Below are 72089 nucleotides of genomic sequence, written 5' to 3' on the forward strand. Positions count from 1 at the left end.
TAGACTTAAAACCAGATAAAATCCATTCTTAAACTTAAAACCATAAATTTAAAGCTAAAATTAAATCAAAAGTAGTAAGATATAGTTATCCAATATCAATTTTTGTCAAAATTGGTTTCAAACTATAAAATTTATTTTTTACAGTAAGATTAAAAAATTTTCCATTATATGAATTTTGAAAAAATGGTTATATTTTCAATATATCGAAGAATAATAATAAGAAAGTGGATTCATTTTCATTGAAGAGAAGAGATTTGGCATTATCTTATTGAGAAGTGTTGAGGCGGAGCCAAGGTGAAGGTAAAGGTAAATGTTATGTATATATATGACGAGGAGGGAAAATAAAGTCGCGCGATATAGTAATGTAAAGGAAAAGACTTCTAAGCCAAGTTAGTAAGTAGTGCAAGCGTAAGAGTGCTTTGAGAGGTCAGTAACCAGTTGGCGTTCCGTTCCGGTTACTCGCGGTTGTTCAGCCAATCGCAATAATTCTCCAAGCTGTATATTTTAAATAGATAAATTATTATGTAAAAGTAACGCTTCCATTGATAGTCCGTTAGTATGACCATTCGCCCCCCCCCCTTTCTCTCTCTCTTTCCACTTTTTTTTTATACATTTTTATGTATACCTCAAATCGTTCTATTTTTTTTTTTGCCACAAGGGACAAATTTTTATTCGATTCAATTTTTAAAATGCAATTTTTTAAATAGAATTATTAAAATAAAATTTTTAAAATACAATTATTAAAATACAATTTTTAAAATTAAAAAAAAAGTACTCAATAATAAAAAGAAAAATACATTATCTTAGAGGAAAAAAAATTTTTGACCCTGGCGGGTATCGAACCCTTGCCGTTTTCTCAGAAATCAATGACTTTATCCACTCGGCTATTTTATACTATTTCGACCATAAATCCTGTTTTCAATTCTTTTGCAAATTTTCTCCTTTTTCTATCAATTTTGAACCGATTTTGTAACATGTTTTCACTAAAAATATATTTTAAAAACTGTTTTCACTTATTTATGGTAATTAAAGTTGGATTTTTAGATATTATGAGGGGAAATTAAAAAAAAAATTATATAAAAGCGAGGACGATAGGCGCGTGTTCTGTATAAGTATAAATTGAGTGAGTTTAATGCCTGGGGAGAACAGTTTGTTCTTCTGCGATGAGAGAGTAGAGAGAGAGAGAGAGAAAAGACGCCAAGTGTAATCTCGTAATGCTTACAGAAAGCTGATTCATATTTCATACGTTATACGTATAGTATACACGATCACACAAAACGGGTTGGGCTTCTCTTAATCAAACAGTCACTTTTCCTTAAAAAACAAGAAATTCAAGATTATTATAAATGAGCATCCTCAAAAACTCTCCTCTCTTGACTTCATTTTCGAAACTATATTTGCATTTTCCATTTTTTTCTGTGCAATTCACAAAAAAAGTTTCTATACTTCTAATTTGTATTTTTTTTTTTTTTTAATTTTTAAATATAATTTTTGTTAGAGAATTTTGATGAGAATTTATAGAAAATTTTGTAAAGCACATAATTTAACTATATATATTTATGGTGATTTTACAATTTAGGATCAAAGTTATTAAAAAGGGAAAATTAATCTCGTAAACGACAACTTAAAATTAGGGCATCTCCACAATGGGATTCATATATTCTAAAGCAAAAATAGAAAAATTTGTTAAGCCTTGAAATTATTTAAGGTGATTCTACAATAATTGTAGAATCACCTTCAATAATTGCAAGGCTTAACAAATTTTTAATATCCTTAAAATTGAAATAATTGCGATTCAAATAGAAATAGAAAAATCGAAAATAATAGAAAGGGACCATATAGTTACAAAAATCGTTTAGGGCGATTCTACAATAGAATTAATGTTATTAAAAATAACCTAAAAATTAAAGTAGTTTAAGGTGATTTATCAATAATTGAATTAATATCGAAAAGCGATGGTGTTTACAAAATAATGATCAAGAAGCTATAGTCTAATCAGAAAATTTAAATCATTTAGGCCGATTCTACAATAGGATTATAAGATCGTCACGAAAGCGAAAATAACCTCAAAATTTAAATAACTGAATGTACAATGTGATTAAAGTCATAGTCAAAAAGGACTAAAATGAAATTTATGTCGAATAAATTTTATATCAAATAAAAATTACGTTAAATGAATTTTATGTCAAATTGAAATTTATGTCAAACGAGTTTCATAACAAATAAATTTTATGTCATATGAACTTTATGTCAAATAAAGTTTGTGTCAAATGAATTTTATGTCAAATAAATTTATGTCAATTGTAATTTATGTCAAATGAAATTTATGTCAAATGATATTTATGTTAAATGTCTTTTATGTCAAATAAACTTTATGTCAAATGATTTTTCTGTCAAATAAAACTTATGTCAAGTGATTTTTATGTGAAATAAAATTTATGTCAAATGTATTTTAACGTCAAATGGCAATTATGCCAAATGAGTTTTATGTCTAATGAAGGGTATGTTAAATTAATTCTATGTCAAATGATCTCATATAAATTTTATGTGATTCTACAATAGTGTTTGCTTTTTCAAACGACGAATATAATCTTAAAATGTAAGCCACATTTATTAGAAATAAGAAGTGAACCTAACCTTAAAATTTAGGTCTCATTTATTAAATTAAGAAGTGAACCTAACCTTAAAATTTAGGTCTCATTTATTAAATTAAGAAGTGAACCTAACCTTAAAATTTAGGTCAAATTTCTTAAGAAGTTAACCTAACCTTAAAATTTAGGTCATTTAAGGTAATTTTACAATATTGTCAACTAAAATAAATTACTAAAAATTATAATTGAACCGATCAAAAATTAAGGTTTGTATTAAAAAAACATCGATTTTTTCTATAAAGAAAAAGTTTGTTGTAATTGATGTTGAAGTTTGTAAATTTTTCGGAATAAAAAGTGTATTTATATATATAAAAATGACGTTGAATCACTGACCTGCTTTCTGAAGACAATGATCTCAAAAACAAACTCACTGCATTAGACCAACTTTGCACTATATATATATGTGCATACCAGACAATTTTTGCAAATTTTATATATATTTTTTTTCTCTAGTTTTTTCTGTATTTTTTTCTAAACAAAAATGACAAAAATTCCATTCTATATTTTAATTTCTAGACATTTTCCCAATTTTCATCAAAAATATTTACGTTAATTCAATTTATTAGCAGGATAAGAAAGAATTTTTATCCTGCTAATAAATTGAATTCCTACAACGAATTTTATATTATTCATATGAAAGAATTTAAATATTTATAAAAATAATTTAATTCTTGGGAAGAATTTTATAAAAATTTTTAAATAATTGATTTCTTTCGACTAATTTTATGCAAATTCTAATTTAAATAATTGATTTCCTGAGAAATTTTGCGATTATTATTCATGAATAGAATTGAATTCTTACGAAGATTTTTACAAAAATTTTGTTAAATAATTGCTTTCTGTTTGAAAATTTTATGAAAATATTACATGTTTAAAATCATTAAATTGCGAAAAGTTTTAGAAAATAATTAAATTTTACAAAGAATTCAATTAAAGTTTTTGACAATAATATAATTTAATAGAAGGTCTGTGTGGAATTTTATTACATTTTTTTGAAAATAATTGAATTGCAAAAAAGCATTTTATTATTTATAAAAATTTATTGAATTCTTGCGAACGATTTTATTAGAATTTTTAAAAATAATTGAATTCTTGTGATGAATATTGTTATATTTATGAAAATAATTGAATTTTACAATAAATCTTATAAAAATTCCTGAATATAATAATTGAATTTCGGCGAAGAATTTTGCTATTTATACCCGTGTGGAAAAATTTTAGGGCGCTGACCAAGCGCTTAATAGACTGTCTAACGTCTTTCTAGACCCAGGGCAGACGGTCTTGTCGAGCGGCTGTTCAGAACTGAAACGAAACTTCCACGCTATCGTCTAGAATAGACCAGCGTTTCTGGTCTGATCAGCAGTGCTAGTAAATTCTAATATACGTCTATTCCAAATTTCCCTTTATATGTTACGACAACTATTCTTAGAATGATAAGACTTAATTATATTTGAAATAATTTTAATGACTTTTTTTTACATAAAAAGTATAAAAAAATATTTTAACTTTCTGTATTTTTCACTTCAACTTTCTTTAAGCGTAAGGCTTTGTGTCCCTCCCAATCTTTGGCATTGGAGATAGTAGTCTTTTTGTAAAATAAAATTTACTGCTAATCAAAACAGCCGGATGAAACTAGCAGTCGTACTTAGCACCAATCTTTAGGCGTCAACCACTAATTAATGAAATTAATAAATAAAAACTTACTAAATTTGCTATTTAGTGGATATTGATTCACAAATAACAATACTCGATGGTTTTTTAAATCATTAAGTATTACAAAATTTGAAGGAGAGGCATATTTGTAGATGACGCCTAAACATTGATGCTGAGTACGACTGCTAGCTTCAGCCGACTAATCAAAACACATAGAAACACATCAAAATCTATTTTTTCCAGTGCACATTTAAAATTAAATTATACAGAAAACAGCAACAACATAGCACATAAAATTCAACATTCACATAAAACAGAAACCACAACGAATTCTAAAATTCACAAAGAAAATGTACCATACGCTGACTGATCTAACGACGCCAAACGACGCGACGCCATTAGGCGCCATGTTACTTAACAGCTGGGCATACATCGACGCATGCGCATATAACATCATAGACCAAATCTAGACGGTCTTAATAATACCGTATTAGACGGACATATTTGACTTAGATTTTTTCTAATAAGCCCATCTGTTAAGTCACTGATTCGGGACTTGATGGACCGTCTAGAATTAGACGGACTTGATGATTGCTAATCGGGAAATCATTGGACTCTAGACTGCCACAATATTTTTCCACACGGGTAAAGATAATTGAAATATTAACGAGAATTTCAAAAAAAAAAAAAATTTTGAAAATAATTGAATTTATGGAAAAAATTTTAATATTCATTATGATAGTTCAATTCTTTCAAAAATAATTGAATTCTTGAGAACGATTTTGTTAGAATTTTTGAAAATAATTGAATTTTCCTTGAAGAATAATTTATTTCTTTTAAAAATTTTGTTATTTATCAACATAATTGAATTTCTTTGAATAATTATTTATGTAAACAATTGAATTCTTGGGAAGAATTTTATTAAAATCTAAAAAGAATAATTTATTGAATTATTTAAAAAAAAATGTAATTATATAAAATTGTATTAAAAATAATTGAAATCCTGCGATGAATTTTATTATTTATGCGAAAATAATTGAATAGTTGCTAACAATTTTATTAAAATTTTCAAAGAATAATTGAATTTTATTATTTATGAGAATAATTTATTTATTTCGAAAAATTTTATTAAAATCTTTTTAAAAAATTGAATTTCTGTGAAAAGTTTTGTTATTTTTGAAAATAATTGAATTCTTCATAAGAATTTTATAAACATTGTTTTAAATAATTAATTTTTTTGAAATATATAATAAATATTATGAAAATTTTATTTTAAATAATTGAAATTCTTGTAGAAAACTTTATTTGTGAAAATAATTGAATTTTTCGATTAATTAAAAAGTATTAAAAATAATTGAAATTCTTCTATGAGTTTTATTATTTATGAAAATAATTAAATTCTTGCTTAGAATTTTATCAAAAATTTTTGTAAAGAAATTGAATTTCCATGAAAAAAGTAATTTCCACTGAAAGTAATTGAATTATTATGTGAAGAATTGTATAAAAATGTTGTTAAATAATTGATTTTTTCGAAATTTTTTTTGAAAATGCTATTCTAAATTAATTGAATTCTTGTGGAAATTTTATTATTTATGAAAATAATTGAATTTTGAATGAATTTTATGAATTTTATGAATTTTTTTTTTAAATAATTGAATTCTTGTGCGAAATTTTATGAAAGTACTAGATATTGAAAATAATTGAATTACGAATATTTTTTGAAAATAATTAATTAAATAGTAGGTTTTAGTAGATGAGTGCGAAGTATGCAAAGAGAGAAATTCTTTTAAAAGTTGAAAAAAGTTGTCAAAAGAAAATATATTGCAAATGAATCTATAAAAAATTAAGATTAAAATTATTGATAATAATTTGTCTAAAAATGAAATTAGAGTAAGTTTTCAATATTTTATATTTTTTTTTTATTTATTCATAGTTCATACCTTTCGGTTTTGGACGATCAATATTTTATATGTAACATTTTAAATGTTCGGAAATTTATTTTTTTTAAATTGAAATAAAATTGAAAATAAATAAATAAGAAATTATTAAAATGATTAAATTAATTCGCTTTGCATTATAAGCTATTTGGCATAGAGATAAAATAAAACAAAATAAAATAAAATAAAATAAAATAGAAATTTAAAAATAAAAGGTGGAGAATATATATACAAAAAAGTGCATTAAATGACATGTTTTTCCTGATTCTGTGATGAGAATATTTAAGTGATCTGAAAACGATTCACTTACAGTGATTATATTACGTATTTAAGAGAAATAAAATTTACATTATAAAATATATGTAAATAATTATAAAATAAAATAAATAAAATGTATAATAAAAAATATAGATATATTCTATGTATATATACATATATATGTATACGTAATAAAATTCAGAGGAAAGGGAAAGGAACTCTCGGAGTGAAGGAACATGTATATAAAAGAGGGTAAGGAAGTCGCGGAGGGAATAAGAAGCGAGCCCTAATCTCGCCATGACTTTGCGATCGTTATCGCGCCATCTTGATCCCGAGAGTTCTTTAGAAGCCGGTCTTCAAGGTCACAATCATCTGACTATTCCTTTTTTAATTTTTATTTTCTAATTTCGTTCAGAGAAAGAGAGACCTTCAACTATCGTGTTGCTCAACATTCTCAATATATAGCAGATATGTATAAATATACTAAATATTCAAATGTAAATTCCATTTCAAAATTCAGTATACCGAATATCTTTTAAGAAAAAGAAAAAAAAGCGATTCAAATTAAGAAATTTGATTTTTTTTTTTCAAAAAAATATATAAGATATAAAACTTGTCCTTGTAAAAAATTAAAAATCATCAGTGAAGGTATATTATTTTAAAGTGGCTATTATAGAAGTAAATTATAGATGAATTAGATGAATGAAAGAAATGAATTAGAAGCGTTGAATTGAGTTCGTTAATTGAATTAATGGCCTCGCTTTTATCTAAATTTTTTTTTAATAATTTGCCTCCTTGACAATTGAAAAGATCACTTTAATCAAGATAAAAAGCAGAAAAGAATTTTGGTTAGTGAATTTCATTGAATTATTACAAAATTGGTCCAAAATTGATAAAAAAATAGAAAATTTTTGCAAAAACTGAAGTTTTATTGAAAACTGTAGTTTTATGATTAAATGGCCTAGTGGATAAAGTCGTTGATTTCTGATAAGAAGGCATAAAAGTTCGATGCCCGCTAAAGGTTGATTTTTTTTTCAAAGAATTGTTAACTCCTGATTATGTACAAAGAATAATTACATTCTCAAATAAGATTATTTGTAAATAAATACAACTATATTTACTAAAATATTTATCTAAAACTATTTTAAAATTAAGAAAAATAATTGTAAAGGAATCTGGAATTTTTAACTAAAACTTTTCTTTAAATCAATTATCAATTATTTTTAATAATTTTTGAAAAAGTTCTTTTTGAGAATAATTTTCAAATCTATTTTCTTTACAATTTATATAACTTTTGCCAAATTTTGATTATTTGGAAATTCTCCAATTAGATGTATATTAGAAAATAAAAAAAAATTTATAATTAAACTTTTACAAAAAAAGTAATTCTACACAAACACAATTGTTATATAGTTAAAGTGTGAAAAATTATGATTTTCAAAAATTTAATTTAAAACCTATTTCAAATTAAATTATTTCTAAAAAAATCCATTTTATATATAATTATGCTTTTCATATTCAATTATTATCTAAAATTTTAATTTAAATTCATTTTTAAAACAATTTTTAATAGAAACTTCTACGAGAATTCAATTATTTCAATTGAATTCTTATAAAAAATCGTTATCAACAAATTTTCAAATAACTGAATTCTTTCGACGAATTTTAATCAAATTTTTAAGAATAATTACATTTTTCGAGGAATTCGATTGAAATTGTTTCAAAAATAATTGAAATTCTGCGATGAACTTTATTATTTATATTTATGCGAAAATAATTGAATTTCTAAAAATATTTTTATTATTTATGCGCAAATAATTGAATTTTTAAATAAAATTTTATTATTTTTGAAAATATAATTGAAATATGGATAAAGAATTTATAAAAAATTTATAAATAATTGAATTTATTTATTATTTTTTTTTATTTTTTTAATTTTATTTATTTATTTATTTTATTTTTTATTTTTTTATGAATTCTAAAAATTTAATTTTTTTCCATTTACTTTTAATAAAAATCCCCGACTAATTATTAAGAAAGAATAATTGAAATTCTGCGATGAGTTTTATTATATTTATGAAAATAATTGAATCTGCGTAAAAAATTTTATTATTTATGAAAATATTTGAATCTTTGTACAAAATTTTATTATTTATGAAAATATTGGATTTTTTGCGAATATATTTATAAAACAAATTTGTCAATAATTAAATTCCCTTGAAATTTTTATTATTTATGAAAATAATTGAAACCCTATAAAAAATTGTATTATTCTTAAGAAAATATTTAATTATTGCAAGGAAAGGAAAAAAAATGGTGGATTGAATTCCTATGAAACTTTTATTGTTTTTAAAAATAATTGAATGTTTGCGAAGAATTTTATCAAAAAATTTTCTAAATAATTGAATTCTTTTGGAAAATTTTTATTAAAATATACAGATATTTTGAAAAAATCATTCAACTGGAGGTAAATTTATGAAAATAATTGAAATTTTGCCAAGAATTTGATTAAAATTTTTGAAAATAATTGAATTTTCGAAGAAGAAGTTTATTATTAATAAAAATAATTGAAATTTTGAGAATTAAAAAAAAAAAATTTGAAAATAATTGAATGTTTGCAAAGAATTTTATTCCTTTTGAAAATAATTGAATTTCTGCCAATCGCATTTGTAACTTATCTTTAAAATTATCTATAATTCTTTTTTACAGTTTCTGATGACTAAAATTCTTCTATAAATCAAATATTTTTTTGATTAATTAGTTAAATATATATATATATATATTGAAAAATGTAACTAATTTTAGAAGAGATTGAATTATTCAAATTTTTCAAAATTTAACGACAATTTTTTTGAGCATAATTGAATTTTAGCGAAGAATTTTATTACTTTCGAAAATAATAAATTGAATTTTTGCAATAAATTCTAACTTCTCCAAAAATCAATTTTTTTTTAGTGTTTTTAATCAAAATTCTTCTATAAATCCATTATTTTTAATAATTAATTCAATATATTTTCAAAAAATTAACTGATTTCAGAAGAATTTGAAATTTTGAATTATTAAAATTTTTCAAAAAACCAAAGTTTTTTAAAATTTTTAATTGAACTCATTGAAAATTAAAATATTATAAAGTTTCAAACCTTTAGATGTTCATCTATATATATTTATGAAAATTGTAAACGCAACTTTATTAAAATTCAATTAATTTTGAAATATTTAAGTAAAATTATTATATAATTTCTGAGTAATAATTTTATGATAATAGTTCTTGTTCTTCAAGAATATAGCAACCTCGTTATCAGCACGAACTTAATTTTGTAAATTTAATTTTAAAGTTATAATTATTTTTTTCGTTAAAACCGCAAAATAAAATTTTGAAAAAATAAGAAGAAAAATTTAGCATTAAAATTTAATATAAATAATTGTGGCAACCCTGCACCAATTTCAAAATGATTTATAACAAATATAAAAAGATTTTCAATTCTTCAATCAATGCCCTTTCTGAATATATTTATTTGATACTTTTCCTCAGAAAATACCAGTTCAATTTATTCAATTAGACAATAAGTGGTCGAAAAAGAATCATTGAAGATGTAACAATCACATGAATCGCACAAAACATTACTTTGCAACACTTTTGCGACAAAAAACGTAATGAAAAGTGTTGCGAAGTAATGTTTTAGTCTCAATTTGATATTCTTTAGAAAAACATTGAGGAATCCAAAAAATTATGTCATAAAAAACTGTTAAAAAACGAATGTCCCATCTTTTCTTGCAAACATTATGGAAAAACTAATTTTCAGATCAGGAGTATAGAAATAATAAATAAAATGAATCGTATAATTTTCCCGAGGGCAATAGCATATGAGATGAGTTCCTGCTAATCAAAGGACATAATAATCCGGAGGAATGCAACACTTGCACGTAATAATCTCCCATCCTGAAATCTCGATGATTTCATTCTCCCATCATCGTCCCCCTCTCCTGTCCGAATGGGTCAGTGACTCTTGGGACACCCCGTATGGGTATCATAAGCTCTTTCGTCTTCTTCTTCTTTTTCTTCTTTTCTTTCTTCTTCTGGTTCTTCTTCATCTCTTTCGTCTTCTCTTTCGTTTTCTTCTTCATCTTTTTCATCATCACCATCATTACCATCATCATCATCATCATCATCTTTATCATCATCTAGACATTATACAAACAGGTATTCATTCCAAGAGGGGGAGACCATTTCCTCTCCCTTCTGGTAAAAGCGAAGGACCCAGGCACGTATTTTCGGAGGTCAGTAACCAGCGAGTCCCGAGTGAGAGGGAAGATCCCCAAAGTCCCGTTGGTTAACTCGATGGAGAATGTTGAACCTTCTCGGTTCCAGCAGCAGCGCCTAGCAAAGCAGCCACAAACCAAACAGCAACAGCACAAGAGTGAGCTAAACTGCTGGAACGAACAAGACGAAGAAGAAAGAGGAGAAAAGAGAGAAAGAGAAAGAGAGAAGCCATTGCTATCGCCCATACCCCATGATACAACCGCCTCTGCCTACCTTGGCATCGCCTCTGCCTATACCTGCTGCTGCTGCTGCTGTTGCTCTTGCTGCTCGTGTGCCCCTGCCTATAGGTATACTCGTCTTTCGAACATCAGTTCCAACCACGCGGCCGTACGAAAACAACCGTTCCATTAAAGAACCACCATTTTCATCACTTACCTCCAAAATTCATAAATTATCCACAAATATCAACAAATATTCATAAATTTCAACAAATATTCATAAATATTCACAAATATTCATAAATATTCACAAATATCAACAAATATTCACAAACATCAACAAATATTAATGAATATTCACAAATATCAACAAATATTCACAACTTGATAAAAATAGTAAAGATGTTTGAGGTTCTTCAACAAATATTTATTAAACATACTCAACATTTCTCCAAATGTTGATACCTTCCTTTACCTTATTATTACTCTCAACCCACCCATCATCGAATGTGATTAGGATTATCAAAAATCAGTGTTCCGAAAAAACAACTGTCTAAAAGAAGACACTTGTTGTTTATCTTCTTCAAAGTGTTTCCAAAACAAAAATTATAATACACAACTGTGTTCTCCAAGTGCTCCTAAAATAAACAACTCTTGTGAAAAACCTTCCGAATTGAAGAAAAGTGATTTTTTTTTTTTTCTTTGGTGAAAAATAACTCTGGATTATTTTTTTTTGTGTTTTTCATCACGAGATTATTGTTAAGTTTCCACGGATGAAAACCTGTTGGATATACTTGGATACTCACGAGCCGGATGTTGCAGTTGTTGAACCAGTGATGCTAAGTGGAAACAAAACCTCCAGCAGGATTTGCTTTTCCTAAAAAAAAAATCAAGACAAGAAGATGATGATGAGCTTTTGATATTTTTTTTCAAAATCCACTATCGGAAGACATTGAAAGGTGAGTTATTGGTTCAAAACTCTACTATTGGGGGAAACAAATTTTTTTATCATTCCACTGTTGGAATTTAATTTTGAAAAAAAGTTTTTTCCAAAGTTTTCAATCAGAGTTTTCAATCAGTTTTCAGTCACAGTTTTTCGATGGATATCAAATTGAGACAAAAAAAAAAACGAATCAAGAGTGTTGCCTCGCAGCACTTCGTTTTTGATGATTTTCTTGTCTCAATTTGATATCCTACGAAAAACTGTGATTGGAATTTACTTTGAAAAAACTTTTTTATTTTATTCCACAAAATTGGAATTTATACTTATTTTCATACTTGAGATGGTAAATATTTCTTGACAAGTAATTTATTTGGTTTTTAGGTTCATTTTCGCTTGCAATTGAACGGGAAAAACGACCTTAAAGAACGGGTATCAAATCATTCTAATTCGAATTCGAAGTTCAAGCGCAACATTTTTCCGAATTAGTTTCGAACGCTTTTAATTCCAATCGAAAATTCTAATTCTACTTCCACAATGCGAATCCCAGTTGCGAATTTTAATTCAGATTTCTAATTGCAAATGCAAAATTTTATGATTAATATAAATATAAATAAATATGAATATGAATAAATATAAATAAATATAAATAAATATAAAAAAATATAAATAAATATAAAATTTGACCAATGTTTTTATTCACATAATAATTAATTCAACTTCTAATTCAATAAAATCGAAATTATTAACTTTTGATTCCTTATTTTGAATTTATTTTGAATTTAATTTAAATTCAAATCAATTTAATTCAATGGAACTCGATTAAAATGTAAATAATTTTGTATATTTTATTTTTTTTTTGAATTTTTTTTTGTCCGGAATTTTTAAAAATTTCTAATTCTTACGAAAATTTAATACTATTTTCTATTTTTTTAAAATCTTTTAATTCTTCATCTTGAATTAAATATTAAATTCAATTCAGTTTATAATGTAATTAATTCTCGATTATTATAGTAAATAATTCCTAATTAATTATTCATAATTACTTAAATTAATTATTTAAGAAAATAATAAAGAATTCCTGAATAGCAAAAATTATTTTTCGATAATTAAAAATTAAATTACGAATAGTAAATATTAATTCTCGAATTTTAATTATTTTCCTATTATGCAATAATTCGAATTCGAAATAGTAAATTAAATTAAATTAAATTTTCCAATATGACACTTAAATTTTAAATAAATTATTGAATTAAATTTCCATTTGTAAACTTGAGTTTTTTTATGTTGAATTAGAAATTATTGGAAGTTTCTAATTCTATTTCTAATTCTAATTCTAATTCTAATTTCAATTCGGAAATGAAACACCAGAATAAAAATAAATTGTAGATTTCAAATAATTGCTAAAATATCTATTTGAATTTTCGAATAGAAACTTCCAAATTTTTCGAACTGACGTACGAATTTAAAAAAAAAGGAATTTTTTCTTAAAATAATAAATTCGAATTCGAAGTAAACACTTCAAAAAATAAATTTTTATTCATTTTTCTAAAAAATATTAAATTGAAAAAAAATTATAATCTATATATATATTTGAAATAACTTTTACTGTAAAATTCTATTTTGAAATAATAAATTCACCATCGAAGGTAATTTCAAAAAAATAATTTCAAATAATAATATTAACAATTATTAATAGTTTCAAAAAAATTTTATTTTAAAATAAAAACTTCCGACTTCGAAATGAGAAATTTTTGAATAGAAAAATACAAATTTACGAATTAGATTTAAAAAAAAACAATTCTAGAATTCTAATATTTTTAGTGAAAAAATTCTAAATTTTTTAAACAAAACTTTTCATTGGAAATAAAAATTTTTAATTCCTTTATTTCATCTTTTTTTAAATAAACAAATTAAAAATAAAAGATTTCTAATTCTATAAATATAAAAAATTCGACAATTCCATTTCAATTCCATTTTAGTGAAAAATCCTATAAATTTAACCATTTTCATTTCAAAATAAAAACTTCTAATTCCATTTTTTCTTCTAAAATATGAAAATTTCTAATTTAAATCATTTTTTTTTCGTCGATTATGTACTTTTGATATCTAATAGTTTTTGATTGAAAGTAAAAAAAAAAATTCTCCAAATTCCAATTCGTTGTGAAAAATCCTAAAATTTAAAATAACTTCTGATTAACAAGAATTTTTCTAATTTCTTTTTTTAAATTAAAAAAATTTTTATTTTAAATTAAAAAAAATTTTATTTTAAAATTAGAAATTTTTTATTCAGCTTGAAAAAAAAATTCTCAAATTTCAATTATTTTAGGAAAAACTTATGAATTCAAAAAAACTACTCATTTGAAATAAAAGTTTTTCAAAATTCCTTTTTTTTCTCATTTCTTCTTCTTTTCTCATTTCTTCTCTCATTCTTCGAAATAGAATTTTTTAGGTATAAATTCTAAATTAAAAAAAACTTCTAGTTTGAAATAAAATTTTTTAGGTATAAATTCTGAATGAAAAAAAACTTCTAATTCGAAATAAAATAAAATAAATTCTAAAAATTCCTTTATTTCTTCTACTTTGAAATAAAAATTTCTAATTCCCCTATTTTTCCAAAAGAAAATATTCTAAATTCTAATTTTAAGAAAAAATTAATTTTAAAAAAAATTTTATTTTAATAAAAAAAATCCTAATTCTAAAAATCTTAAAGATTCGAACAAAATAATTTCTATTTCTAAAAAATGAAAATTTCTTATTCGAAATAAAAAAAAAAAATTCTCCCACTTCCAGTTGTAACGAAAAATTTCAAATTAAAAATAATTTCTAATTCGAAGAACAATTTTTCTTTCCATATTCAAAAATTGTAAAGTTTCTAATTCTTAACAAACAAAAAAATTCTGATTGCAAACAATAGAAATAGAAATTTTTTTATAAAATCTATATAAGAAAAAAAATTAATAAAAATTTTAAAAATTAATAATTTTTTTTTTTTAATATTATTTTGAAAATAATAAAATAATTTTGAAATAGAGGACAAAATAAAAATCATAATTAAAAACGAGCAATACCCTTCACGGTTGGTGTGGCATCCCGAGCAAGACATTCACCTTTGGGGTCATCCTTGACATTGAGAACATTCATGAACGATATGGCTTCCATAGAGAGTTACAAAACAAACGTAATATTGCGATATATATTTTGCTTCAAACTAAGAAAAAGAGGAGGGGAGGGATTTTTGGTAGAAAATTTTTGCTTCGGTTTTCCTAACCTTCATTTTTTTTATTTATTCTTTATTTATTTTTTTTTATTTTTTTTCTTTTTTTTCTTTTTTTTCCTTTATAGTGATATTCATATTTTTTTAATATAATAATATATAGAATTTTGCATCAACAATAATGGAAAAATACATAAGAAAATGAGGATTTATTGAACGTAACGCGAATTATAAAAGGCGATAGCCGTATCACAATTGAGACTCACGCGCCATGATGGATAAACATTATGTAGGTTAGCGAATTGAAGACTTTCTTGAGCAAACAAGTGCACGCCATTCTGGTGGAGTTAAGGTCGAAATGGGACATTGACCTTTTCCACGTTTACCGCACGTTTACTATACATATATACTACTTCCAATACATCAATGAAAGCATTAATTACTCCCCCACCCTCTCCCACTCTTTCTTTAAATTCGTTCATTTTCTTTAAAAACAAAAAAAAAATTGAACCATTTTTTTGAAAAATTTTTTTCCGCATTATTTTATCGTCTTTGGGGTTTTATTTAGAAATTAACCTAAACTATTTATTACCACGCATGTATAGGCAATTTTAAAGTATTTTAAAACATTTAAAATTTTTTTTTTTTTTTTTTTTTTTTTTAAAGTTTATACATTTTTTTTAAAAGTCAACTTGTAAAAGCACCAAAAAATTTTGTAGAAATTTGAAATTTCAAACGGTTTATATTTCCACAGTTTTTCTAAAAATGTCATTTTTCATTTTTTGAAAATTTTTAAATTAAAAAAAAAAAAATTTTTTTTATAAAGAAGGTTATAAATTTCTTTTTAAAAATCAACTTTAAAAAAACAGCACACATAGTTCATCTATAAGGATATTAAATTGAGGCAAAATAAAAACGTGTCAAAAGTATCGTGAAGCAACGTTTCGATACTTTTTTTGTCTGAAAATTTGATATCCTTACAAAAATTGTGATATGAAAATTTAAAAAAGAAGAATTTTTTTTCAAATATTAATAATGGAGAAATTTTTTTTATTTCCTTTATTGTAAAACATTCAGATAAATAAAAGTAATTTTCAGTAACATAGAATTTGTTTTTTTTTAATTTTTAAATTTTTTAAAAACGTTTATTGTAAAGGAACCTTTTCCAGTTTAGAAATTGCATTAAAATTCAAATAAATAAAAAATTCATTACATTTAAAAGCATTAACATTTTTTTTTTTAACTTTTCAATTAGTGGTCGTCTATAAACTCAATTTATCATACTTTTTGGACCCTCTCCCCCCTCAGGGAATGTATAAATAAATAAAATGGTATAGAAAATTTTAATATTTAACAAAATATTTATTGTAAAAGTACCTTTATGTAGAAAATTTCATTAAAATTCAAAGAAATGAACAAATGTTATACATTCAATAGCATTACAAAATTTTTTTTTAACTTTTTAATTTTCTTTTTAAAAAAATGTTTATTGTAAAAGAACCTTTATGTAGAAGATTTCATTAAAATTCAAAGAAATAAACAAATGTTATGCATTTAATAGCATAAAAAATGTTTTTTTTAACTTTTTAATTTTCATTTTAAAAAAATGTTTATTGTAAAAGAACCTTTATGTAGAAAATTGCATTCAAATTCAATTGAATAAACTTTATTTTTATTTACTTATATTTTTATTTTTATTAAAAAGTTGAATTCTTTAACTTAATCAACAGTTTTTATGTAAATAAATTTAATTTAAATACAATTATTTTAAAAAATTTTGAAAATCAAATTTAGATTTAAATTTCTTTAAATTTAAACCTAACGTTATTTTTTATAAAATTCAAAATTTTTTCTATGAACATTTTTTGTTTTTAATGAATGAAAAAGAACGTTTACTGTAAAGCAACCTTTATTTAGAAAATTTCATTCAAAATCAATTTAATAAATTATTTTAAATAACATTGAAAGTATTTTTTTAAAAAACATTTTAATTTTTAGAAAATGCTAATTGTAAAATTACCTTTATGTCGAATATTGCACTAAAATTCAATTAAACTAATAAATTTTGTTTTCAATTAAGCAGTGAAAATGTTTTTTAAACCTTCTAATTTTTAAATAGGACGTTTTACAATAAAAACGTAATATAAAGTTTCATCTACAATAATTTTTTTTTTCATTGCCAATGTGGAAATTAAAAATACATTAATTTTACTGTAAAGCAACCTTTATTTAGAAAATTTCATTCAAATTCAAATTAATAAATTATTTTCAATATAGCATTGAAAGTATTTTTTTTTATCTTTTTCATTTTAGAAAATTTTTATTGTAAAATCACCTTTATGTGGAAAATTGCACTTGAATTCAATTCAATTAATAAATTTTGTATTCAATAGAGCAGTGAAAATATTTTTTAAATCTTCTAATTTGTCTCCTAATTTTCTATTATAGAAAAAAAAACGATTTTTTCTTTTTTTATTAAAATTATTAGATTTTTTTTTGTTTTTAAATGTAAAAAAATTGTAAAAACAAATCTATAGAGAGACATAACCTCAAAAACAATACAAGAACGCAAAATGTTTTAAAAAAATGAAAAAAAAACAGTTTTAACAAATCGTCTATTTAACAATAATTTTTTCTAACGGGTCGTTTTACAATAAAACGTAATATAAAGGTTCATCTATACAATAATTTTTTTTTTCATTGCCAATATGTGGAAATTAAAAATACATTAATTTTACTGTAAAGCAATCTTTATTTAGAAATTTTCATTCAAATTCATAAATTATTTTTTAATTTAATATAAAAATTAATTAAAATAAAAAATTAATTATTCAATTAATAAAAATTAAACAATTATAAAAATATTTTAATAGTAGAGTGTTTTTGTGGTTTAATTAATTTTTTTTTAATTTTCTTGGTAGAAAAGAAGAAAAATTTTGAACAAACTTTTCATATTTTTATTATTATTATTATTATTATTATTATCATTGTTGTTATTAGAAAAATTGTTCTCGATCTTTCCGGAAAGTTCTCGAACTTTCGGACATGTTTTAAAAAGTGAAGTATAGAAAAAGAAGATGTGATGTAAAAGAAATATACATATACGCCAACGAAGGTTTTTTAGAAAGTGAAGTGAAGACTCGGAAAGTTCCTTGGCCCTTTCGAGTTGAGAGGGGAATTACGACAGAAATTTGTTTTCCGGACATTGAACGTGTGACTTTTAACGGGACGAAAAACGGTACATGCAATATTATAACATAACCATATAACTCTCGATGGAATTTCTTTTTGTCTTTTTTCTTTCAATTTTCCCTCAATAAATAATTGTTTTACAAAAATTTACTATGCTAATTACCAAAAAGAAAAGTCTATTTTATCAAAAATATTTTATTTTCAAAAAAGGGTTTCGTCCATTTTTTTAAACGGAATTTCTTTGAAATTAAAGTATTTTTAAATGCGGATTTTTCCAAATTTCATCGGACTAATTACGAAATTTTTTTTTAATTTTTATATATAGAGATATGTAATAATAAAAATTTTATATTTTTATAAAGGATGGGAGATTTTTTTTTTTTTTTTTTTTTTTCTTCACTCTTTGTGTAAAATGAAATTTTTTTTTAAAAATTTAAAAATAAACGAAGAAATGCGGTAACTTCCTGTTTTATTTGTTAATAAATACAAATTAGCGTATCGAAAAATGTTATTTGAAGAAGAAATTTTTTATGGTCTTTTATTATCAGTTGTGTGAAGTTGATCAACAAAAAAAAGTGTAAAACCGTTATGTACATGTTTAATATTATTATTTCTGAATGTGACATAACGGCTTTTGCGAAAAACTTCCCTCCCTTGTAAAATCTGCTTTTTCTTCTTCTTCTTCTTCTTCTTCTTTTACTATTTTATAAAAATCTTTTCTTCTTGCGAGCAAGGGACTCGATTACAACGGAACTTTGAAGATAGAGAAAAGAATTTGAAAAAAAAAGAGGAAAAAATAATAATCTCCGTTTCGTAAGGGTTAGCAAATTCAATAGAACCCGGAAACTGGATTTTTTTCTTTAGGGTATTTTTGAGAATATAACTCTTCTTTCTCAAAGAAGGAAGAAACGAAATTTATATCTCATAGAAAAAAATCCGTGTTTCCTCCTTTCATATATTGATTCCCTTTCTGTATTGTAGTAAAAATAATATAGTTTTAAACAAATTTTTTTTTTTTTTTGTCAAAATTAGGGCAATTTCGTGACAATATTTTGGATTTTTGAGGATATTAAGGTTTCCCCCCATTAATAGATATTTATTTCCTATTTTTCTTCCATATAAAAATTAACATTTTTAAAAAAAATGTTACAATTTTTTTTAAATTTTTAAAAAATTTTTACAATATTTTAACAATATTTTTATAATATTTTTATTATATTTTTATTACATTTTTATAATTATAATATTTATATGTTTGCCAAACATTTGTTTGGCAAAATTTAAAAAAAAAAAGTTTTTTTTTCTTTTTTCTTAAATTTTTGTAGGTCAATTTTTTGGTGACACTTTGGCTAAATTTGGGCAATTTTATGGCAACATTTTGGCAAAACAGTGGCAAAATAGTAAAAATATTTAGGCAGTTAAAAAGTGAAATATGTATTAGGCAAAATTAGGTCAATTTTTGTCAACATTTTGGCAAAATTTGGGCAATTTTATGGCAGCACTTTGGCAAAATAGTGTCAATATTATTAAATATAGATGGCAAAATGATTTTGGAATTTAAAAATAAAAGTAATTTAGAGCAACAATTTGAAAAAATAGCAGCAATATTATTGCAAATTAGTATGGGAAATTTAAGAAAAAAAATTTTTTTTAAATTTTTGATACTTTGATTATTATAAATAAATAAATAAAATAAAAAAAAATTTGTCAAAATAGTATCAAAAAATAGGTACAATATTAAAACACAAAATAAATTTCAATTAATATATAATATCTGCAAATGATTTGTATAAAAAAAAAAAAAAAAAATTTCTCCTCAAATATATAAAAAATATTCTTTTCAAAATTATTTTGTCGGTTTCGCATAAAGAGACTGTAACGGTATTTTCGAATGAAGAATTCATCGCGACGTGTAATCTTTTTGGGGTGTACTCGGATTTATTGGAGCGGTCATTGCACTTTCGGATGAGTCGAAAGTTAAAGAGTTAAAAAAAAAAAAAATAGTTGTCATAAAAATGAAAATTATTTTCTAACCATTTTCTCTCTCTATCTGTCTTACTTACTTTCTTTCTTTCTTTCAATTTAGTAAATGAATATATAAATTTTTTTTTTAATTGTGAAAATACTACAAATTATTATTATTTTTTTCTTTATTAAAATTTTTTTTCGAGTTTTAGGAATAGCGAAATCTCGATATTGCACTGATACACACACTTGAGCATAAATACAGAGACGCTGATCCGTAAAGTATTACGCGTTACCGTAACGATGACCGTCAAAGCTATACCAGGTGTCTCGTATTAATTCGTTTTTATATATTATACATTGTATTATAATTAATTGTAATATAATATATTAATATAATAATATAATATATATATAATATATATAATAAAATTATATACTTTAAATATTTTATATTAATATATCATATTATACATTATATTATAATTAATTATTATATAATATATAATATATTGAAAATGACACTGTCATTCCCTAAATGACAAATCTATTTTTATTTACTATTTTTATCATTATTTATTATTATTTTATTATTTATATTTATTTATATATACATTAGGTTGTGAAAAGTATAATTATTTTTCATTTTACTACAAAACGTAATATACACTTATCTACAGGCAGCAATCGTCTCAAGTAACGAAAAATTTTACTGCGAGACTATGTCAAAGGCACGGACCGTGAGAAAGTCCCAGTCAGCTATTGGACGGTCAAAAATAGAAGGGGGGAAGTTTTACCCTTTCCCTCTCGTTATTGTCCAATCACTCCCTGGGTCTTTCTCAGGGTTCGTGCGTCTGATAAACTCAAACAGTTTAATTTTTCCAACGCGTCAAAAATGCTATATTTTTATAATTTCCATTAACTTTTTATTTTTTACTGAATTAAAAATTTTTAGAAAAGTTGAATTTAAAAAAAAAAAATAAAAAAAATAACGTGTTTTCTTATTTTTGATACAGATTTTTAAAAAATGGTTCCAAAAAAATTTTTTCTTTCCGAAAATTTCACATAGTATGCCCTATATATTCGTTATAGGCCATTTATGGGGTGACATGAAAATGAGAAAAAGAAAAAAAATTGAGGAAGAAAAATTTGCAAGAAGAATTGGTTGACGATGAGTGAAAAGTAGTGACTGTGTATCTATATATTAAATATATATGTATATATATATATATATATATATATATATATATATATATATATATATATGTATATATATATATATATATATATATATATATACATGTATAGGTACAAAACGCGACCGAACCAAAAAGTCAATGACCGTTCTATATTGACGCGTTGCGCCGGCCCGAAGTGCCGCCTGTGAGTTGAGGTAAAGTCATGGCCAGCCGCGTTAGCCGTGAGATTCCTTTCCTCTCTCGCGGACTTCAAACGTCGCTTCTCTTAACTACCAATATTCACCAATGGAAAATTCGCAAAGTAAAAAAAAATAATCAGGAAAAAAATTACCTGGAAAAAAAATTTCTACTTTCTTGTTTATTCGTTAGTTGTAAATTAAAAATTACTATTTTTTAAAAATAATTTTATTATTTATCACTTTTACTATTCTTATTCAAATTTTATATTTTTATTTATCTGTATTCATATTTTATTTATTATTATTATTATTTATCATCTTTACTATTTTTATTAATATTATTATTATTATTATTATTATTATTATTATTATTATTATTATTATTATTATTATTATTATTATTATTATTATTATTATTATTATTATTATTATTATTATTATTATTATTATTATTATTTATCATTTTCACTATTTTTATTAATATTATTATTATTATTATTGTTGTTATTGTTATTATTATTATGATTATTAGAATTATTGGTAATGTTATTGTTATTATTTTTATTACTGTTATTATTTTCATTTTTTTTTCCTACTCCACTTACTCTCTACCCAACGCAATGTGATATCCGAGGTGCTATCCCTTTGAGTAGTGAAATATTCTCTAGTGCAAGCTACATGTTTATTAAAAAAACATAAAAATAATATAGTGTGGTCGTGCGGTCAAAGGCACCAAGTTTAAATTTGATAAGGGTTCGAATCCCGGTAGATGTATTATATTATAAAAACATATTTTATTATCATTATATTATATAATTATATGATAATTATTATAATTATATAATAATGTTCATTAAATAAATAAAATAAATAAATAATATATAATATTTATTATTATTATTGTATTATATAATATTATTATATTATAAAAGTACCTATTATATTACATGTATTATATTTTTTTTAAATTATTATTATTATTATTATTATTATTATTATTTTTATTATTATTATTATTATTATTAATATTACTATAAATATTGTAATTATTTCTGACATATTATAAAAAAAAAAAATTTTTGTAAAAATTATAAAAAAAAAAATTTTTAATAAATAGGAGAAAAATTGTGGAATTTCTATGTGTATGGAAGCTAGAGAATAAACACCCCATCTTTTTTCTTTTTATTGTATTTCTAAATATTATGTATATTTTCAACATTAAATTGTCATTAGTTGGGATAAAAATAATATACATATATAAAAGGGAGAAATTAACGAGAACTACAATTTTCTTTTCTCTTTGCTTCACGAAACACACAGTAAGGAAAAAGGAGTAATTTCAGCTGCTGGAAGGCAGCCATTATTTCCTCGTCGAAGGATTTTACTCTTCGCTTCGTTTCGCATTAGTACAGTATAGCTACATTCACTCACTGTGTGCTTGTTCAAATAGAGTGAAAGCTATAAGCAACTCTCGAGTTCAATCAACATAAATTCTCCAAGATATACATTTTTAATCATATTATGTGATAGAAATTATAATATAATATAATACAATATAACATAATATAATATAATATAATAATAGACAAATAATCGTTTATTTGAATCAAATAAATTTTTTTGAGTGTTTACCTCATTTTAAGGTTCTATTCATATAACCCTATATTGAAAGCCATTTAAATTTAAAAGGGTTCTTATAGGATCCCATATAAATTTATAAGGGTTTCTATAGGAACCCATAGAAATTTTAACAGGAACCCATACATTCATTATAAGGGTTCTTATAGGATCCCTTATAAATTTATATGTGTTATTTTCTATGTGTTCCTATAGGAACATATAGAAAATTTAATAAGAACCCATACATTCTTTATATGGGTTCCTATATAAGAACCCTTATAAATTAAATTATAAAAACCCATAAAAATTCTTTATATGAGTTCCTACAGGAACTCATTTAAATTTATATGGGTTCCAATATAAGAAGCCTTATAAATTAAATTATAAGAACCCATACAAATTCTTCATATGAGTTCCTAATGGAACTCATTTAAATTTATATGGGTTTATATAGGAACCCATACATTCTTTATATGGGATCCTATAATAATATTTATAAATTTATATGGGTTCTTGTAGGAACTCATATAAAGAATGTATGAGTTCCTATTAAAATTTCTTAACAGGAACACATATGAGAACCCTTATAGGAACCTATACATAGGTTTTATATTTTAAATCTATAATTCAAATAGAGGAACCCATATGTAAATTCCCATATGAATAACTATTATACATTTTTAAATAGGAACCCATGTGTGTTCCTATACAGACTTTCATTATGGAACCCATGTCGGTTCCTCACATTCCTTAACTTGTCATCGAATCTTGTATAGGGACTTAAAGGATCCCATATAGGAAATTTGACGGATAATATTTTCTGAACAATAAAATTACTTTTAATTTAAAATTTTCATTTTCTTTTAAAATTTCAATTAAAATTAACAAAAATTTATACTCTAATGCAATTAATGAAAAAGATGGAAAAAAAATTAATTTCTGACAAATTTTATATTTAAAAAAGAAGAAGAAATAATGAAAACATTATAATGGAATTCATATTATTATATAAAGTTAAAATAAATAAATTTTTGTACTAGGATGCACGACAGCTAATAAAGTATCACAAGTGCATGGTAATATAGTCACATTTTTTTTCTATTATTATTATTATTATTATTTTGCTATCGGCATAATCAACGGTCAAATGTGTGACGTCGGAGTGTGCTGCTTAGTGCATTAGTACCGTTCAACTCTTTCTCTTTCGTTCTCCTTCTCTTTTTCTCTTCTATATACTATCACTTTGGCAAACCTGCAAAACCTTTTTTGCCATATCTCAAACTCAATTTAAAACTTTTCTTTACATCATAAAAAATTTTTTCTCCTCAAATAATATTTTCACAAAATTACAACAATTGAGAATTTCAACCAATTTCTTTCTATTATCATTATTATTGTTTTATGATAATAATTGAATAAAATAAATAAAAATAAATAAATTAAAAATTGAATAAATAATTTTAATAGTAACTTCAATAATATAAAAATAATAATAAATGAGAAAAATATTTCGAGCGCATTTTTATTATTAAAACTTTTAAACAAATACAATTTTTTTTTGATAAATGACGAAAAACTTTATAAAAACAATTTTCTAACACTTTATCAAGTGAAACTTTTTTTTCAGTAAAAACAACAATTTTTATAAAAATAGTTTTTTTTATAAATTTTTATTTATACTGTTTTTTGTTATATTTCAATATATAATGAATTCCATTAAGAAATATAGACTTTTTTTATGACAAACTGCAAAACAAATTTTATAAAAATAATTTATTTCGAATTCGTTAAAGAAAGTGGAAAAATAATTTTTAAAAAAATAATTTTGTTCGAATTACTTAAAATACACATAGTGCAAAAAAATTTTTTCGAATTAGTTAAAATAAACATAGTACAAAAAAAAATTTTTTAAATAATAATTTTTTCGAATTAGTTAAAAAAAACGTAGTGCAAAAATAATTAAAAGTTAAAGTTAAGTTAAAAAAAACGTTTCGAATGAAATTAAAGTGTGGGAGGAGAATTTTATTGTTAGAATATAAAACTAAATGCAAAAAAAAGAAATAAATAACATGCTAGATTTCATCGCTCTCCATATATATATATATATATGCGAATCGCATTAAGCCGATAATATGCAAGCGTCGGGAACGGAGAGTACGCTCATTCGTTATATAAGGTGAAAGGGCGACTGACATTGACATTGGAGTCGGAGATACTCAATGCGGAAATTACAAGCTCTGTTATTTAATCTCTTTCGCAACAATTCATCGACAATGATCTTCAGAGTAAAAATTTTGATTTTCCCTTTTTTATTAATATTCACTTTTCTTATATTTTCAGAGCCCAGTATTCATATTTTTTCACAATTTTTTCCTTGTTTTACTTTCGACTTTCTTCTTCCACTTTATTTTCATTTTCTTTATATTCAATATTTTTTCAAATTTTATTCTCTACACTTCAAATTCTATTCTCTACAAATACAACAATAGTATTTTAAGTAAACAAGTATTTTAAACAAAAAATTATAATTATTAAAGAAAAAAATATTTTGATAAAAAGAATTGAGAAATTGATCCGCAATATTGTGAATTTGAAAGAAAAGTTCTCGAATGCAATGAATTTTTTAAAAGTAAAAAAAAAACTAAAAAATCAATTTTTTAAAAATATTTTTATTTTTTTAATAATAACGATGATAATAATAATAATTAAGCGATTTATTAATTTTCGCGAAGCGAAAAATAATGATATAGGACGGGAATTATGTCGCGTGCCGATTAAATAAAGTGTGCTATTACAAAATGGGTTATGCAGCGCAAGAGAGTTGCGAGTTCAACAACCGAACGGTGAACTGAGAACCCGGTAGCGAAATGATATAGCGGTCGTCTAACTCGCTCGCACACTCGTCTGGCCGTGGCTCGGTGCTCTCAACCCCCCCTCCACTTTTCTTCTTTCACGTGTCCCATTGAAACTCACTGTCTGTATGTGCGAGTCGTTGACTGTGACCACTTACTGATGGACTCTCTTGTCTGACTAAAGTACGAGTGCTACCACTTGTACTTTTGCAAGACAATCCCGTTAGACACATTTTGCACAAAAAAGAAGAGAGAAGAAGAAGAGGAAAAAGAAAAAAAAAGAAGATAATTATCGTTCCTTCAATCAAACCCATTTCCCATTCTTTGTTCCTCATTTTCTTTATCTACATTCTTCGATAACTTGCTTTTTTTATATACTCTTTCCGTCCGGCCACGTGCTGTTATAATATATATAATTACACTGTTCTTTATTCATTGCTTCTTGTCAATCTGTATTGTTGTGTAACGAAATATGTTGTTTGGTAGTACTGCGCATGTGTAAAGTGCTATAGATACTACTGCGCATGTATAAAGTATGATATATACTACTGCGCATCTATAAAGTCTTATAGAAGTTACTGCGCATCTATAAAGTCTTATAGGAGTTACTGCGCATCTGTAGAGTACACTAGGCGCTACTGCGCATCTATAAAGTATGATATGTGTTACTGCGCATATATACAGTGCGATATGTGTAACTGCGCATCTATAAAGTTTTATAGGAGTTACTGCGCATCTATAAAGTATGATAGGAGTTATCGCGCATCTATCAAGTACAATTAGTGTAACTGCGAATCTATATAGTATAATAGGAGTTATTATATAGTTACTGTGCAGTACGATAAGTATAACTTTGAATATATAAAGTACGATAGGAGTTATCGCGCATCTATAAAGTACAATAGGCGTTACTGCGTATCTATAAAGTATGATATGAGTTATCGCGCATCTATAAAGTAAGATAGGAGTTACTGCGCATCTATACAGTACATTTATAAAGTAACACCTATCGTACCTTATAAAATAGTAGTTACTACGAATTTATAAAGTATGATAAGCGCTACTGCGCATCTGTACAGTACGATAGGTGTAACTACGCTTCTGTAAAGTAAGATAGAAGTTACTGCGCATCTATAAAGTAAAATATGAGTTACTGCGCATCTATATAGTACGATAGGTATTATTGCGCATCTATAGAGTATGATAGGTGTTATTGCGCATCCGCATAGTACTATAAATACTACTGCGCATTTATGGATGACAATACAGATCATTGCGCATCTATAAAATGCAATAAATATCATTGCGCATTTCTAGAGGGTAAAAGAGACCTTTGCGCATCTTTTGGTTGCTGTTAGTGCAATTGCGCACTTGAAGGACTCGATTAGTGTTACTGCGCATCTAGAGTTTGCAGTCACAATGCTATTAAATATCTGTAAAAAGGTAAAAGTTATTGCGCATTTGTAAAATATTAAAAATTCTACTACAAATTTGTGGTCACTGATCATCTGTAGAATACAATAAATGCCTTTGCGCATTTTCCTCTTTTCATTTTTAACACTGCGCAACTATAAATGACAGTAAAAATCATTGCGCATTTACATCTGCATAGAACTGTTTATTGCTTTTTAAAGATGCATTCTAGATGCATTCTATTTATTGCATTCTAGAGATGCGCCAAAATATTTATTGCCTTCAGAGGATGCGCATAACTACTTATTGACTTCTACAGATGCGCAGAAGTATTTATTGCGTTCTTAAGATGCGCAACAAGGATTTTTTTGCGTTATGAAGATGCGCAAAACTATTGTTTGCATTCAAGAGTTACGCAGAAATTTTTATTGCCTTCTTAAGATGCGCAGAAGTATTTATTGCTTTTTAAAGATGCGCAGAAAGTATTCATTGCGTTCTGAAGTTGCGCAGACCTATTTATTGCGTTCTAGCCTTGCGCAAAACTAGTTATGGCCTTCTGAAAATGCGCAAAAAGGATTTATTGCGTTCTAAAGTTGCGCAGAACTATTTATTACCTTATAAATATGAGCACAACTACTTTTTGCCTTTTAAATATTCACAGAAGTATTTATTACGCTCCAGACATGCACAGAAGTATTTATTGCGCTCTAAAGTTTGGCAAAACTATTTATTGCATTCTAGAGATGCGCAGAAATATTTATTGCTTTCTAGACATGCGCCAAAATATTTATTGCCTTCTGAAGATGCGCATAACTACTTATTGACTTCTAAAGATGCGCAGAAGTATTTATTGCGTTCTAAAGATGCGCAAGAAGGATTTTTTTGCGTTATGAAGATGCGCAAAACTACTTTTTGCATTCAAGAGATGCGCAGAAGTATTTATTGCGTTCTAAAGATGCGCGAAAAGGATTTTTTTGCGTTATGAAGATGCGCAAAACTACTTTTTGCATTCAAGAGATGCGCAGAAGTATTTATTACGTTCTAAAGTTGCGCAGAACTATTTATTGCGTTCTAGCCTTGCGCAAAACTAGTTATGGCCTTCTGAAAATGCGCAAAAAGTATTTATTGCGTTCTAAAGTTGCGCAGAACTATTTAATGCATTCTAGACTTGCGCAGAACTACTTACTGCCTTCTAAACATGCGCAGAAGTGTTTACTGCGTTCTAGACATGCGCAGAACTAGTTATTGCCTTCTGAAGATGCGCAGAAGTAATTATTGCTTTCTATAGATGCGCAATTGCACAGAACTCGTCCTACAGATGCGCACAAAAGTCAGAATAATTTTTACGATCACATAAAACAAATTTTTTCCCTTCTTTGACAAAAATTATCATTAATTTTTAAATTTTCACTTAAAATTCGATTTTCACTTTCTGTTTCCAAATTTTATAACTGAAAATCCCGAAGCAACAAGTTTTACAATTATTAAATAAAAATCTACTTTAAAAGTAAACATAAAATAACAAACAGAGAAGATGAAAAACATAAGTAGTTACACAAAGATTTTATTTAAAATTAAAATCAAACATTGTTTCTGAAATAGAAATCTCAATTCTCAGCTAGAAACCGAAAATACAATTCAAACGTGTTATGTAATTTTTTTGTGACTTTCAAAGACTTTTAAAAATTGAGGGTCATTCCCTTCACTTTGGATGGTGAACATTGGGTATATAAAAATCGTCTCGGTCTCGATGGTTCAACGACCTCGTTCAAGTTCCATGCTTTCGAGGTCCTTCCACCTTTTTTTTCAATCTATACATATATAGACGCACACAAAATGACTTTCGGAATGAGCATATTTCGATTAGCGTTCAATGTCAATTGTGTAATAAATTCAAGACTTTAAAAATTTCTCATTCCAAATCTCGTGAATGATGATGATGGTCCTGTCCTTCAAATTTTTTGTTCCCTTCGATTTTTGATACGAAAAAAAAAATTTTGATTTTAAAATCTTAAATATTTGATAATTATATATTTTTAGAGTCCTGATTATAGAATATAAAAAATGGAAATAAAAAGTTTTTTTTTCTTCTTCTTCTTCTTCTTCCTTTCCAGTGGTTAACGACCTCTGGCGCGTTTATAATGTGCCCGGGTATAACCTTGAGCATCCCACAGAAAAAAAGGTATATAGCAGCGTTCAACAACCGATAAGAATCGTCGGTGAAATTTCGTCAGAGTGTGGTTCCAACACCGAAACTGAATTCGGTTTTACTTTTTGGTCGAAGACCGCTCCCCAACTATAACGGTTTCTTCGACGCTTCAACTCAAGGCACTTGCACTTATTCCACTCCTTCTGCTTTTCCAAACGCTTTCAAACAAGTCCTTTATATATAAATTTTTAAAAATACCGAAATACCTCTTTAATTTCCATTTAATGTAAATTAATTTTTAATATTTAAAATACTTTTTGCACATTTTCTGGTAAAATATCTTAATTTTAAGAAAAAGTGCAAAAAAAAAAATTCTTTGAGGAAGTGAAAAAAGCGATTAGAATAGGTTAAAGTGGATATGGTGAAGAAAGAGAGAGAGAGATGAAGATATAATGAACATGTGTGACATATAGTGTGGATAATGAAATATAAAATGAAACCTGTGTTTAGGGGTACGGGGGGTGGTGGGGGGGAATGTACAGTTAGTCGAGAATGACGACAACAGGACAAACAACGTTCACTCCCTAGTGGTATGGCTAGTATGGTACCTAGTGGGGACTTATATATACTTATAGGATTTGATTTCGATGGGATATGCGGTTGGTGTAAGTTGGCAATGTAGGCGAAACAACGGGGTCTTGCCTATGGGGGTATCGAAACCTCCTTAAGCCTATGGGCCCATGGTGTGTGAGTGTTGTTATGCGCGAACTCAAACCATGAGTATATATCCAAGTAGGACAATGACCGTCAAAGACCTTCTTTCAGGGGCAACGTTGTTGGGAGAGCGATGAAAGAAAATAAGACTGAAGAGAGAGGGGGGCATAAACACATACACACACATACATATATATGTATCTATACACTACTGTTAATGTAATCGTCAAAAGAAGAGAAAGAGAGAAAGAAGGCCGTCGCGAAAAGACTTTTGCGAACTCACTTTAACTAATTCACTTGCCACTCGCTTTTCCGGCTGTATATCTAATAAAAGTAGGAATGCTCTCGCTTCCGACAACTCATCGGTTAGATTCTAGAATGGGCACAGAAATTCTATATCTGTAAACAATATGTGAAATCCAAAATCAAAATTTGTCACTTATATAAGTGTTAATTTAGATTTTGGGTATTGAGCCATCATTAGGCTTACACTGTAAAAAGAAAGGTACTAATTTAGTACCAATTTTGGGTACTAAATCGTGATTTGGTTCTATTTTAATTTTTAATACCGAAAATCAGCTCTAATTTAGAACCTTTTATTTACAGTGTAGTGCCTAAACCTAACCAACCCAAAATACCAATTGTAAGTGTTAATTTAGATTTTGGGTATTAAGCCATCACAGGGCTCGGATCGTCTTCAAGACTCAAAAAAGTCGCTTTAGTTGCATAAATTTACAACAAAAGTCACGAAAAGTCGCATAAAATTTTCGAAAAGGTCGCATGAAATTTTGGAAAAAAAGACAAAAAGCAAACACGAAATTGCCAAAATTGTAAAAAAAAATCACATTTCTCAGCAACAGATACATTAATATCAAACAATCCGGAATAAAATTTTTAAAAATTTAATAAAATTCATCATAGCAAAATTTTAATTTGGTATTTTTAACATTTTTTTTAAATTCTCTTTAAAATGTCAATTATTTTTATAAATAATAAAATTCTTCTCCGAAATTCAATTATTTAAAAAATTTTTTTTTTAATTTTTGTCAAAATTTCAATTATCGATATAAATAATAAAATTCTTCTCTGAAATTAAATTATTTTCAAAAGTAATAAAATTCTTCGCAGAAATTCAATTAAATTCAAAATTTTTTTAAAAAAATTTTTCGTCAAAATTTTATAAATAATAAAATTTATCAGAAAAATTTAATTATTTTCAAAAGTTCTGATAAAATTCTTTACAAAATTCAATTATCTTCAAAAGTAAGAAAATTCCAGAAATTCAATTATTTTCAAATTTTTTTTTTAAATTCTTCTTAAAATTTCAATTATGTTTATAAATATTAAAATTCTTCTGCAAAATTCAATTACTTTTAAACATTTTTAGAAAAAATGTGTTCAAAATTTCAATTATCTTTGTGAATAATAAAATTCTCCTCTGAAATTCAATTATTTGCAAAGAATTTGAATAATATTCTTGTCAAAATTTCAATTATCTTTATAAATAATAAAATTCATCCTAGAAATTCAATTATTTTCAAATGTAACAAAATTCTTCTCTGAAATTCAATTATTTTCAAAAATTTTTTTTAAATTTCTCGTTAAAATTTTAATTATCTTCTTAAATAATAAAATTCATCATGGAAATTTATTTATTTTCAAAAGTACTGATAAAATTCTTTGCAAAATTCAATTATCTTCAAAAGTAAGAAAATTCTTCACAGAAATTCAATTATTTTCAAACAATTTTTTTAAATTCTCAAAATTTCAATTATGTTTATAAATATCAAAAGAATTTTATTAAATTTCTTTTAAATAATTGAATTCTTTTGGAAAATTTTATTAAAATAGTAGATATTAAAAATCAGTTGAATTTAGAAAAATTTTTTGAAAATAATTGAAATTTTGCCAAGAATTTTATTAAAATTCTTTGCTAATAATTGAATTTCAGAGGAGAATTTTATTATTCAGAAAGATAATTGAAATTTTGAAAAATCAAAAAATTATTTTGACGATAATTTGAAATTTTTAGAAATTTCTGAAGAGAATTGAATTTCTGCGAAATTTTAAACAAACATTCAATTATTTTCATAAATAATAAAAATTTCACAGGAATTTAATTATTTAAAACACAATTTTTATAAAATTCTTCTCAAGAATTTAATCATTTATAAAAAAAAAAATTAAATAAATAAATTTGTAAGAATTCAATTATTTTTATAAATAATAAAATTCCTCTCAGTAATTTAATTTATTATTTTCAAATGTAATAAAATTCCTCGCAGAAATTCAATTATGTTGAAAAAATTTTTAAAATGCCACGTCAAAATTTCAATTATCCTTAAAATAATAAAATCCTTCTTCAAAATTTAATGTATTTTCAAAAATTTTGATAAAATTCTTTGCATAATTTCAATTACTTATTCAAAAATTTTTCTCAATTTTTTAAAAAAGATTTCAATTAAAAATAAAAATTCTAAGCAAACGCACTAAATTATTTTCATAAATAATGAAAATTTCCCAGGAATTCAAATATTTACAAATTTTTAAATAAATTTCTTGTCAACAATTCAATTATTTGCATAAATTATAAAATTTTTTACCATGATTCAATTATTTTCATAAATAATAAAACTCATCACAGAATTTCAATTATTTTTAATACAATAAATTTAATTAAATTCCTCGAAAAATGTAATTGAAAATTTTATTAAAATTCGTCGAAAAAATTTCTTTAAAATTGTATTAAAAATAATTGAAATCCTTAATCCTATGAAAAATTTTATGAAATAAAAATATGAAAATAATTGAATTCTTGGGAAGGATTTTATTAAAATTTTTGTAAATATTAAAATTTAAAAAAAAAATTAATAAATAATAATAATAATTAATAATAATAATAATAATTAATAATAATAATTAATAATAATAATAATAATAATAATAATAATAATAATAATAATAATAATAATAATAATAATTTAATAATAATAATTTAATAATAATTATTTCGCCACCATTCGAACCTAACCACCGAAACGTCGTCTATTTTATAAAAAAGTAAAAGAGTGTTTTTCTTTTACCTTTTATATACGTCTTCCAAAAATCGAAAAAATTAATTTATTAAATAACTGTGGAAGAATTTACTAAATATTTAATTAATAATAATATTCTTATAAGTTGTTGAATTTCATAAAGATTTGAAATTTTTTGAAAATCTTAATTCTTATATGGAATAATAATAATAATAATGATTAAATATTTATTTAAAAAATAATTTCTTGATGTTTTCAAATAATTTTACAATTAAAAAAATTCGTAATATGTAAAAATTCGTAAATGTCATTGAACAGTTTTTTGAATTCTAATCATTTTTAGAGTGAATCAGAATATTCTTTGGTGTCAGGGAAAAATTCAAAATTTTGTCTGTAAATCAGGGAAATTCTGCAAGTTTGATATTTTAATAATATTTTAACATTTCTATCATGATTAGAGTCTAATAATAAGCTTTTGTTGCAAATTTTTTTTTTCAAAATGCGTATTTCATTCAAGTTTTGCAAATAAATTGCAACAAAGCTTATATTATTAGACTCTATAGTGAAAATGTTAACATAATATTAAAATAATATTAAAATATAAAAGTTGCAGAATATCCACGAAAATTCCAATAATGGAATTTCTGAATTTGTTGACGTGGGGGACCTTGTCTGTATAAATTTTTGAAAAGAATCTATTTCGTCAAATGAAGCATATTTTCCGTTCCGTACTTTCTTAACTTTCGGTAAAAGGAATGTACAGTACCATAAATCTTGTAAGGCCACTTGGGGTCATTTAGAATCCGCTAGGTGACTTATTGAGTCGTAGTTGAATATCAGCAATGTTGCTTTTGAGATAATAAGACGCTTCTGCTATACTTTGCTTTCAGTGTAAAAGATTTTAGCAAAAAGATCTTTTGCAAACACTTTTAAATAATTATTTATCGATAGTACGTGATCGATTATATTATAAATCACTTATTTTGTTAAAAAAAAAAAAAAATCCCCTCTACCTTGCATTTATAAAATTATTCCGATTAACTTCTCTTCACCTAGCCCTTGTAATGCGAATGAAAATGCATAAAGTACTTAAACTCTGGAGATTTGCAGTTATCTCTTTGTTAACGATTAAACATAATCTCTCACCAACGCATAATATGTAAATAAATTTTCGCACATACGGGTTATTCGCATCATATCTCGTAACATAATAGAACGCAATGGCAAAGGGGGTAAAGACCTCGACACTGGCTCGCTGTGCGGTTCGATCCGAATGGGCACCATGGAGACGGCATTTCCGGTTTACATCGCGTTCTCCTATCTCCCGTTGGCAAGCTATTACGCGAATTAGAAACCTTACCCAACATCTTAATATCGATTCTGGAAAAAAAAAATTTCCTAAAATTAACAATATTAATTTTAATTATTAAAAATCTTCAATGCAAATTTTTCCTTTCCCTCCTCGTAATAAAACTATTATATAGAAACTGAAAAACGAAAGAAAATAAGTAAGTTTTTTTTTATATTTTGCACTTTCCTGGTAAATTAATATCTGGTACAGTAGTTCCTCCAAAGGAGGGAAAAGATCGACGACCCCGAGAACGTATCTGGGTTAGTAGACGTCGCCGATTCACGCGGAAATTCTTCTCTAGCAAAATCCAGAAGACTTGAACTGATGCGCGCGCGAGGGAATCCGCATCAAAAAAAAGGTGAATTGAATCTTCTTCGAAAAGTGAAATTCGGAACGTCGCCATTTTGAATCGACTCCATTTTATTTATTCCCAAAGAGGTGCTGGGGGGGGGAGAGTGAAGACTATACAAAAGAAGATGGAATCGAGTTCAATGCCACCTAACAACATCGTTTCAATTTTTTAAAATAATTACTAAGGGGCCGCTTACCTAACGCTTTTTTTTGTTATTTTAAACCCCCTCCCCCCCCACCTCCCTCATGTAACAAACTTTTACTCAGTGTAACAAATATCTTGATCCCCCCCCCCTAACCCCCTGAGTTACGTAATTTAAATATGCAGGGCTCGAATTGTGCGACTTTTTCGACTTTTTTCCATTTTTCTAAGGAAATGTGACTTTTTTCGACTTTTGTTGTGAAAAAATGCGTCTAATCGACTTTTTCGAGATTTTTTTTTTTAGTAAAATGCGAATGAAATTTAAAACTTTTTTTTAAATTTAAAGGAAAAAGTTTGAATTAAAAAAATGTTCTGTTACATTTATTTACAAATTTCTTTCAAATCTTTCAAAAACATCAATAACTTCTTTTTTAAATAAATATTTAATTATTATTTTTCCATAGGAATTGAAATTCTTCAAAAGATTTAAATTCAAACCTTTTTGAAATTAAACAAACTTATAAAAAATTGTTATAAAACATGAAGAAAAATCGATCACTTCGAGTCTTCGACTTGGAGCAATCGCGATGTCTTCATGTTTTATAATAATTAAAGATGACTGCGAGTGATAAAATCATTATTTTATATTATAAGATTTTATAAAAAAAAAAAAAAAAAAAAAAATTTTAATTATTTTTTATGCAAATAATTCAAGTATTGGAAAGAAATTTATAAAACTAGTAAAAGTAATTGAATTTTGCAGAAGGGGTCGTCCATATACCACACGTGGACATTTTTTAGGCACTTTTTGACTCCCCCCTTCCCCCTCGTGGACAATCGTGGATTTTTTGGGACCCCCCCTCCCCCCTAAACTGTCCACGTGGTATATGGACGACCCCGAAGAATATTCATATTTACAAATAGATAATTGAAATTTTGACAAGAATTTTATTAAAATTCTTTGCAAATAATTGAATTTCAGAGAAGAATTTTATTATTCACAAAGATAATTGAAATTTTGAACGGATTTTTTTCTAAAAATGTTTAAAAGTAATTGAATTCTGCAGAAGAATTTTGATATTTATAAACATAATTGAACATTTGAGAATTAAAAAAAAAATTTTGAAAATAATTGAATTTCTGTGAACTTTTATTTTTAACTTTTTAACTTTTTTTTTTTTTTTTTTTTTTTTTTTTTTTATTTTTATTTTTTATTTTTAACTTTTTTTTAACTTTTTTTACTTATCAGAACTTTTGAAAATAAATAAATTTCCATGATGAATTTTATTATTTATGAAGATAATTAAAATTTTAATGAGAAATTTAAAAAAAATTTTGAAAATAATTGAATTTTAGAGAAGAATTATATTACATTTGAAAATAATTGAATTTCTAAGATGAATTTTATTATTTATAAAGATAATTGAATTCTTACGAATTTATTTATTAAATGTTTTTTTATAAATAATTAAATTCTTGTGAAGAATTTTATAAAAATTGTGTTTTAAATAATTAAATTCCTGTGAAATTTTTATTATTTATGAAATTAATTGAATGTTTGCTGAGAATTTCGCAGAAATTCAATTCTCTTCAGAAATTTCTAAAAATTTCAAAATTCAAATTATCGTCAAAATTTCAATTATCTTTAGAAATAATTAAATTCTTTACCGTAATTCAATTATTTTCAATAATTTTGTAATAAAATTCTTGGCAAAATTTCAATTATTTTCAAAAAATTTTCCTAAATTCAACTGACTTTTAATATCTACTATTTTAATAAAATTTTCTAAAAGAATTCAATTATTTAAAAAAAAAATTAATAAAATTCTTCGCATTAATTCAATTAATTTTCATAAATAATCATTTTCGTAATTAATAAAAATCTTTTTATCCAGGAATTCAATTATTTTCATAAATAATAAAATTCATTGCAGAATTTCAATTATTTTTACATAATTCAAATTTTGAACAGATTTTTTTAAAATTGTTTAAAAGTAATTGAATTTTGCAGAAGAATTTTGATATTTATAAATATAATTGAAATTTTGAGAAGAATTTAAAAAAACAATTTTGAAAGTAATTTAATTTCTGCCAAGAAATTTATTACTTTTGAAAATAATTGAATTTCTACAAAGAATTTTATAACTTTTGAAAATAATTGAATTTCTAGGATGAATTTTATTATTTCTAAAAATAATTGAAATTTTGAGAAGAATTTACAAAAAAAAATTTTGAAAATAATTGAATTTCTGTTAAGAATTTTCTTACTTTTGAAGATAATTGAATTTTGCAAAGAATTTTATCAGAACTTTTGAAAATAATTAAATTTTTATGATAAATTTTATTATTTATAAAATTTTGACGCAAAATTAAAAAAAAAAATTTTAATTTAATTGAATTTCTGCGAAGAATTTTATTACTTTTGAAAATAATTGAATTTCAGAGAAGAATTTTGTTATTTATATCGATAATTGAAATTTTGACAAAAATTTAAAAAAAAGTTTTTTTAAATAATTGAATTTCGGAGAAGAATTTTATTATTTATAAAAATAATTGACATTTTAAAGTGAATTTAAAAAAAAATATGTTAAAAATACCAAATTAAAATTTTGCTATGAATTTTATTAAATTTTTAAATATTTTATTCCGGATTGTTTGATATTAATGTATCTGTTGTTGAGAAATGTGATTTTTTTTACAATTTTGACAATTTCGTGTTTCCTTTTTGCCTTTTTTCTAAAATTTTATGCAACTTTTCGTGACTTTTGTTGTAAATTTATGCAACTAAAGCGACTTTTTTTGAGTCTTAAAGACGATCCGAGCCATGAATATGGCCCCTAATATAAATTAGAAATTTTTAATTCTGAAAAATGATAATTAATAAAGAAATTATTTCCAAGAGAAATATTGAAGTCAGGGTCTAGAGTCAAAGTCATGGTCGAAGCCCCCCTTTCACATTGATGGAACGTATTCACGAGGCATTGAGCATTTGACAGTATATTTTATAAAACACGTCATATATAGAGATTTGAGAGAAAGTATTAGCTCACAATCACAATCACACAGTGTCAATGACAATTTTAGCACGAGAGAAGCAATGAATAAAATATGTAACCAATTTTTCGGCCGAGTTCATTGAACTTTTATATGGTTGCCAATGACTTTTAAGTCTCACCCATAAGAAAGGATCCGCTCCTGCGTGCCGGCCAATCCTAATCCCCCCCTCTTCCCTCCCACTCCTTCCCTCTTGCGACGACCGGTCTTATAAGAGAGAGAGAGAGAGAGAGAGAGAGACTGTTACGTGGGCGAAATTAACCCAAGTCAACACACACGCCTCGTTTAATTTCCTTACGGCTATATTCGTAATATAACTCAATAGTCAATAAAACCTAATAGGGAATATAAAGTCCAACGTTTTGATTTTTAAATAATAATCACTCATTATTTTATCACATATTCTCATTTGAATTTTAAATTTTAAATATACGTAATTTATTTTATATATATACATATATATATAATAGGAATTATATACTTTCTTCGCTCATTGGAATTTTGTCTCATCTCTCTTATATTGATAAATATTAATAAATAACTTATTTTCTACATACTGATAACATTTTTGATCCGGCCCCTCAATATATAAGGGGCTGTCCATAAATTACGTAAGAAATTTTTTTTTTTTTGAAATTTTGACCCCCCCTTCCCCTCCCTCGTAAGATATTTTACATACATTAGCGCCATTTTTCCTATTGTTCGTAGGATCTTGCTGACCCCCCCCCTCCCCCCCTAAATGTCTTACGTAATTTATAAACGGCCCCTAATCGATAATTTAATATTTTTCATTGAAAAAAGTTAATTATTTAAAATTATTTAAACTAATATCAGGGTTGTCACAAAAATTTAATTTTGTATTTCCTTTTATTATTTAAATTATTTAATTTTTTTTTTTATTTTTGTATTTCCTTTGACTTTTCCCTGATTTCTAGACAGAATTTTCAAAAAAATTCAAATTTAAACCTTTTTTGAAATTCAATAACTAATAAGAAAATATATTATTATAAAAAAAAATGAAGAAATCAATCACTTCGAGTCGAAGATTGATTGATTTCTTCATTTTTTTAATAATAATTAAAATTATAGATAACCCAGTGATAAAATTATTATTTTATATATAAGAATTTTGTTACTCTAACTTTTTAGAATTTATTTTCATCATTTTGAATGTAATTATTATTTTCTAGAATTATTTTCTTATTTTTAAATCAATTTTTAGTTACAAGTTTACGAAAAATTAAGATTTCCAAAGATTTGAATTTGAAACCTTTTCAAAACTCAATTATTTCCAAAAATTCATGCTATACTTAATGCTTTTAATATTAAATTATTATATAAAATTTTAACTGAAATTCATTTTTAAATCAAATTTTTATTAGAAAATTCTACGAGAATTCATTTATTCAAATACAAAAAAAATATAAATAATTTATTCAATAATTGAATGTTTCATGAAATTTAATTTTTACTGAAGGGATCATTTAACAAACTACGTCACGCTTTTTCAGATTAATTTTTACCCCCCCCCCCAACCCTTCGTCACATTTTTTACATACAAAATAAATTTTTTTCCACATTTCGTCACACACAGCTTGACACCCCCCCCCCTCCCTCCCCTAAGAGTGTCACGTAGCTTGTGAACGACCCCAAAAATAAATTTAAAAAAAATTGAATTAAAAATTAAAAACGATTTTTAATTTTAAAAATTTTATTAATAACTTTTTGAAAATAATTCAATTCTTTTAAGGAATTTAATTAAAATTTTACTAAAATTTATTATATTAATGAATTTTATAACAATTTCTGAAAATAATATTGAAAACTTTTTGAAGAATTTTATTAAATTTTTTAAAAATAATTGCATTCTTGATAAGATTTCAAATAATAATTTAATTTATTGAATTCATGAGAAAAGAATTTTATTAAATTTCGTTTAAATAATTGAAATTTTACAAAGAATTTTATTTAAATTTTTTGACAATATAAATAATTTAATTCTTCAGAAGAATGCGGCAAAGTATATGTTTTATTACTTTTCAAAATAATTGAATTCTCGTGATGAATTTTGATATTTATCAAAATAATTGAATTGCAAAAAACTATAGAAAATTATTTTAAATTTTGCAAAGAATTTTATTTAAATTTTTAAAAATAATTGAATTTTTGGCGAAAAATTATTGCTATTTATAAAAATAGTTGAATTCTTGACGCGATATACGTTAAAATTTTTTAAAATAATTGACTTTTTTCAAAGAATTTTAATTTTTTAGTTTTGAAAATAATTGAATTCTTGTAATGAATATTATATGGCGTTTTATGAAAATAATTGAATTTTGCGAAAATTTTAATAAAAATTCCTAAAAATAATTGAATTTCTATGAATAATCTTGTCAGAAATAGAAAAAATAAGTTTTTTCATTATTACTTTTAATAAAAATCCCTGACTTTTCCCTGACCAATTCCAATTTTTTACAGAGATTTTAGTATTTTCACAAATAATCTTATTCTTTTTAGGAACTCAATTATTTTAATAAATATTGAAATTCATCGCAGAATTTCAATTACTTTTAATACAATTTTTATTTAATTTCTCCAAAATTGTACATTTATTCTTAAAAATTTATTAAAATTCGTCCAAAAAATTTAATTATTTAAAAATTTGTTGATAAAATTCCTTATGAAAATTGAATTTTAAGAAACATTGACTTATTCAATAAATTATTTATTTTTGTATTTAAATAATTGAATTCTAGTAGAATTATCTAACAAAAATTGATTTATAAAAATGAATTTCAGTAGAAATTTCAGATAATAATTGAATTGAATATTAAAAGCAATATAGCGTGAATTTTAAGAAATAATTGAATTTTGAAATTAATTTTTTTGAAAACTGCCAAAGAACGTTTTCGAAATTTTTTAAAAATAATTGATTGAAAGAAGAAGTTTAGTTGAAAGTTTTTGAAAATAATAATTTAATTGAAATGATGAAAATAATTTTGAAGGAATTACAGTAATGTATTGAATAAATGACGTTCATTTTATATAAAATAATAATAATACAAAATAAAACAATAATTAATTATTAACAATATTTATTAAGGAAAGGATAATTTATTACTGATTGTTACTTGTACTTATCTATTAAGTACTGTTTTTAATTTTCCAAAATGAAAAATCTAATAACGTGATCGATTATATTAAAAATCCTTTCTGTACGTCGTTGACCTCTTCTTGCTGTTTTGTGCAAAAATAATTTAAGTCGCTTCTTCTGAGATACTTCTAGTTACACCACTCGAATGAAAGTGAGTTCCCGCTGCTTAAAGGGCTGCCTTTATAGGTGCGCAGAAATGCAAGTCTCGTCCCATTGGTCCGCCACGCGTAGGAGGGGGAAAGATCTCTCGATTTCTACCCCCACCACAGGCTACGCGTCCAAGTCTCTGCCATAAATTTCGCGCACGCGCTTTTAAACTTTCTCAACCTGTCACTTATTCACGAGCGATAAAATAGAATTCTTTTTTTCTTATAGAAAAACGTTCCTTCACTTTTGTCACTATATTGATTCATACTTGAAATTTTGTAGTAATTTAAATAATTTTCAGTCTCCTTAAAAATTGGGTCTTCTTTTAAATAAAATAAATAAAATAAAAATAAATAAAATATGAATAAATTAAAGTAAATAAAAAAATAAATAAAATATAAATAAATAAACGTTTTACAAAAAAATATAAAAAAGTTTTACATCGTGAAGCAAAATTTAAAAAAATAGTACAATGCATGCAGGAATATGAAGTCCGGGGTCAGAGAATGAAACTAAAGTTCTGTTTCGTAGGTTGAATTTTGAAAGCGAATGGCGCATGCGAACGAGAAATGGAAGAAGGTGATTTTGCCCACCCAACCACCCTACAAAAGTATTGCAGGCAAAGAAGCAAGCGGGTGGAAGGGAGGATGTACATTACGAATGCCAAGGGGGGGGGGGGTAAAGAGAAACAGACAAAAAGACACGGAAAATAAGAGAACGGATAAAAAAAAATTTTTTCTTCTTTAAGCATTCGTCTTTTGAAGAGGAAAAAAAAATTTTTAAAGTAAAGAGAAAAAAAGTATTATAAATCTTTTTCTATGTCTTTTGGCATTTTTCAAATATGTAAAAATATTAACGTGGTTGATTATATAATAAATTCCTTTTTCGATTTTTTACTATTGTCACTTTTTCAAGTGAACAATTTTAATAACGTGATTTCAAAAATTTTTTTTTAAATTCTCTTAAACATTTCAATTATCTTTATAAATATCAAAATTCTTCGCCGAAATTCAATAATATTCAGGAATTTTTATAAGATTTATTGTAAAATTCAATTATTTTCATAAATAACAATATTCATCACAAGAATTCAATTATTTGCAAAATTAATAAAATTTTTCACAAAAATTCAATTATTTTCAAAAAAAAATTTTAAAAAACTTGTCAACGTTTCAATTATCTTTATATAAATGAATGGCAAAATTCAATATTTTCAGGAATTTTAATAAAGTTAATTGCAGAGTTCAATAATTTTTAAAAAAATTCAATTATTTACATAAATTTTAATACAATTCACAGCAAAATTTCAATTATTTTCAAAAAATATTCTTAATTCAATCATTTTCAATATTTTACTATTTTAATAAAATTTACCAAAAGAATAGAATTATTAAACAAAAATGTTGATAATATTCTATACGAATATACAATTATTTTCCAAAAAAATAAAAATTTCACAGGAATTCAATTATTTTGAATAGAATTTCCATAAATTTTTTCGAAAAAATCAAATATTTTAAATTTTGGCATTAAATTCTTCGCAGTAATAAATTATTTTTACAAATTTTAAAATTCTTTTTAGGGATTTAATTATTTTCATAAAATAATAAAATCATTCGAAAGAATTCAATTATGTTGATAAATAACAAAATTATTCCCTAAAATTCAATTATTTTGAAACATTTTAAAAAAATTTTTTGCAAAATTCAATTATTTTTATAAATAACAATATTCATCACAAAGAATTCAATTATTTTTATAAATAATAAAATGCTTCTGAGTAATTCAATTATTGTAAATAAAAAATGTAATAAAATACCACACAGACATTCAATTATTGTAAAAAATAATTTTAATAGAATTCTTTGTAAAATTGAATTATCTTTCAAAACTTTTCTCAATTCAATGATTTTCAATATCTACTATTTTCATGAAATTTTCCAAAAGAATTCAATTATTTAAAAAAAATGTTAATAAAATTCTAAGTAAACACTAAATTATTTTCATAAATAATAAAAATTTCACAGGAATTCAACTATTTAAAATTTTTTAAATAAATTTCTTTGCAATCATTGAATGATTTTCATAAATAATAAAATTTTTACTGGGATTCAATTATTTTTGTAAATAATAAAAATTCTTTATAGGAATTCAATTATTTTCATAAATAATAAAACTCATTGCAGAATTTCAATTATTTTTAATTCAATTTTAATCGACTTCCTCGAAAATTTTTTGAAAATTTTATTAAAATTCGTCAAAAGAATTCAATTTTTTCAAGATTTGTAGATAAAATTATGAGAATTCAATTAAACTTTCAATTATTCACTAAATTGTTATTTTTGTATTTAAATAATTGAATTCTAGTAGAATTTTTTCTCAAAAACATTGATTTAAAAATGTATTTCAGTTAAAATTTGAAATTATAATTATTGAATTATTATTTTTTTTCTTTATATTATATTTATATAATTATAATTGAACATTAAAAGCATTAAAGCGTAAATTTTTAGAAATAATTGATTTTTGAAAAGGTTTTAGATTAAATTCTTTGAACTATTAAAAATATTTGAAAATTTAAAAATGAATTTCAGCTAAAATTTTAGATAATAATTAAATATTAAAATCAATATAACGTGCACTCTTAGTTTGAATCAGTCAAAATGTGATTGATTCAATCAGTCACGCACATTTTCACTGACAAATCATTGATTTTCATTGGCACAATAATCATTTTGACTGGTAAATCTGTCAAATATTGTCACTGATTCAATCAGTCACTGAATTTAACTGTAAACCAGTCATTTCATTTAACTGATTTGTCTGTTGATTATTTTAACTGACTTAGATCAGTCATTTTAACAAATACACCTGTTTTTTTTAAATATGCAAATAAATTATATTTATCTGCAATATAGACAAAATAACATTATTTCTTAATATAAATATATTTGTTGACAATTTTTACATTAAATGATATATTATTATGATTTTTTAACAAATATATTGTTTATTAAAAATCAAAAACTTTCTTTTTTTAAACAAAAAAATACAAGCAACTATTTTTCTTTTACTAATAAAATACATTGCTGTAAATAGTTATGTTTTGTAAAATATTTGTAGTTTATATTATATACTATTCGAAAATAAAATATTTGAAAGAATTCCTTCGTTTCAAAAGGTTTGCCACATCTGGTTTGTCTTAGGATGTCGAACTATAGGTTTCTCGTTACAATAGGTCCGTGTTTTATGACTTTTTCGGGACCCTTTTTTTCTTATGAATTTATTTAGGTAGAAAGTTTGTGAAATTTTTTTGTACTTAAATATAAGATGGAAGTATACGAAAATTTCATACATTTTCTTTAAAAAGTCTTTCAAGATGCTTTGAAGCGTCAGTTGCTCTTCAGCTTTGGCATGAGGAAAACTGACGCCGCGAGTAAGAAAAATATTTTAAGTTTTAGTAATTGACTAATGACTGATATTTCTTCTTTTCATCCTGATTATTCAAAGTTGTTCAATATATAGTGATAGTAATATTCTGAAGTGATTGTGAAGTGATTCAATAGTATTTAATTCCAACTGATTGGAGTTAAATATTTTAGAACGGTACTTAAGAATTGTATAGACAAAATTAATTTATAATTTTGCAAAATTGAGTGGTAGTGCTTTCAAATAATTTAGTTGTCTTTACTTATTTATGATTGTTATATAACAATTTTTGTGCATTAAACAAATTTCAGTTACTTATCTAATTTTTGTTCAATAAACAATGTTTTAAAAATTTGTTTAAGAGTTTTGAAACCTTGCACACCTTATATTAAAATTATTAAATATTTTAATAAATTAGTCATTGAATTAATGTAATATTATTAAAAATAATCAATTTGAACAATGAAATTTGCTATTATATCAATAATAATCATTAATAACTTCAATTAGAATAATTATTTTAAACAATAAAAATTTATATTTATTTAATTTATATTTTATTTTATTTAATAAATATTGTTACAATAATAATTTTTGTTACCTATGCTTTTATTATTAATAAAAAAAATTTTTAAGTGCAGTGGAAACCATTGATCGATTAATTAATCCAATTTACAAATCAGTAAAACTTCATAAATTTATTGATAAAATTTATTCTTAAATTTGATAAAAATAACGGATTTTGAAAATAAAAATGATTACTTTCATGAAAATAAATTATTGTTAAGTATAATTAAAATAATTGATTTAAACAATAAAGTTTATTATTTTATCAATAAAAATCATTATTTTCTTTAGTGACAATAACTAATTTTAAAAAGTGAATATAATTGATATTTTGATGAAAATGAATTATGTAAATAATGATAATAACTTATTAAATTAATTAAATTTACAATTTCTATCATTCATAACAACTGCTTTTTTCATTAGCATTGACTGATGCTATCAGTCAAATTAAACTATACAAACAGTAGATTTTATTAATTTCATCAATAAAAATCATTATTTGAGACAGTCAAAATTACTGATTTAAATGACAAAAATTATTGAAATTTCAATAAAAGTTAATGATTTAAATAATACAAACAATTGAATGAAATAATAGATTCAACAATTTCTATCATTCAAAACAACTGATTTCTTCTGTGTATTTGACTGATTCAATCAATAACAGTATATGATTGGTTTGAATCAGTCAAACGGACTGGTCCGCCAGTGAGCGGGTCTGGACTGATTGAATCAGTCATTTTTGACTGAGAATCAGTCAAATTTGACTGATTCAATCTAAGAGTGTGAATCTTGAAAAATAATTGAGTTTTTAAAATTAGTTTTTCAAAAAGTTTAGTTTAATTTTTTAAAAATATTATTTTATGTTTTTATTTTCTATTATTTACTTAAATGAAGAATTAACGAATAATTGAAATTTCGTAAAATTGAATATTGTAAACAAATGGATTTGAAAATTGTCAAAGAAAGAGAACTTTTTCGAAAATTATTATAAAAAAATAATCGATTTATTAAGAAGAAGTTTAGTTAAAAATTCTTGTATTTATAATGAAGACTTAAAGATGAATAATTGATTCTCTTTCTGTATTTTTACTAAAAAAAAATTAAAAACCTAACCTCAAATTTTTTATTTCTTAGTTACCTTTTTTTGGAGCGTGCCAAAAAATGATTTTATTACTCGGTCAACTTTATTATAAAATTATTAATCAAAATTATAAATTAAATTATTATAAAATTATTAATCAAAATTATAAATTAAATTATAATTAAATTATGAAAAATTTAATTTATCGTTTTAAGTGAAATGTTCTCTTATTTGACTCGGACTGATTATATTTTTGTTAGTAATTGGTCCCTAATTTTTCATTTTTGGTCCGTAAAGTTCGTATTCTTGAATTTTCAAGTAAACAATTTAATAACGTGGTGGATTATATTTAAATTCCTTTTTTTCTGTTCCTTACCAAATGACAATCTTTACAAGATTCAAGATCTTATATTAGTGTCATCAGCTCGTCTCGTATGTACGCCATTACTGTGACGTCAACTCGCGCCTGCGCAAATGAACCGCATCTCCGAATTATTCTCAATCCGAGCAGAAAGTGGAAACCTGCGGAAAAAAATATTGAGTAAAATATTAAAATATAACTGAAAATAAAAAAAATTTACCATTTTAAAATGGTAAATTTTTTCAAGTAGAATTTTTCTATCCTTAAAGTCTCGGTGAAATATCAGATCGGCTTGAAAATTTTTTTTTAAAGAAGAAAAGAGTATAAGGAAAGAGAGAAAGAAAAAAAGCATAGTGGAAGTAAAAGGTGGGAGAGAAAGGAGGAAAATGAAAGAGGAAATGAGGGAGAAAGAGTGTGAGTGAGTGAGTGAGAGGAAGGGAGGGAGCCTCTGGCAACGGGTCGATCGAAAGCGCAGCGCACGAGAAATGCACCACCTTCGGGTTCTGGCTCTGTCTGCTGGCTTTGCACGGCGCGTGTACAAGCTGGCGCCTATATCCACCAATACAAACGAGTGTATAGAGAGACCGTCGGCCAAGCCGCCTCGCGTTGGGCTAGGTCAGGTCTACCCGAGTTTCACTGTGCCATTCGCGAGCCGCGACGTACACCCTCGTGCGCTGTTTCATTGTTTACGAAAATTTCATACACACCCTCCTCTCATCACCTCACAGCGTCATTACAACAATATAAACACAAAAAAAACTATTCTTTTTCAATTTTAATTCACAAATCCTAAATTTCAACCCTCCTTCTTTCTTCCACCTAAAAAAAAAAAAAAAAAAAAATCATCCCACTCCCATATAAACAAATTTCCCTTTCGACAATTTCACTCATTTTTTTTTTATTTTTTTCTCATTTCATTGTGTGTCGGAAATATCAAAAAATCGTCAACTATATTCAAAAAGGGATTAAAACAATCCCTTTTCTTTTTTCTCCACACCGAAAAGCCCTTTTGATGTCCTGATAATCGATAAACTCGGAAAGTCGTTCGGATCGATCCCTCGTCCCGCCCGAATAAATGTTGATTAAAATCAGGACAATTTTACAAAAAAAGTTTCAATTTTGGACTCGTAATAAGTGGAGTGATAATATGAAGTTGGATTCAGTGTCATTGAAAAATTACAGGATCACATAAACCCCCGTTACTCCATCCCACCCTCCAGAAAGGGACCAATCTGTCAAAAAAAAAGGGACAAAAAAAATTATTTTTGGTACGTTCACTTTGGTTCTTTTGAATATAACACGAAAAACGCCCATTCCGCGGAAAATCAATTTTGAAAGTGAAAAATTCAATTTTCACTTAGGGGCGCTTTTTCCAAGAGGGAAAATTGAAAAGAAGGAAAATTGTCAAGAGGGGGAGGGATTTTCGTGACTGGAAGATGGAGAAAAAAAAAGAATTGAGTGACGAATGAAAGGGTGAGGAACGAGGGTGAAAGACGACGGAGTTTGTATCCCTCTTCCTCCCCCCGTATGCAGTCGATCAATGCATGGACGGGTTTCACTTTCGCGGTGTTAAAGCGTGCACCGCTGCACCAGCGAAGTTGAATTTCACCAGCGAGGGTAGCTTCCCTCTCGATCGACCGATAGTCGCAGAAAAATTCCACGTTTCGCGCAATGTATTTTTTTATTCTACCCCAATATTTCCAAAAAAATATTTTGTTAAAATTCTATCCAATTTTTTATTAAAAATACAGAAAAAAAGCTCGTATTTTTCAAAAACTTCTCGGCATGGATTAAATTCATTTTTATTTTATTTATTTCATTCTTTCCATGATACAATTAAATTTTTGAATGAAAAAAAAATTTTTTGAAAAAAAATTCTCCAAAAAAGGAAGAAATTTTTTTTTTTTAATAATTTTTTGGTCGAAGACGAATAGTAATCGAAAAGATATATATTGAGAGAGGAGAAATTCTGCTTTGCGGAGAGAAAAGTGTTTGGAGTTAATAAAATTTTGTAGGCTGAATTTTCTTTAAACGAGAGAAAGGCGAATTGATGATGTGTGGAGAACGAAGAATGATTGAGTCGCAATTTGGATACCGTTATAAGCAATGCAACTCTGTGTATATGTGTGTGTGTGTGTAACATTCACAAAATTCGCATTCTCTTAAAAGCCGCAAATTAATATATTCCGACTTTTTTTTGCAAATTTCCAAGAAATTTGATGTAAAACTTTTCATGCACCAAAAATCAATTTAAAAAAAAAAATTATGGAAAATTATGAAAAATAAAATTTTAAATTTTTTTTGGTTTTCAGTTGAAGAATGGAGGCTAGCGAATGGGATCATGCGACCCTTCGGGAGGAGGAATTCGAGCAACATGCCGTTTATCTTGTACCCGATGTTGCAGGATCACCAACCGATTCAAATCGAGCCGAAGCATCATTGCCAAGAAATTTGGTGCTCAAATCATCGCAAGCTCCTAATGTAAGTATTAGAGACAAAATCTAATGAAAATTAGAAAAATTTTAATAAACATTATTGTTTTTCTGAAATGCTTCATCTAAAAATTAATAATACAATATTAATAAAAAAGACGATATTTTAAAAATAAAATTTATTCTCCCCGAATAAGAAAACTAAATTCATGATTGAATTTTTCTCGAAAAAAAATATTGTCATTGTCACATGTTGTTTACATCTCAGTTTATTGACTTCTCCAATTTCCAATTATTGTCCTTATTAACTCGTTTTTTATTTATGGGCATATTATGTTAAAAATTTTTAATTAAAATTCATCAACAAAATTAATTTTTATTTTTCAATTATATACAAAATTTTTTTTTAAAAAATCCAATTATTTTCCAAAAATTACATTAAAATATTTTTTTGAAAACTAGTTCTTAGAATTGGGATAATTGTTTTATCATAATTTTTTTAAAATTCAATTATTTTCGAACAAAGTAAATAAAAAAATTATTTTTAAATATTTTAAAAAAATTAATTGTAAGACTTTCTTTACAATAATTTTTTTTCTAAAATATAATACTTTAATAACTTAAGAAAAATACATGGACAGTTGCAAATTATTAAAAAAAATTTAAATTTTTATTTAAATAATTCAATTTTAGAAGAACTTTCGGAAAATTATTTGAAATAATTGATTTGAAAATGAAATTTAGTTGAAAATTGTAGAAAATAAATGAATTCCTAAAAATAATTTTATTATTTATGAAAATAATTGAATTTTATTAAAAATTTTTAAAATAATTGAATTCCTAAAAATAATTTTATTATTTATGAAAATAATTGAATTTTGGAGAAGAATTTTATTATTTATAAAGATAAGAGAATTTTTAAAAAATTTTAAACATAATAAATAAATAATTAAATTTTGTGAGAAGAATTTTATTATACTTTTGAAACTACATAATTGAATTTCTGAAAAGAAATTTATTATTCATGAAAATAATTGAATGTAAAAAATGTTATAATTTTTAAAAATAATGGAATTATTGCGAAGAAATTTACAATAAAAATTTGTAAATAATTGAATTTCTGTGAAATTATTATTATTTATGAAAATAATTAAATGTTTGCGTAGAATTTTATCAAATTTTTTTTTTTTAAATAATTGAATTCTTTTGGAAACTTTTATTAAAAGAGATATTAAAATTCATTGAATTGAGGAAAATCTTTGAAAATATTTGACATTTTGGAAAAATTAATTTTTAATTTTTTTTTATTGTTTGTTTATTTAGGCTTAACCTGATGATGATGACATTAAAATATTTTTCTTGAAAACTAATTCTTAGAACTGTTTTATCATAAATGTTTTAAGATTCAATTATCTTCGAACAAAGTAAATAAAAAATTATTTTAAAATATTATTTAAAAAATTAATTGTAAGAATTTCTTTATTATAATTTAAAAATATATTTAAATATATATTTATTTTTATTTATTTTTTAAAAAAATAATATTTTAATAACTTATAAGAAAAATACATAGACAGTTATAATTATTATAAAAAATTGAGTTTTTATATTTAAATAATTGAATTTTAGAAAAACTTTCGAAAAATTATTTGAAATAGTTGATTTGGAGTAATCAATTCGAAGCATTTGAAAAAAAAAAATTGAAGTGAATCACAATTTTTATGCGTCTAATTTTCATTTTCCAGGCGGTGGGAGTTTGGAGTACGAGTTACATTCCCAAGGGGACCCGATTCGGACCGTTGATCGGTCAAAAATACACCAAGGATTCGGTGCCAGCTGATGCGAATCGAAAATATTTCTGGAGGGTAAGTTTTCTGGCAATTTTTCTAAATTGATCAAATTTTGTGATCGATTATATTTAAATAACTTATTTGAAAAAAATGAGAATGTAAAAATAGAGAAGAAATCTTTTAATTCCTCCCGTTCTCCCTGAAATATTAAAATGGAAATGAATTTGCCGTTGGGTGAAGAATCATCATCCTATCAAAGATTTTGCAATTACCATTACATCAGCTTTTTTTTCTTTTTTTTTGAAAGTGAACCATCCTCTTCAAAGCCATAAATCAGAGACTTGGTCCCTAAGCAATGCTTATCTTTCCTAGTCGCATTTTAAAAAAAATAGTTATAGAAAAAAAATCTGAAAAAGAACCTTCGAGGCAAAACTGGTTTCTCGAACGGTACTTAAAACGAAAAGCAAGAAGCAGACATCTCATAACTTATCAATTCGATATAAGCGAGAATTTAATTTTCAATAATCTTCATTTCCTTTTCTAATAAAAAAAAATTCTTTTCCTTTCAGATATACAAGAACAACGAATTGTTCTATTACATCGACGGTTTTGATGTTCAAAAATCAAATTGGATGAGATACGTGAACCCGGCGTATTCATCGGAATCGCAAAATTTAATTGCATGCCAGTATCAAATGAATATCTATTTTTACACAATCAAACCAATATTACCAAATCAGGAATTGTTGGTCTGGTATTGTCGGGAATTCGCCGAGAGGCTAAATTATCCGGACAATGGCGAACAGATGCTTCAACGAATAAGTAAGTTGTGACTTTTCTTTTGGACAAACCAAACTCTTCAAACAAATTTACAAAAATATTTGTGATTTCAGGGCAACAGGTTCAACAGTCGACGGAAATTCCCCCAACGGTGGAGATCGTGTCACCCCTCAAGGATTCGACGATATACGAAAGGCGTTCGCAAATGACCCCCACCGATGGTTCCGTAAGGTCGGACGAAGGTTACCACTCGAATGGCTATCACGACGAAATTCTAACACCACCCGAAGAGAGCAGTGAATCAGACTCGGAGAATTATGTCCTCGATTTTTCGAAAAACGCCAAAGAGCGTAATTCTGCAGGAACCGAAATTCTTAAGCATGATTCGACCACCGTCAAGAACGAATATCGAAAAGTGAAGATTAAGATCAGTAAGACTTACAATAACTTTCAATCGACGAAGAATCTTGATCAGGTGAAGGAGAAGGATGAACTGTCGAGTAGAGCAGCCTCGCCTGAATTGCAAATTCAAAAACCCCTCTCGCCCATAAACCAAAAATCGAACCTATCTGACGACGAATTAATTGAGAAGAGTTCCAAACCGTTCTACGAGGCCGAACCAAAATTAAACCAACTATCCGGACGAACTTATATCACAACCTCGAGTTCAATTCTCGAGAATATTCTCCTAAGGAACAACACCACGGACAGCAACAACAATACAAGTAACAATCAGCAACACCATCTAGTTGATTCCGTCACCCCACCGCCGTCGAGTCCCACCGAAATGGCCTACTCCTACAAAAAGTCCCATCGCTACGGCAACATTCTCCCCTGCAGTCCCGACTCAAGTTCGAATCTTCCGATGCAAACGGAAAATTGTTCGCCAAGTAGTGGCATTCTTCCGAGTCCAACAATTCACTCCACCGGGAATTTACACTCGAGCACCGGGAACCTACATTCTAACATCCCGCACTCGAGTAATGGCAGTCTTCATAACAACGGAAGTAGTCTCCACTCCCGGGACCTTATAAACCATTCAAGTGTTCTTCATTCGACAGCCAGCAGTCCCGGCATACATTCAAGCACAACTCTCTCCAGTTCCATCATAACATCAGCGAATTCGACCGCACTACCAAAACGAAGGAGTAAAAGTCCCTCACCCACAACCACCAGCGCAATCCACTACTCAAACTCAACATCCGGACAAATTGAATCAACAGTTTATCTAAACTCAAATCCAAGTGTCTCGCCAATCTCACCGATTCAATCCCCATCGTCCTACTCCTACGGACTCTATCATCAAAACTCCCTGCATCATAATGTCACACCTCTGTCAATAAATTGCAGTCCTTATTCACCGACACCAACGACAAGTGTCTATGAATCTCGCGAGAGGCGACTCGATAACAATCATCAACTGCCAACATCATCGACAATGCAGATTGACAGTAATCAACTAATTGCGGGCACTCATAATCTGCACCTGGGTCATCATCCGGGTTTGACGATTCATGGTAATCAGGGGCTCAATAGATATTCACCGGCGGGCAGTCTCTCGCCCGACGATCATGCCTGCTCGCAAAGTGGATCGTTGAGTCCAAATTCACAGGGTTCGAGGGGCTATCGATCATTGCCCTATCCACTCAAGAAGAAGGATGGTAAAATGCATTACGAGTGTAATGTGTGTTGTAAAACATTTGGACAACTCTCAAATCTTAAGGTTCATCTTCGCACGCATTCGGGGGAACGACCATTTAAATGTAATGTTTGCACAAAAAGTTTTACGCAGCTGGCTCATCTGCAGAAACATCATTTGGTACATACAGGTAAATTTAATTCTTTCTTTAATTTTGTTTTATTCATGTATCTCTTATTCATCCAACCCATTCTCAACAGTAGGTCAGAATTCAAAAAAATTGGCAGAAACCTCTAGATGAGATTTAAATTTGATGTTTCCCACTCGGGGGTTCTTGGGGTCATTGATTACGAATCTGAACCTATAGCATTTTAAAATTCGAAATGGAGGAAATTTTTTAAAATTAACGGATTTTGGTATAAATTCTTATCAAGGGAGTCTTGAAGTCGCTGATTACAAATCTGAACTTAGTTTTCCAACATTCAAAATTGTGAATACAGTTTTATTTATGAATTTATGGAAAATTGATCCAATTGGCCTGAAATATGATGCTAGGGGATTTTTGGGGCCACTGATTACGAATCTGAACCTAGGTTTTCAAAATTCAAAATGCCACCATTAAGACTGGCGAATTTATGAAAAATTGATCCAATTGGCCTGAAATATGATGTTTGGGGTTTTTTGGGGTAAAATCCGAACCTAGTATTTCAAAATTAAAAATGTCGGACAAAATTTTTAATAATTAACGGATTTTGGTATAAATTGTTATCAAGGGATTCTTGAAGTCGCTGATTACGAATCCAAGGCTCGGATCGTCTTTAAGACTCAAAAAAAAAGTCGCTTTAATTGCATAAATTTACAACAAAAGTCACGAAAAGTCGCGCATAAAATTTCCGAAAAAGTCGGAAAAAAGTCGCATGAAATTTTAGAAAAATAGACAAAAAGGAAACACGAAATTGTCAAAATTGTAAAAAAATCACATTTCTCGACAACAGATACATTAATATCAAACAATCCGGAATAAAATTTTTAAAAATTTAATAAAATTCATAGCAAAATGTTAATTAGGTATTTTTAACATTTTTTTCAAAAATTCTCTTTAAAATATGTCAATTATTTTCATAAATAATAAAATTCTTCTCCGAAATTTAATTATTTAAAAAAAATTTTTTTTAATTTTTGTAAAAATTTCAATTATCGATATAAATAATAAAATTCTTCTCTGAAATTCAATTATTTTCAAAAGTAATAAAATTCTTTGCAGAAATTCAATTAAATTCAAAATTTTTTTTAAATTTTTCATCAAAATTTTATAAATAATAAAATTTATCATAAAAATTTAATTATTTTCAAAAGTTCTGAAAAAAATCTTTGCAAAATTCAATTATCTTCAAAAGTAAAAAAATTCCAGAAATTCAATTATTTTCAAAATTTTTTTTTAAATTCTTCTCAAAATTTCAATTATGTTTATAAATATTAAAATTCTTCTGCAAAATTCAATTACTTTTAAAAATTTTTAGAAAAAAATCTATTCAAAATTTCAATTATCTTTGTGAATAATAAAATTCATCCTAGAAATTCAATTATTTTCAAAAGTAATAAAATTCTTTGTAGAAATTCAATTATTTTCAAAAGTAATAAATTTCTTGGCAGAAATTAAATTACTTTCAAAATTGTTTTTTAAATTCTTCTTAAAATTTCAATTATATTTATAAATATCAAAATTCTTCTTCTTCAAAATTCAATTACTTTTAAACAATTTTAAAAAAATCTGTTCAAAATTTAAATTATCTTTATAAATAATAAAATTCTTCTCTGCAATTCATTTATTTGCTAAAATTTTAATAAAATTCTTGTCAAAATTTCAATTATCTGTAGAAATAATAAAATTCATCTTAGAAATTCAATTATTTTCAAATGTAATAAAATTCTTCTCTGAAATTCAATTATTTTCAAAATTTTTTTAAAATTTCTCGTTAAAATTTTAATTATCTTCATAAATAATAAAATTCATCATGGAAATTTATTTATTTTCAAAAGTTCTGATAATATTCTTTGCAAAATTCAATTATCTTCAAAAGTAAGAAAATTCTTCACAGAAATTCAATTATTTAAAAATTTTTTTTTAAATTCTCAAAAGTTCAATTATGTTTATAAATATCAAAATTCTTCTGCCAAATTCAATTACTTTTAAACATTTTTAGAAAAAAATCTGTTCAAAATTTCAATTATCTTTTGTAAATAATAAAATTCTTCTCTGAAATTCAATTATTTGCAAAGAAATTTAATAAAATTCTTGTCAAAATTTCAATTATCTTTGTAAATATGAAAATTCTTCTGCAAAATTAAATTACTTACTAATGTTTTATAAATTTCTTTCCAATAGTTCAATTATTTGCATAAAAAATAATTTAAAAAACTTTTTTTATAAAATCTTATAATATAAAATAATGATTTTATCACTCGGTTTTTTTTAAATAATTCAATTCTTTTCGAAACTTTTATTAAAATAGTAAATATTAAAAATCATTGAATTGAGAAAAATTTCGAAAATAATTGAATTTTGGAAAAAATTGTATTTTTTTCAAAGATAATTGAAATTTTGAAAAGAATTTTTAAAAGAATTTTAAACATAATTGAATTTTTGTAAAGAATTTTATTAGTTCTGGAAATAATTAAAATGCAATTATTTCTAACTTCTCCAAAATTCAATTTTTTTTTAGTGTTTTTAACATAAAATTCTTCTATAAATCCATTATTTTTAACAATATTAATTAAATATATTAAAAAATGTAACTAATATCAGAAGAATTTGAATTATTTAAATTTTTCAAAAATCTAAGTTCTTTAAAATGTTTAATTAAATTTAATAAAAATTGAAATTTTCCAAAATTTAAAATGAAAACCTTTTAAAGTTCATCTATCTATAAAAATTGTAAAGGAAATTTTTTTAAAAATTTAATTAATTTTGAAATATTTAAATAAAATTAGTCATTAAATATTTTCTGAGTAATAATATTATTAAAGTGGTTCAAGAATTAAGTTATTTGAAAAAATATTATTGTTGAAATTTTCTTATTGTGATTCCTAAAAATCAAGTCAAAATAGGAGGTTACATATGGAACTAATAATTTAAAAAAAATTAATACTTAAACTAAATTGTATTGAAAAAGGATTTAAAATATAATACATTTTTTTAATAAATTAAAGCCAAACTCATCCTCTATACATCAGATTCTCTTTAAACAAATAAAAAATTTCTCCTCTCGTATCAAAAATAAAAAAAATAAAATTTAATTTTTTTCCAACAGGAGAGAAACCGCATCAATGTGAAATTTGTAAAAAGAGGTTTAGCTCAACGTCGAATTTAAAGACACACTTGAGACTGCACTCGGGCCAGAAGCCCTACGCTTGTGATTTGTGTTCGGCGAAATTCACCCAATTTGTTCATTTGAAACTTCACAAAAGACTTCACACGAACGAGAGGCCCTACACATGTCAAGGTTGTGACAAGAAATATATCAGCGCAAGTGGACTTCGAACGCATTGGAAAACAACGAGTTGTCGACCAAACAACATTGAGGATGAACTTGCGCTAGCAGCAGCTGTTGGTTCTCCCACTTATTATGAATACGCTCCAGAGATAAGTGTCGGTGAGTAAATTTAAAATTATTTTATTTAAAATTTAAGATTATTTTATATAAAATTTAAAATTATTTAATTCAAAAATTTTTAATTATTACAATTGATATTCAAAAAGTTAGTTCTGTTTTGTAAATTGGGGAAAAAGTTGGTATTATATTAAAATGAAGAAGGGAAGTGCTGCGCATGGGCAAGTAGTTCCCACCGCGCTGTGTTTCCCCCAATCGCACCGACCAATCGCGTGAGACTCGCGTGAAATATTTTTTTTTTATTCTAATTTTACCTCAAACGCAAAATAATTTATTAAAACTATAAAGACTATTAATTTTTCAGGGCCTTAACAATTTTTGACCCTATATTATTTATTTTAATTAGAACATATTTCGAAGAAAACGAAAAACAAAAAATTTTCTTTTTCAGGTGCAATTCCAAAGGAATGTGAATTGGAACACATTGAAAGTTACGAAAGGCGCAATGGAAATCATGGACCACACTCAACGTCACTTCACAATTTGGAAAATTCCGTAGGACGTCCAAGTGTCATTGAAACGTCCCAACCGCACATTATCGAATGCACTTAAAATCTGGAACACACATAACCAAAAAAACAAATAAAACAAAAAATTAAAAAATGGAATTCAACTCGAAATACAAATCGCAATTATAAGTGCTTCCAAAAAAATGGTGAGAATGAAACTCACAAAAATTACAAAAACACACTTTGAATGCGATTTATTTTCTCATTTGGTTGTAAAAGAAAAAAAAAATGTTTTCCAAAAAACAATATTCGTTCGAAAATGATTGTGTTCCAGTCAAGAAAAAAAAATGAAGACTGTGTACCAAAAACAAAAAGACTGAATTGTTCTTCAGTTGTTATCCCTACCAGGAAGGAAAGAGAATTCAAGATGAAGGAAGAAAATTAATATATCCTCATTTCTTCCAGAAAAAAAGGGAGTGTGAAACACAGCTTTATGGACATGTGAGAAAAGCTTTACTAGGAGTGTGAAATAAATATAGTAGGAGTGTGAAAAGGGCTTTAATAAATAAAAAAGTGTGATTAAGGCTTTACGAAGTGAAGAATGAAAAGTAAAAACCGCGGCTTTATGAATTAAAGCCTCTCAAATTTTGGCGGATTTAGTCGGCACCCGCCAAAAAAAAAATTCATTTTTTGGGCATGCCCAAAAAAAAAAAAAAAGAAATCAGTGACGACACGACTGCAACTATACGAGACCTGTACCTGTACATACTAACATTATAAAATAAACTCTACAAATTAAGGTACACAACATCGCATAAAAAAATATTAATATAACTTGAATATATATGTATATACAAGCACTAATTTATATTATATATATTATATCTCGTCGAGAATGGACGAGCGGAAGGCTGCGCGCACAGGCGTTGTTAATTTTGAAACGCGACTTTGTACATAAGAAAATATATAATAATAATTTATTACATTGATGAAAATAGTCTTTTAAAGTCTATTTCCAATACGAAAAGTTAGAAACTTTTAAGAAAAGAAAAAAAATATATATTACAACGATAGCGAGAAAGATTTATTCCATAAGTTTTCAAAGAGCGAAAAATTTAATTTTTATGAAATAAATCTTTTTGGCATTAATAATAATATTTCGCCAATGTCGCTTGCACAATTTTCCTTGATAGATATAATAATATACAAATATGTGACGCTCTACAAAAAAAGGTTTTCTTAGATTTTAGCTACTAAAAGATACTATTTCTGTTTTTTTTTTAGAATTTCCACTACTTTAAATTTGCTAATACTAGAAATCAAAAAGCTTCTCAAAAATTATAGTCTCAAATATTTGAAATTCAATTATTTTAAAAAAATATTTGAAATTCAATTATTTTTAAAAAATATTCGAAATTCAATTATTTTCAATGTTTCGTTTTTTCATAAAATTTCGCAAAATAATTCAATTATTTAAAAAAAAAATTAATAAAATTCATCTAAAATTCAATTACTTCGTAACAAATAACATTTTAACAGAAATTCAATTAATTTAGAAAAAAATTTTCAAAACAATTTCGTAAAAATCAATTATTCAACAAAATTATTATACACTTCTTCACAATAATTCAAATACTTTCACTAATAATAACATTTTTCATAAAAATTCATGTCAGAATTCAATTATTTTCGTAAATAATAAAACTCATTGAAGAATTTCAATTATTGTTAATACTATTTTAAAATAATCGTAAAATTCAATTATTTTCAAAAATAACAAAATTTTGCATAGAAATTCAATTCTTTTTAAACATTTTAATAAAATTTTTCGCAATAATTCAATTATTTTTATAAGTAATAAAATTCTTCTCATGGATTCAATTATTTTTGGAAATTTTAATAAAATTCTTTGGAACTATTCAATCATTTTCATAAATAATAAAATTTTTCGCTGGATTTCAATTATTTTTAATACAATTTTACAGGAATTGCTCGAAAAATGTAATTATTTTTAAAAATTTACTTTCAATTCCACGAAAAAATGAATTATTTAAAATTTTTGGGAAGAATTCAATTATTTACAAACATATTAGAATATTTTTCACAGAAATTCAATTATTTTCGAATATTTTTAATAAAACTGTTCTAAAGAAATAAATTATTTTAAATACGATTTTTATTAAATTTTTTTGAAATAATTCAATTATTTTTTTAGATTTTAATAAAATTTTTGCTAAGAATTCAGTTATTTAGATAAATAATTCTTCGAAGAATTCAATTATTTCGATAAATAACAAAATTCTTCCCGAAAATTCAATTATTTTGAGGCATTTTGAAAAAATTCTTTGCAAAATTCAGTTATTTTCATAAATAACAATATTCATCACAAGAATTCAGTTATTTTTAAAAGTAATGAATTTCTTTTTGGAAACTCAATTATTTTAAAAAATTCTAATAAAATCGTTCGCAAGAGTTCAATTATTTTCAAACATAAAAATAATTTTTCACAGAAATTAAAATTTTTTTTAAATCATTTTAATAAAATTTTGCACAATAATTAAATTATTTTCATAAATAATAAAATTCTTCTCAGGAATTCAAATATTTTAGAAAATTTTAATAATATCTTTCGCAAGAATTCAATTATGGTTAAAAATTGTAATAAAATTCATCGCAGAATTTCAAATATTTTTAATTCAATCTTACAGGAATTGTTCAAAAATTGTAATTATTCTTAAAAATTTAATTTCAATTCTTCGAAAAAACCGATTATTTAAAAAAAATTTAATTTTCTAAGTCTTCGAAAGAATTCAATTATTTCAATAAATAACATAATTATTCCCGAAAATTCAATTATTTTGAGGCATTTTAAAAAAATTCTTTGCAAAATTTATTTATTTTCATAAATAACAATATTCATTACCAAACTGTTCATCACAAGAATTCAATTATTTTAAAAAATTCTAATAAAATCGTTCCAAAGAATTCAATCATTTTCATAAATAATAAAATGCTTTTTATGAATTCAATTATTTTCAAAAAAATTCAATAAAATACCACACAGACATTCAATTATTTTCAAAAATTTTAATAGAATTCTTTGTAAAAGTTAATTATATTTAAAATCTTTTCGCAATTCAATGACTTTCAATATCTACTGTTTTCATAAAATTTCTAAACAGAATTCAATTATTTAAAAAATTTGTTGTAAAAATCTTGATAAGATTTCAATTCTTTTCATGAATAATAAAAATTTCTCAGGAATTCATTTATTTAAATTAGAATCTACATAAAACTAGTCGAAAGAAATCAATTATTTAACATTTTTTATAAAATCTAACTAAGAATAACAGAAAATTAATCAGTATTTAAATAATTTTAATTAATTATAATTATCTTTAAAATTTATTTTCACTTTAAAATGTTTAAAAAAAAAAATCTTTCTTCGTAGGGCGTCGTCTATTTTATATATTTCTATAGAACATTTCATTTTTTATACGTATTAATATGGATGGGGGAAATAAGAAGTTATTTCTTCGATGAACTCTCTCTATATAGTTAAAAAAAATTTACAAAAAAAAAGTAAAAATACGTACAGTAATGAAAATTAATGTGTAAAAAACGTTCTTTGATGCGTTTAACTTTTCTAACATCACGTAAAAGGCTGACTTAGAGAATGTCTAACTTATTTATTTTTATACTTGACTTTTTTAAATCTACTTCTCAGTGCAATCATTTTTATAATTGTAAGCGTTTCAAAATATTTATCGAATGTTGATTTATAGCGATAGCTCCTTCTCCTATATATATATTTATAATCTTGTATATTTATAATATATTATATTTTACAATCTATAATATATAATATTATATAATATATAATATATAACATATAATATATAATATATAATATATAATATATAATATGTTATATAGTATATAATATAATATGTTATATAGTATATAATATAATATATCATATATTATATATTATATATATAAACGACTGCAAGTACTTCATATGTGACGCGCTCCGAAGAAAGATACCTTAAAAACGCAAAAATTTTAGGTTATGTTTGTAATTTTTTAAAATGAAACTATAAAATTAACAGAAACATAACCTAAAAATAGAGTCACTTTTAAGGTGCCTTTCTTTTTACCGCGTCATATATATGTATATAAATAAAACTTGATTTATTCATATATAATAAAAGAAGAACCAAAGGATCCTTTTGCCTGGAATGCCTTGCTCTTTGCTCATCACTTGTGCACAAACTTTAACTGGACGCACTTGGAATTTTCAAGGAAATTGAAAATCAACGAAACTTCGATTTTGATTAAAAAAAACAAACAAACAAATATTAACATAAGACTTAACAGTATTCTCAGGCAAACTATACATATATATTATTCTATTGGTACTTGAACGAAACTGGGAAAATTCATTTTTGCATAACATTTTTTTAAAGATCCAGTGAATATTTTTACTTTATTCGAAATATAATATTTTATTTATAATTATAATTCAAAATTCGTCAAAGATGGTCGTAAGTAGTTAAATTTTGAAATTTGACTGGGGTAGCAAATTACCCCAGTGGTCGATAGACCACTGGGGTACTTTGGTACCCCAGTTAAAATTCAAATTTTTATTTTTTTAAAAATTAAAAAAAATTTTTTTTTTTTGTTAAATTTTGATAAATAAATGTTTTTTTTTTGTTTTTTAAACCTCAATATTTGAAGATTAAAAACCTTGTGCAGAAATGAATTTTTCGTCATATAAAGAAACATTTTTTCTTATCGCAATTTCCTCTGATTGTAAATATTAGTTCTATAAGATATAAACATCTCGTCCCAGGCTCGTCCAGTGACCAATTTTTCTACTTCCTCTTTTTTGCTCTCCACCATTTTCCCCCCCCCCCCCGCTAAAGACTTTGTACTTCCACTAAAAAAAGTAAATAAAAAAAAAATTATTTTTTAAGCGTTAGACTGTAAAAACGACGGTGTTACTTTGAGCGCAGCCTGCCGCCAAAAATGAAACTAAAAATAATAATAATAATAACGCAATACAACGGATAGAAAATGAGAAAAACCAATTGATTCCAAAAAAAAAAAAAGATTTATTTTGGAATCATTATTTCTTTAAACAATGTATATATTATATATATTCACGTATAAACAGATTCACGGGACTGATAAAATGGTTGTCTTTATATTATTCACTTTTTGACGGTCTGCACAAAAAATTTTTATTTTCAAAAAAGGAAGAAAAATTTATAAAAATTAAGTTAAAAAAAAAATACTCTATTCTCAAAATTGTGACAAAAAATGTGATATTATCAAAAAAAAAAACGATCAAAAAAAAAAATTCTTTTTAATATTAAAAAAAAAGAAGGGGGAAAATTTTCCTATTATATAAAGACTGAGAGTTTTTTCTAAATATACTCAAGTTAAATCAAAAAAAAAAAAAATTAAAAAATAAATAAATTCTTTATTTCGGATCTCATCGTTTTCTTTTGTGGAGTAAAAGAAATTTATTTAGATTGTAAATTTTCTAAACATTTATTGTAAATTAATTTTCAAAAATTTTTATTGGCTTCTTGTCAATCTGAAAATACGTGACAGGCACCGCAGAAATTTCCGGCTTTTTAATACGGAATGAGGAGAAAAAAAACAAAATCGTACGCTATAGTAGCGATTATAATATTTAAAAAAAAAATAACAGAGAGTATCAAATTTCACCAATGAAAAAAAATCAAAATTATATGCTCAATTTTCAATCTTTTTAAAAATTTCAATTTAAGAAAATGGAAAAAATATTTTTAAATTCGACACAAAAAATAAAAAAAAAAGTGACAAAAAGTTGAATGAGAAAAAAAAAATTTGTAATTCTCTGGATTTTTTGCCGTGCATATAAAAGAAAACGGAAATTATGAAATGAATCTTATTTTTTAGAAAAAAAGGGCGATCTCAAAAGTGCGGTCAATTAACAAATTTAAAAAAAAAAAAAAAAAAAAAAAAAAAAAAAATTCCGTTTATTTTTCACTGCGATATCATTCTGTAAATTAACCCGATTTTTCAAGCTTTGCCTGTAAAAAAAACGCACTATATATTATTATTATTATTATCGCGACATAATAAGAATAATAATTAAAAAAGTAAAAATTAATTACGTATAATAAATAGTAATAATAATTATTACAATAATAGTAATAATAATTATGATAAGAATCATAATATAATAATAATATTAAAAATAGTAATAATAAAGTAACGAAAAAAAATTAAGATTAAGATGTAGGTGCTTAAAAATAGATGTGTAATTGCGCGTAATGAAAAAAAAACAAAGAGAAAGAAAGAGAGTGTAAATATGCTGAAAGATTTTAGAGAAAATGTCAAAGTGAATATAATTTGTCCGCGAGGCAAAAAAAAAAAGAAATAAATGACAAGCAATATTTAGTTTTTACTTTTTTCAATAATAATGATGAAAAAAAAAAGTTGAATAAGTGGAAGAAAAAAAGAATACAATTAAAGTATAAATAAAAACAGAAAAAAAAACCTACCGCTGTACTGTACACGCGCGAAAACGCACCTTCGTATATTTAAACTTATAAATTAAATGTTAATTATCCTTATACTTCGTAAATAGTAAATTGTTACGCATTTATTATCATTATGATTATTGATATAGATAATGCTCAATTAGCATTTGTTTCTTAAAAATAAAGAATAAATATATGGCTGTTGGATATTTACTCAATGCTTTTTATTTATTTTCGCAATTAATTTTAAGTAATCATACCTTTAACTAAATTTAAACATTTTTATGGGAAATATTTTATTTACGTCAATTCATAATATTATATAATAATAATTAGTACAAGCAACTTCTTATACTTACTTTTTTAAATAGAATTAGCAATTTTAAAAATAATAGAATTTAACAATTTTTGATTCAAATTTTTTTTTATAAAAATAAAATATGAATTGGAATATAGTTTTAATAGTATTATAACTCTACTATGATAAACTATATATTTCTGAGACAGGGAATTCAGACAAATGTCCGTGGATTTTTATTAAAAGCTACTGGAAAAAATTATATTTTTAGAATTCATAGCAAAATTCCAAAATTTTGGTGTCTTTTTTGTTTGATGAATAAACTATGAATTCACCACGAATTCACATGCAAATTCTTTGCAAAATTCAATTATTTTCATAAATAACAATATTCATCAGAAGAATTCAATTATTTTCAAAAGAAATAAATTTTATCATGGAAATTTAATTATTTTAAGAAATCCTAATGAAATCATTCGCAGGAATTCAATTATTTTCAAAAATAAGAAAATAACAAAATTTTGCACATAAATTAAAATTCTTTCTAAATATTTTAATAAAATTTTTTTAATAAAATTCTTCGAGAAAATTCAATTATGTCGATAAATAAGAATAAATTATTCACGAATAATTCAATTATTTTGAATTAGGCAATTTAATAAAATTCTTTGCAAAATTTAATTGAGGGCGCATGCGCTACGGGCAGTTATCCGATCCATACGCCCTCAATTATTTTCATAAATAACCAAATTTTTCACAAAAATTAAATTCTTTTTAAACATTTAAATAAAATTTTTCGCAATCATACAATTATTATTTTCATAAATAATAAAATTCTTCTCAGTTATTCAATTATGTTTAAGTATTTTAATAAAATTGTTCGAAAGAAATCAATTATTTAAAATACAATTTTAATTTGATTTTTTTTTAAATAATTCCATTATTTTGAGGCATTTTAATAAAATTCTTTGCAAAATGCAATTATTTTCATAAATAACAATATTCATCGCACAAGAATTCGCAATTATTTTTAAAAGTAATAAATTTCTTCTTGGAAATTCAATTATTTTAAAAAATTCTAGGAAAATCGTTCGCAAGAATTCAATTCTTTTCATAACTATTAAAATGCTTTTTAGCAATTCAATTTTTTTCAAAAAAAAAAAAAATCAATAAAATGCCACACAGACATTCAATATATTCTCAAAAATTTTAATTGAATTCTTTGTAAAATTTAATTATTTTTATAAATATTTGTATTCTTTCATGAATAATATATAAAATTCGTTGCAGGAATTAAATTTATTAGCAGGATAAGAAAGAAGCAAATATACAGAAACGATATTAACATAAAACAAATAAATTCTCAAATAATAAAGTAAGTATTTATTATTTTAAATACAATAAATATAGTATTTAAAATAACGTATCAGCAACTTCTTGCCCACCAGTTGCCAATCGTTATTCAACCGAGTGCCAAGCAATTTCTCAGATATTCCCAAGAAATTGAATCGTCTAAGGTTGTCTCATATGGAAGATTATTTCAAGGAAACAAATTTTATAAGTAAACTATTATTTCTTATTTCTATTGACATTCTTTCTATTTCAAAAAATCCACTTAGCGACAATTCGCGCGGCTAACTTCTTACTACCTTTTTTTTTTAAATAAAATTAGCAATTTTAAAAATAATAGAATTTGAAAATTTTCTAATTTAAATTTTTGTTGAAAACACTAAAAAAATTCAATTTTGTAGAAATTACAAATAATTGCAGAAATTTAATCATTTTTAGAAAAAAAATAAAATTCTTCTTATAAAATTCAACTATGTACAAAATTTGAAAAAAATTTTCGTAAAAATCCCAATTATTTTTATAAATAACAAAATTCTTCTCTAAAGTTCAATTATTTTCATAAAGGTCAAAAAAATTCTTGTCCTAATTTCAATTATTTTCAAAAATATTAAAATGCATTTTTCTAATTTCAATGATTTTTAATATCAACTATTTTAAAAAAATTTCCCTAAAAGAATTCAATTATTTAAAAAAAATTTTAATAAAATTGTATGCAAACATTTAATTATTTTCATAAATAATAAAAATTTCACAGGAATTTAATTATTATTTTCATAAAAAATGATTTAAAATTCTAGAAAATAATAATTGAATTAAAATGATGAAAATAATTTTGATGAAGTTACAGTAAGAATAATCTTATAATATATATATAAAATAATGATTTTATCTCTCGGTCATCTTTAATTATTAGAAAACATGAAGAAATTGATCACTTCGAGTCTTCGACTCGGAGCAATTAATTAATAATTCCTGTGGAAAATCTTGTTTCAAAAATAAGATTAAAAATAGGAATTGTGCAAATATTTTTCTTCTTTTTCTAAAACAAAATATTAATTTTGTTAAAAAAATTGTGATTCATAAACAAAAATAATGCAAAATAAATAAATTTTCTATTTCTTAATCACAGTTGTTTAACAATTTTCTAATTTTCCTTAGAAGTAAAGAACAAAAATCTGCAGAATTTCAATTTGACCAAAACATAAAATTTAACAAAATTTTAATCTTTTAATGAAAAAAAGTGACGAAAAATTCTGATGATTTCTATTTGTCATTCCAATTTTGAATTAATTATAAAATAAATATAATTATAACATTAATTAATAATAATAAAGTACATGTTCCGGTAATCTGTTCGCAGTTTAAAGTTAGTTGTTCTTTGCTGTTACGTTTCTTAACTTTTTTATAATTTTTCTTTTCAAATATATTATCAATTTTAAAATTAATGTATTGAAAATCATCGAATTGTTGCAAAGAATTTTAACAAAAAAATTTGATAATAATAAAATTCCTTCAAATAATTTTAGGGGAACATAGTCGAGGTCGGCCCACTTTTTGACTTTTGTTTATAACTTTTTTTTAAAAATGAATTTGGACAATTGAAGTATATGGTTGGAAAGTCCTGTTTAATAGGAACATCTTTTCTGTACAAAGTAAATTGATTGGTTTTAAAATGAAAAAGTTATTAAAGATTTAAAAAAAAAAATTTGTAGTCCAGGTTGGTCCTTACAGTCAAGGTCGGCCATGTTTAAAATTCAAAGGAGTTACGGAAAATTGATTCTTTATTGTTTACAGCTTGTAACTTAATGAAATAACAAATAACAAAATAATAACAATAAACAATATAAAAAAATAAATATAAATAAAAAAAAATTTTGTACTGAAATATTAATAAAATTAAATAAAAATATTAATAAGATGATCAATTATATTATGAGTTTTACAGTATTTCAGTTTTTGCAAATGAAGTAGCTCGTCCTCATCTTTGCGCATTTTAACCCTTTCAGTCCCAGTGGTCGATATATCGACCACCTTTCGAGTCACTGATATTTTTAACATAACTTAAAGGAAAAATTTAAATAATTGCATATTTCTTATTTTTATGTTTCTACAAATAGGGTTTAGTAGTTTTTTAACAAATTAATTTATATGTGACGCGATCTGAAGAAAGGGACCTTAGAAGCAAATCATTTTAAGGTTGGGTTAGAGTTACTTTTTTTCTTGTTTGAAAGTTTCTTTTTACTTATTTCGAATTAAAATCAGTGTTTATTAAATATTTTAGTTTTAATGAAGACTTAAACTTTAATGATTTATATTGACAGTTGATCCTTTTTTTGTATTTTCATTTAAAAAATTGCAAACATAACCTATAATTTTTTGCTTCTAAGGTCCCTTTCTTCAGATCGCGTCACATATTATTTATGTTTTTTTGTTATTAACAAACTTATACACGGCAACGCATTATTTCAGGTTAAACTTAACTGTAATAAAATTAAATCAGTAACATATACTTTAAATTATGGTTGTTTTCTAAATTCTCGGGGTTTGCTGAATATTAATCTTAAATCAGATATGCAAATTCAAAATGGTGGATCCAATATGGCGGACAAGAATTAAAAACTAAACAAAATTGCTTGAAAATGGTCTCTCGGGGGTTTTTGGGGTCGCTGATTACGAATCTAAAGTCAGTTTAAAAAAATTCAAAATGGCGGATCCAATATGGCGGACAAAAAAATTAAATAAATTTGCTTTAAAATTGTTTCTCGGGGGTTTTTGGGGTCGCTGATTACGAATCTAAAATCAGTTTTTAAAAAATCAAAATAGAGTGGATCCATAAATCCATATGGCGGACATAAAAAGTTACGAATTTGGAAACACCCTCCTCTTTTTTAATAGGGGCTTGGGACCGGCAATGGCAGAGTTTCATCTCTCTTCTTTTAATTTTTTTGGTTTTTTAAAATGTTTTAAATGTTTTTTGTTAATTTTTAAATACTTTTATTAATTTTGTTTTCTTTAAATATTTTTATATTTGTCGTAACAAACGACAAAAGACAAGTGACGAAACATAAAAGACGAATGACAAAAAACAAAAGAAAATCAAGAGAAAAAAAGGGAAAATGTCAAACGACAAAAAAACAGTACTACTCTCCTATTTTTAATAATATTATTGTAATAGTCGTAACATTAGATTCGCCATTTAAAAATTTTGTAAGAATGATTCGAGATTTGTATTTACACACCCCGCAAACTTTCAAGAAGCAGCATTCAGTCCTATATTGTCAATTTTTAATTTTTGACTATCATATTGTATCCATTATTTTAAAGTTAAAGAAACTGACTTCAGATTCGTAATAAGTGACCTAGAAAAACCTAAGCGGTAATTTTCAAACAAATTTGATGGATTTTTTATTTCTTCGTCCAACATATTAAATCCTCCATTTTGAATTTTAACAAACTGACTCCAGATTTGAAATGAGCGACCCCAAAAACCACCGAAAGACTACTTTCATGTAAATTTGATTAATTTTTTAATCTATTGTCCGCCATATTGAATCCGCCATTTTGAATTTTGAAAAACTGACTCCACATTCGTAATCAGCGACCCCAAAAACCCCCGAGTGACAACTTTCAAGTAAATTTGATTAATTTTTTACTTTATCGTCCGCCATATTGGCTCCGCCATTTTATATTTTCAAAATTTTGAAAATCTGATTCCAGATTCGTAATCAGCGCCCCAAAAACCATAGGTACTATACCTATTGCAGATATTTTTTAATTGCCCTAATTATGGGACTGAAAGGGTTAAACACAAAGTGGCCAACCTTGGCAGAAAGTAACATTACCGAATTGTTATAACCATAAGGAAATACGTTTCGGGATTCGATTTTTCACTTTGATTTTCTTTCAACCATGAGTCCCACAAAATTTCTGCATGCTTGCCTTGACGATTCAATTTTTTTTTATCACCAAGACAAGCTTCGACAAGTATGCGCGTAGGTGGCGCTAGTGAACTTGACAAAAAAACGCGAGTGGCCTACCTAGACAGTGGTCCAACCTCGACGGCACTCCCCTATTATTTAGGAAAATAATTGAATTTTCGCAAAGAATTTTATTGAAATTTTTAAAAATCCTAATTAAATTCTTTTGAAGAATTTCTTTGAATATACATTTAAAATATTCATTTGGAGATTTTACTCTAGTTTTTAACTTTATTTAACCAAAACAAAATAATATTTTGACAAGAGGTTAGAATTGAACGTTATCTACACTTTGACTTTACTTATATGAATAAATTTAGATAAATCATTTTATTAGCGCCAGGATATTTTACTTGAAAATATCCAAAAGATTAATTTAATTAATTTTAATTATTGTACAAGACTAATTCATAAATTATGAGGAAAATTCATAATAAACCGCGGAGAGAGGAGTAGTAAGGAGATCAACACAATAATTACTGTCACTGAATTTAGAATTTACACAAATTAATTTTTATTCAATATATTTTTTCTTTGAATTTTAATTTCACCTTTAACAATTATTATATTCGGCAAAAGTCCGAATTTTCAAATTAATTTACCGCATGACAAAGGCGGTGACAAGCATCACTTTTCACAATTTTCGAAATATTTTAATTATTGCCAGTCTGGCAAGAAAATGACAATTTGAGATTACTGGGATTCACCGTCGATTCATCGACGACCCCGCATAGCGCCTCGTCCAGACATGGCACTAAACTTTCAATTTTTAATTTTATTTTAAAAATTGTTATTACTGCCGTGATGCGCCTTACTGTACAATCAAAACGAAAATCAATAAAAATGGCCGTGTGTCTGGCTACGAGAGCGTCGCTACACACGCGCTTCTTTTTAGTTTTATAAGGTGAGTCCCCAACGCATTATTTTTTAACTTTACTCTCTACTCTTATCCGCGCGAGGTAAGATATCCGCCGCCGATAATGCAGAGCGCCTACTTATTAGTCGCTGTCGTTTACTCCGCGTCACCCTTTAATCCAATATTGCCGCAGTCAGTGTTTTGACAGAACCAAAACAATGAATAAATTTCAAGTTTTATTACTATTGTTGATCTGACGAGCTGGCAGGTTTTATTTCATTAAATTTCATTTAACTCAATAATTTAATTTACACCGTATGTATAATTTGTATTTGTTCAATTAATAGTTTATTTTTATTTTAGGAAAGGAAAGATTCAAAGAACTTGGATCTTCAAATAGTTTAGCGAATATTGACTGTAAGTAAGCAATGAAGTCAGCATTTACTTCTACGATGATTCTCGTTCCATACTTGGTCTGCACTTTCTTTATTTTTGTAATATAATAAACAGCATTTTTAACCTATTCTGAAAAAGGCTTCGTTGGCAAATAACCTTCATAACGTCCAACGGCGTTGACTTTCTCAAGATCCATTTTATTATACACAGTATAATGCGCACGCAGTTGTAGACCCACCCTTGACATGCGCACGAAACTTTTTATGAACAAACAACCTCAATTATTCTAAAATCAAATTAATTTTCTATTTTTAAGTAAAATTAGGGGAGTATAGTCGAGGTTGGACCACTGTCTAGGTAGGCCATTCGCGTTTTTTTGTCAAGTTCACTAGCGCCACCTACGCGCATACTTGTCGAAACTTGTCTTATAGTAAAACCTAACTTTTTGTTCAATTACATTTTCGGAGGATCGAAAATTGTGTGTTTTCTGTGACGTCGGTACAAAAAAAGCTCAAAAAAAGTTTTGTGCATAATGTAAACAATAAAGAATCAATTTTCCGTAACTCCAAATATGTTATTTTATTTTTTAACGATTAATGCCCTTTGAATTTTAAACATGGCCGACCTTGACTGTATAAGGACCAACCTCGACTACAATTTTTTTTTTTAAATCTTTATAACTTTTTCATTTTAAAACCAATCAATTTACTTTGTACAGAAAAGATGTTCCTATTAAACAGGACTTTCCAACCATATACTTCAATTGTCCAAATTCATTTTTTAAAAAAAGTTATAAACAAAAGTCAAAAAGTGGGC

At 25.1% G+C, this 72089-nt stretch overlaps 1 protein-coding gene across 2 annotated transcripts; it reads left to right on the forward strand.

The window, feature by feature from the left end:
- Window positions 1-10723: 10723 nt before the first annotated feature.
- On the forward strand, window positions 10724-59165 carry LOC122502187 (PR domain zinc finger protein 1-like). Of its 2 annotated transcripts, none has more exons than XM_043612120.1 (7): window positions 10724-11937; window positions 49409-49577; window positions 51274-51393; window positions 51888-52140; window positions 52212-53927; window positions 57049-57390; window positions 57800-59165. In XM_043612120.1, exons 2-7 carry the CDS (start codon window positions 49416-49418, stop codon window positions 57958-57960), a joined length of 2754 nt encoding a protein of 917 aa, XP_043468055.1. In that variant the 5' UTR covers window positions 10724-11937; window positions 49409-49415; the 3' UTR covers window positions 57961-59165. The 2 variants fall into 2 exon arrangements, with proteins under 2 accessions (XP_043468055.1, XP_043468056.1); XM_043612121.1 differs by lacking the exon at window positions 10724-11937 and adding an exon at window positions 47527-48364.
- Window positions 59166-72089: the final 12924 nt, after the last annotated feature.

Source organism: Leptopilina heterotoma, unplaced genomic scaffold, assembly GCF_015476425.1.
Source record: "Leptopilina heterotoma isolate Lh14 unplaced genomic scaffold, ASM1547642v1 Lhet_222, whole genome shotgun sequence".
Taxonomy (NCBI): domain Eukaryota; kingdom Metazoa; phylum Arthropoda; class Insecta; order Hymenoptera; family Figitidae; genus Leptopilina; species Leptopilina heterotoma.

Excerpts from the sequence above, each read along its gene's own strand:
- LOC122502187 (XM_043612120.1), top strand. The coding sequence starts at position 49,416 with ATGGAGGCTAGCGAATGGGATCATGCGACCCTTCGGGAGGAGGAATTC. Across the intron at positions 49,578-51,273 it reads AATCATCGCAAGCTCCTAAT|GCGGTGGGAGTTTGGAGTAC; the intron begins GTAAGTATTAGA and ends TTCATTTTCCAG. Across the intron at positions 52,141-52,211 it reads ACAGATGCTTCAACGAATAA|GGCAACAGGTTCAACAGTCG; the intron begins GTAAGTTGTGAC and ends TTGTGATTTCAG.